This window comes from Pan troglodytes, chromosome 4 (genome assembly GCF_028858775.2).
Source record: "Pan troglodytes isolate AG18354 chromosome 4, NHGRI_mPanTro3-v2.0_pri, whole genome shotgun sequence".
Lineage (NCBI taxonomy): Eukaryota > Metazoa > Chordata > Mammalia > Primates > Hominidae > Pan > Pan troglodytes.
This window is the reverse complement of record NC_072402.2, coordinates 3,428,618-3,500,706: the sequence shown is the minus strand read 5'-3', so window position 1 is coordinate 3,500,706 and position 72,089 is coordinate 3,428,618. Positions and strand designations below refer to the sequence as shown.

Here is a 72,089-nt window from a genome sequence, read left to right as displayed (position 1 = left end):
TACAGAAAACAGGAGAAAAGCCCCAGAACATTGGTCTGAGAAGTGATTTCTTAAATATGACCCCAAAAGCACAGATAATAAAAGCAAAGATAGATCAATGGGATTGCATCTGATTAAAAAGCTTCTGCACAGTAAAGGAAACAAAAGTCTTAATATTAAAGGAACATTCTCCAAATATTCTTCAGGACATGTTAGAATAGTGGTCAATACATAGAATATGTGTTGGGTGCTTATGAAGTAGATTTGATGGAATTTATTCTGTAGAAACAGCAGCGAACTGTCAGTCACTGGGCATTTTGGGGAGGATGGGAGGCAATAAGGTTGGGGCAGAGGTGCAGTGAGCCTCAGCGAGAAATGTACAGACCACCCACCTTAGTAGCCGGGTGCCGTGTCATTTAAATCCCCTCATGAATGGGGGTAGCTTTTTTTCCTATTTTCAAGTCAGGAAACGAAAGTTTGGCGAGGTAAATTGTCGCCCAGCTCACTCAGGCTGCTGGGCAGGCATTAATTCCAGGTTTGTCAATATTCAAGAGGGAATAACCTTGTGGCTCAAAGGTTCTCTGAATCTCTCCTATTTCACCAATAAAACAATGCATCTCAGATGCAACAGCAAAGCTCTCAAATTTTTGTTTTGCATCTCTTCTCCCATTTTTGTTCCTTTTTGTCTTCATTGAAGGTGCAATTTTTATGTGTCAAGATCTGCGAAGGAGGGTGGCTGGGGTCTAAGTCCCCAAACACCTCCCCTGTGTACACCCAGGAGCCACGGCAAGCATGGAGTCATTCAGGTGGGTTCCAACAAGGTGGGGCAGGACAGAGGGTGCCAAGCAAATAGACCCATAGAAGGAACTTTTTTCAATAAATTTTCATCACAGACACCTGGAAAGATACTTTTGTAACACATACATAGTCAGTTATTTGTCTCATTCATAAGTAAGCATGACTTCTGTGTTTCTTCACCATCCCCCATGGTATTTTCACTTTTATGTGTCTCTAATCTCTCTGACAATCAAAAGACCATTTGGGTTTTGTGTATTATTTCTACCCTCTCATTTACAAAAATAATTGAGTTAGTAGAACCTTAAGGTGAAACACAAGAATAATAAAAATAAAAACTCAATGAGCAAGAACATTCAACAGAGCAAATAGCATTCTCATTCATTCTATGATTTAGTGTAATAAATATTTATTATTTTCTTATAGCTAAGTATAAGAAATTCTAGTATGTTGCTACCCGGGCTAAAAATAAACACAAAGCCCTCTTCCATCTGGAAGGAGGATATCAGCTACACACCAGGGCCTTAAGAAAAAGACAGTGCTCAGGAGAGTTGAAAGAAAAAGCTGTCACCCTAAACTTGGAGGATCAGGAAAGACTTTCTGAAAGGGGGTGCATTGAAAATAAAAGGTGAAATATCATTATAATTTTACAGTTAAAATTCAGAGCCAATTAATCTATATAATGATGACTTCTCATTCTGCCTTCTCATTCTAGCCAGACCGGCTGGCCCAAGGCATGTCAAGCCACATTGCTCTAACTTTTCCTTAGCTTGATATCGAGACAGGGCATGTAGGAGTGGGCAGTCTGAACGTACGCCCTTGCCCTAAGGAAAGGGCTCTGCTCTTCCCAGAACTTACATATCCTTCTGCAGTCTCCAGCATGGGCATCCTACCTTATGGACTGGGCGGCATTTCTGCTCTGCCCCTGACAAGGTTATTGACACCTGCAGGAAGAAATGGCTTACTTACCTGCTCTCTTTCAGAGTCCACCTCCACCTCTCTCAACCAGGGCCCTGCAGTCTTGGCTATTCTGAGCTCCTAATTTTTCCCATTTTTCTCTGTTCTTTCCATTTTGCTGACATGTATTCAGTAGCCAGTGGCCTGTGCTGTGCGTACCCTAAGTTTGCATCATAGCTACACAAATGCATGGCGTGGGATGCTCCTTAGATTTTAGTGACCTCTCATCATTTAAAAATCTGTGCATAGGCATCCAGATATCCATCCTACATGCACATGTGCTCAAAGACACGTGCACAAGAACGTTCACTATTGCTCGTTTTCGTGGCGGAAGACTGGAAAGGCAGGGTCAGCAGAGCCACTGTGGAATACGACACAGCCACTGACCAGCACCAGGCAGCACTGCCTCTGGCAGAGAACATGCTCCCGAGGCCCATTGCCAAGCGACAACCAAGTCCCAGAATGGAACCTGCCATCAGTCCCACTGATGTAAAATAAGCGAGCAGCCAGGCTGTGGATTTGCAACCATAGCTCTCGCTCCTCCCTGCAGGCAAGCCTCACCCGGGAGAAAATCCCCCCAGGCCGGGGCTCCTACCCCTGTGCATACAGCCTTCTCAGCCAATACACAGCCCATGCTCCCTGTCAAAGCTGCTCATCTGACAGACCCCACCCCATCAACCGCCTTCTCTTCTTGATCACCCCGGAGGGAGGGGTTGCTTTCCTGAGTGTCCTGTCTGGGCACAGCTCACCTTGAAAGCCCCCAGAGAAGTTCTTCTTCATGTCAGAGGCCCTGCAAGCCCAGGCGCGATGCTTTCAAAGTCGGCAAATTTTAAGGTGTGCAGCCTCCAGCTGTAGCACGGAAGGCCCCTGCCCCCAGCAGGCCCCTGGCTTGCCTCGATCCTCCCTTCCCTGGCTGACATTAGCACCGTGGTCATAGGGAACATCTCCCAGGGCTTCCTGCTTCAGACCCGAGCTCTCTTCGGGGCAGCCTGTTTCCTTCTTCCTCAGGAAGCTCTTATTTCCTGGCCCCTGTGCTGAGACAAGGCACTGACAGCTTGGGCATTCCTGGGTGACCGAAGCCAGGATCTCTGCTCTTCCTGCTGGCTTTGGGCTCCTGTGATGGCTCCACGTCAGATTCCCTGGGAGAAGCAGTTAGCCTGAATCCGTCTGTACAGAGCAACTCCAGCTTCTCAAAACTGCAGCAAAACAAAAGACAGTAGCCAGCCAGGGATGCAGAATCATCTCCTGATTAAGGGTGGGGGGATTTAGAAAAGGACATGAGGAGAGCAGGTACCAGATGGGGGTGGCCGGGTGGGTGGTGAAAAGTTCCATGACCCAGGAGGGGCACAGAGTCAGGAGGGATGCGTGGGATCCAGCCTCTTCCCACCTCACAGGGCACTGGCCTGCCCTGTCGTCCCCAGGGGAAGAGCCATCAGCTCATTTTGGGCCCCATTACCAGTGCATCCTTCACTTGTGCCCACCACAGCTGCAGCAACAGAATGGCACAATATCATCTCAGCAGGAACATTCCCGAAAGAACTGGAACTGGAGGACTGTGCTAATACACACTCTGTGGTGTTGTGCAAGACCACCTCAGTCAATAGATTGATTTCGACTCTGTCAAAGGCTTGGGAATAGAGACATGGCTTGCGTTCAATCTTCACGTTCTATAAATGCCCCCACACCAATGCCTTTTCCTTCAGGAAATATATACGGTGTTGTGTATTGGATAGGAGAATATTTTGCCCAATATTCCATTTACAGGATGACTAGCAGGCTGTAGGAATCAGTCTTACACTTTTAGGTATCCTCAGATGTTATGTAGTCACGCATCACTTAACAACAGGATTCCGTTCTGAGAAATGAATTGTTGGGTGATTTTGTCGTTGTACAAACATCATATAGTGTCATTATACAAACCTTGATAGTATCGCCTACTACACACCTACACTGTATGGTAGATCCTACTGCTCCTAGGCTACAAACATGCACAGCATGTCACTGTACTGAGAGCTGGAGGTAATTGTAATGCAGTGGTTAATATTTGTGTCTCTAAACACACCTGAACATAGAAAAGGTAGAGCGAAAATACAGTATTAAAATCTTGTGGGACTGGTGTCATATACGTGATCCATTATTGACGGAAATGACATTGTACAGTGCATGACTATGTAAGAAAAGCCTTCCCACTACTCACATACCCACAATATAAAAGTCGTTAATACTTTGGCATTTTGAGAAAGACCGTCTATTTTAAATAATTGTCCAATAGCACTTTGGGAGGCCGAGGTGAGAGGATCGCTTGAGGCCAGGACTTTGAGACCAGCCTGGCCAACATGGTGAAACCCCATCTCTACTAAAAATACAAAAATTAGCCAGGCATGGTGGCACATGCCTGTAATCCCAGCTACTTGGGAGGCTGAGGCACGAGAATCGCTTGAACCCGGGAGGCAGAGCTTGCAGTGAGCTGAGATAGCGCCACTGCACTTCAGCCTGGGTGACAGAGCGAGACTCTGTCTCAAAAAAAAAAGAAGGAAAAAAAAAAAAAAAGAATTATCCATTAGATAGCTTCTTCTTCCCAAGTTTCCAGCAGCACCATTAGATGCAGCTCCCAAATCTTAAAAGTGTTCCAGGTCCTCCTTTGTGAATATTAAAAGAAAAAACAAAACAAAAAAAAACTTCAAAGTTATGAAAATGTAAAACTAAATAGGAATTACTCTCTAATAAAGCAAATGCGGGAATGTTCTTTCTAGGCAAAAAGTGTGAGTTTCTGTTTTATTTATGTCAGAACAGCATCTGAGAAATACTTTTTGGATTCGTATGGTATTTTGTAGGCAAAAAAAAAAAAAAATACACACACACACACACATTTTTTCTCTACTGGGACGGGATGTGCTTATCCATGAAGCGATGTTCACATTGTGGGTGCCACTCGGGGTGATTCTGCTGGTCCAGGGTATTTTTTCCATGGAACAACGGGAACCGTGCAGGGAGCAGCTGGAATCCCAGGAAGCTCCAGCCCTTCTCATCTGCCGTGGGCTCTCAGCTCGCGTTGGGCCTCATCTTTACCCTCTGTAAGGTGAACATAGCCTTATTGCCCTTCCTAGAAGGCAAGTGCAAATCCAAGTTGTCTTAGAAAACCTGAGTATTCTTCCTGAGAGTCTTCGAAGCACAAATACAAATTTAAATATTAATAATAATAAAGACATTTGTATTTATTCTCAATTTTTTTCCTTTTTCAGAAGTAAACAACTAGTATATAATATCTAACACTGGAAACATTTCTAAATATATGCAGATAACATGGTACAATTAAAAGAAGAAAAAATAGAAGTGTACAGTAACTTGAATAGATCAAATGAAAATGTTTTATGATGCTTTATGGCCAGCCTTACTTGCAAAGCTTTACTTCCTTCCAAAATATAATAGTACAAAATGCTTCATCAAATCAATGCTGCATCAAATCAATCACTAGCAAAGAAAAATGGTGCTAAAGCACCCTTAGGAGCAGAGAGGTGGGCAATGATGCTGCTGGGTGAGAGTTCACACTCACAGTTCAAACCAGGGGTTGAAACTTGCCAGGAAAGCAGAGCTAGTGAAAGGAGCATGTGAGGTGTTCAGTATTATTATTATTATTATTATTTTTTTTTTTTGAGACGGAGTCTCACTCTGCCGCCCAGGCTGGAGTGCAGTGGCGCGATCTCGGCTCACTGAAAGCTCCACCTCCTGGGTTTACGCCAATCTCCTGCCTCAGGCTTCCGAGTAGTTGGGACTACAGGCGCCTGCCACCAAGCCCGGCTAATTTTTTGTATTTTTAGTAGAGATGGGGTTTCACCGTGTTAGCCAGGATGGTCGTGATCCACCTGCTTCAGCCTCCCAAAGTGCTGGGATTACAGGCGTGAACCACCACGCCCAGCCTTCAGTATTATTTAATATTTATATTTAAAATCAAATTAAGGGCCAGGCACAGTGGCTCACACCTATAATCCCAGCACTTTTGGAAGCAGAAGCGGGCAATCACCTGAGGTCAGGAGTGCGAGACCAGCCTGGCCAACATGGCGAAACCATGTCTTTAATAAAACTACAAAAATTAACTGGGCGTTGTGGTGTTGGCCTGTAATCCCAGCTACTGGGGAAGCTGAGGCATGAGAATCTCTTGAACTCAGGAGGCAGGAGGTTGCACTGAGCCAAGTTCATGCCCCTGCACTCCAGCCTGAGCAGCAGAAAAAAAAAAGCGATTAAGGACTGTTGAAAAGATGTTTGCATTCAGAGATTGGATTTGCTTTAATTATTTGGTTATTTGTTGTGCCTATATAGCATTTATTAGTCAAATGATAATACAACTTTTAATAGATTTCATTTCTTTTAAAGCATACTTCCTTGAATTATTAAACTGCAACACCGTCCTTGAAGCATCCACGTTCCTTGGTGTTCATCTCCAGCCTGGTCCTCGTCGGATTCACCTTCCTCTCAGGTTTGTGAAGCTGATTGAAGATTGCAAGGTCACAGCGCTCATCCTCATTGGAGCAGTGCTTCTGTTTATTACTTTTATTAATTTTAGTTGAACGCTCTCTTTGGACCTTGCTCACACATCAGCATTCTTTGCCTCAGCAGATAGAGAGCAGAACTAGCGGCCCGCACTGAAGGGCACCGCTGGAGCCTCACGGTCCCCTGGCCAGCAGCAGGGGCATTCCAGACTGATCCCTCAAGAGCCCGTTGCCTCCCGCTCCTGTTCCACCTCCATAAAGCGCTTCTACTTCTGGACATCAGGGGACCATTTCCTGTCTTGGAAAACATGGAAGGGAGACCTAAGGACAGAGACGGGGAGAAGCCGAAATGCCCACAGCTGCAGGCTCTGCCTCGCCTCCCCAAAGCTGGCAGGAGTTAACTCGTAGGGAAACTCCTTGTTGACTCCGCCTCTGTGTTTCCACTTCACATGCTCCCCTATCACCAGGGGGGTGCTCGTTGAGCCTCAACTTCCCTCCCCTGCAGGACATGCTGACTCCACTGTCCCAGGCCACGGGCAGCACAGCTTCCTGCATGCACCCACCTGAACCAGGCCCACTGCCAGAGCTTGGGAAGTGCCCAGCAGAGGTCTTCTTCACAGGACCGTGGTCCACAGGTAGTTGCTTTGGGAACCCCAAGGTTGACAGCCCCTGGTTAGACCACATACTTCATCCCAGTCCTGCCACACTAAGCACAGGCTCCACACTCCCAGAGGACGGCCCTGCCTGCCTCCTTGGCAGAGTCCCCAGGGTTCAGTTTTCACAGGAGGAGCGAAGGAGGCACAGCTGATGGAATGAACCAATATGTGAAAGGATGAAGGAATGGCCCATGGATGACCCCAGGCTCTCAGGAACTAGCACTCCATGCCACCACCTGCCCCTGGGCTGGCTTTGACTCATGGCCCTAATTCACTCACTTTTGACTCTGACCCTCCTCTCTGACTTTCAGGGCCTGTCCCTAAGCTGCTTACTGTAAAAGTCCACTGGCTTAAAATATGCCCAAAGAGGCCTGGCTGCCACCATCAACACCTCTCTCTACTGACCTTGGGCCACCAAAGCTGCTGGCTTCGGGGGAGCACAGAGCCCTGATTCCTTGACACTGCATCCTCACGTGAATTCCTAAAATCCCAGAATCGATGTCTGTTGGTTTTCTCCAGTCTGTAGTGTGGAGTCCCGCCTTTCCTGGGTGTTCTAAAACCATAGCCAGAATGTTCCAATTGGAAACGTAATGTGGCCTTCACCACCAGCCTCCACCAGTCAACACTCAACAGGACACTTGAGGCTGCAGTGGAAATCTTCCCTAGATGGCCATTGGACAGAATGTATCCGAGGTGTGTTTTCCAGGGGGAAAAAAAGGCAGAAATTAAAGTACAATTGTTTCTTAGCCTTCATGGGGAACTGGCTGCAGGATCCATCACGGATACCAAAATCTGCAAATGCTGAAGTCCCTGATACAAAATGACATAGTATTGGCATACAACCTGTTCACATCTTCCCGGATACCTGAAATCATCTCTAGATTACATATAAAACTTAGTGCAATGCAAATGCTAGGTAGATAGTTGTTATACTGTATTGGGATTGTTTTGTTCGTATTACTTTTTACTGTATATAACTGCTTTTTATTGTTTTCTTTCTGAATATTTTTGACTCCAAGGATGCCGAACCTGTGGATATGAGGGCCAACTCTAATAGTTTCAAAATCTTACTGAAAATACCTCACAGTACATCCACCCATCTTAGTTTCATTGTGTAAATTTCTGGCCCATCGTGCTGGTCTGATTGCTACGGGAATCTTGACAGTCCTGTGGATGTATTAATACTAATCACCACCAGCCCCAGCCCGGCCTTATTTGATCCCTAGAGTATGTCTTCTGGGTAAGCGGTGATCATCGGTAACCCTCCCCTTCATCATTTGTTTAACTCACCTAACTTAATCCTTGCCCAGTCTGCGTTTTCCTCTCTTGTTCATAAGATACTCTGTCCAATGCCTGCTCAAACCAAAAGAGATCAAATTTATGTTATCGTCCTAACAGAAAATTCTATCAATAAAGAGGAAACATGCTTTGTTAGGCACGGGATTTCCCTTAGTGGATGCATGCTGACTTCTATGAATTTCATCTTTCTTTTTTGATGTGCTGCAGATCCTTGACAGCCCCCAGGGGCTTAACACTCCCAGCAGCAATGGGATGAAACAGCTGACATGTGTTGTGTGTTTACCAAATGCCAGGTGCCATCCAGTCATCTTACAGTCACCTTGAGCTTCTTATCTCATTGAGTCCTCACCACAAGCTTTACCAGCTGGGTATTAGTATCACATTTCAATATGAGCACGTTGAGGCCAAGGGAGGCTACAATAACTGTGATTGGTCAATAGTCACCAACTGATAAGGGATGTGGGGAGGATGCCGTCTCAGGGAATCAAGGATCCCATTCTTGACTATTACACCACACTGCCTGCAGGGCTTGGTCCAAGTGTAAATTTGATACGCCCACTTCCATCACCTCATGCCATCCACCCGTGGGCTCTCTCTTCAGCATTCAGGAATCCAAAAATTCAAATAATAGTCCCAGAACACCAACCATATGCTAAAAATGATAACAGGTACAAGTAAGGGAGTGAGTGCTAGTGAGTAAAGCAATAAAACCAACAATTGTACAGAGCAGACACCTACAAAGTTTCCTTCCATCTTGAATGTGTCACTGTCCTGCTCAGTCTATGCCAAAAGCAATAATAATAATGTTCTGATCGTGCTTTCAGAACAAAAATCTGTTCATATGACTTGATTACTATAAGTAACTTTCAAATAAATTGTGCAAAATATTGAAATCTGCACTATGTCTGAGAAAATCTGGGATAAACATTTCCCAAACACAAAATAACTGCTTAATACAAGCAATTTATTTTTTCCCTGCCTAAGCCAGGTTTGTACTTTCTTTGTTCAGTTTCAACATGGGACCCTCATTGCTGGGTCCTGGGAAGGAAGCCAGGGAAGGCCCCTTAGGATGGCCCATGGAGCTCAGATTCTGCCCCATCACTCCTGCCAGAGCCCAGGTAGCCCTTTGGATCAGCTTGTTTATGCATCAGGGAAACCGACAAGCAAATTTTCCAACAGAAATACGTGTCTTCAATTCTTATTGATGCTAAAACTTTCCTTTTTAGCAAAACAGAAACTGTTTGGTGAGCATGATACTCTGTGTCAATACCAGGAAGGAAAATAAATGTTAAAACATGCTAAATAATTGCCCAACGGTGCTTGTACTAATGACCGCAAACTTCTACTATGCTAATTTTTCTCTACACTTTTAATTACCAATCAATAATACTTTGCAGTTGACATTTAGAAATGCTGAACCACATGTAGGAACACAGACTGAGATAAAATCCACAATGTGGGAATGAATTTGCCAAATCAATAAACTTTGCCATTTAACAAATAGTAGCATGTAAACAGTCACCAAGATTAGCAAGCGTAAGGAACTGAGCCTGGAGAACTTAATTATTGTTTAATAATGGGAGGCTACACTTCCCGACAGAAGCCCTCTGCAGGAAAACAATAGCTGGGAAAAGCCACTGTCACCAACTCTGCCACCCAGAGCAACCTCCACAACGAGTGACTTAGAGCTAGGCAGGAAACTTGCTTGGAAAAGGCAGGACTTTGATGGACTGAAAGGAAAGGCATTTCCATATATGGCCATTCTCCTTACTTAAAAGGAATTTCTTCATAAAAATCAAAGGGCCTGCCCAATAAATGTAATTGATGGACTCATAAAGGTATTAGATAAAGATATGTGATTTTAAAACCATCCTCTTGTGAGTGTATCAATAAGATACCAATCATTCATTCAGAATCTAAGAAATAGATGCAATAAAATATCCATCCACCTTGCAGACTCAAGAAAAGGAAGGCTTTGCGCACCCATGCGGACCTCAGGAAAATCAATCTTTGTGGAGGACTGTGGGGGGAAACAAACAATCTTTATTTTGATTATTATTAACAATAATAATAAATCTAGACCCAAAGCATCTCCAGCATGAGACTATTGAAAGGTCGTTATCAGCACTGGAGGTGGGAGGGGTTTGTCTTGGCTGAGTTGGGGTTTGTCTGGACCCGCAGCCTGAGGGTCAGTATGTATACCTGCAAAGTGGCAGTGGTCAAAAGGCTCACGGATCTTCTCTGGATCAGTGCTGCCCCCTGTGACCCAGCAACTCGCTAAGTAACTTTTGGCAAGGAAGGCTAAAAACCTTGTGAGAGATAATAGCACACATTTTTGTTGCTTCTGATGGGGACCATCCGCACCTAGGCCCAGATCATTCTCATAACCCCAAACTTTCGGAAATTGTCTTGTTTCTTTTTCCATCACAGCATCTCATCCACCTAATGGGGTGGGCTGAATTCTGCTGAACAGATGGAATTCCAATCGAGTGAGACAGAAACAAAGCTGAGATGCAGAAGAACACTCTCGTGGTCGGTGACAACCTTGAATTCTGGAGATGTGGGTCTCCTCCCGGCTCCTCTCCCTGAGCTGACTCGCGGGGCCAGAGGATCCCACTGTGGCTGCAGACTCTCTCCTTTTCCAGTGAGCACTTTCATTTGTAAAAGCAAGAGAAGACCATCCTCCACCTTGGGCTGACCTCCCCACTTTGTTCTTCCTCCACCCAGAACTTCTGCACGCAGACGGACTCCTGGAGGGGCTCAAAACCTGCCTGTGTTTCTCCCGCATCAGGGTGCTCCATCTGCAGGCAAGCCCTGTCCTGCACGTCCACTGACCAAGCCCTACGGATCCTTCAGAATTTGTTTAAACCAATTCTTGGTTCCAAAGGCTTCCTTCATTGTCCAGAGTTCAAGTGGCTCCATACTCAGGCTTCAGTGACCTCAGAGAGCACAGAGGAGACAGACTGTGTCTGAGTGGTCTTGGGAGCTGCCCAAGTATAATAGAGGCTCCTGGGGGACAGGGAAGCTGCCTGAGGATGGACTGCACTCTCCCTTCACTCCTCCTCCCTCAGAGGCAGCCCCTCCTTTTCAGGCTGATGTTCCCAGCCCCTGCTTCATGACCCTGTGGGTGCCAGGGTGTCCCACACCTCATGACCCTGCTCTTCCAAAGTCAATCTTTCCCCATCTCTGGCTGAGTAAGCGGAGCCACCATCCCATCCGGACAAATGTCTGCTGGCTCCTGATCCACAGACCAAGTCCCCACCTCGAGGCATCCGGGGGCCTGGACATCCTGCACCCACACCTGTCTACCAGCAGTGCCCTCCTTCCAGCCCAAACACCTCCCCTGCCCTCGGGCCCTGTGGACCCTGCCCCAGCAGGATGCTCTGCCCACCTCCTTTCCCTGCAGAGTCCCCAGGTCTCTGGGTTACTTGCTTTTACCCTCAAGTAGCAATGACTTTGTGAAAGCATCAAGGATGTTGCGAAGTCCTGTAGCATCTTTTAAATGGAAATATGTGCTTTCTCCAAAAAAGCTGATTTACAATAAACTGCAGATATTGCCTGTCTCTGAGAAAAGAAAAATAAAAGGTAAAACACCCGAGGAAGAGCTTGGTCTTAAATACTGTCCTACCTACCTAGCCGATTTGCTGTTGTGCGCCTCTGAGGGATGAGTGGCCCCTGGCTGCTGTTGTCCTCGTGGCTGGGTGTCGGGTAACTGTGAGCGGGAGCCCCAGGAACTGCTGCGGCCACACTGAGCACCTAGGGCTGGAGAGCTCAGTGCTGTGAAAAGGCTCCCTCTATCTGGAGGCACCTTGGACAGAGGATCCCAGCCTGCTCCTACCTCCCCTGGCAGCACTCCAGGTACAGAGGGACCCCAAGCAGGGTCAGCCTCTGAGGCCAGGGCCAATGTGGGGGTCTCTCTGCAAGACCCTAGTGGATCAGGGCCTGGGGAGGGGATCCATTCAGCACAGCGGGAGGGAACTGAGCTCCCAAGGCTGGGCCATGAAACAGGCTGGGCTGAGGTCAGGGTGAGGGGCCAAGAGTTCAGAGTCATGAAGTGAAAGGAACGGAGCCGAGGGGCCCGGCAGGCGCGGGCGGTGGCAGGGAGGGCCTGGAGAGCTCCTCTTCAGGTTCTCACTGCCTGGTGCACACGGCCCCCTGAGGCCTGGCCGATGTGCTGGGAGCTGGGACGTTGGTCCATTCAATCCGAGGGAAGAGCAGGCAGGTTCTCCTGATTCTCTTTTTAGAGATTTCTCCATCACCATGATCAGCACTTGAAGCCTGAGTCAGGGTGATCAATAACAATGAATTATTCTTCATGCATTGAAGTGTGCAAAGAATAACCACCCCACCCTGCCACCCCGTCTTCTCTGGGAGAAGCTGACAATAGTGGGCCCTGGGGAGAGCTATGTAGTCAGGGGAACTTAAGGAGCACAACGCAAGACCCTGGGCTGGTTTCTGGGGCAATGGAGCCTGTGGCTGAGCTCAGGCCGACGAACCTGGAGAAAACACCTGCTCAGGACTGCATCCCCATCCTCTGGAGACTGTGGGGATGAAGGTGATTGCTTAGGTCCTGCTTCCATTCGCCACCGCGAAAAGAAAAAAATGGGTCTGTGTGACAGCAGCACGCGGAGGAGGGCAGCTCCAAAAAACTCCCAGCTAACCAGATCCAGAACCTTGTTCACACCATGTCTCAATTCCATCCCTGCCGCTGAGCTTATCTGTTGTGGACTCTCCTTAACTAAGACAACTAAAATCAAATGTAGGGCTACAAGGGGTAAGAAGTGGCATAGATCCAAAAGGTTTTTCTTTAGTGAACAAACATAGCTTGCACATGATAGGGACTGATTGATTTGTTGATGTAAACCAAAGTTTTGGCATTAGAAAATTCCTGTTGGGACACGGGAAATTCCTAAAATAAACTCCATGAACACCAGAGAAGCTCGGCCAGCTCATGAAGAAGCAAGCAGAGTGGACTCCACTTCACAGAGGCTGGTGCATCCAGGTGAGCACTCACCAGAGCTGCTGCAGGTCTACAAAAACCACAGAAGCCTCTGCACGAGGCAGTTTAGAATCACAAGAAATACCTCAAGAAATGTCAAAGATCTTCCAAGTTATCCAGCTTCATAATTCCAGGCAATAGGAGTGCATCAAGTATTTCATCAACTGGAATTTTTTTTTTTTTTTTTTTTTTTTTTTTTTTGAGACAGAGTCTCCCTCTGTCACCCAGGCTGGAGTGCAGTGGCATGATCTCAGCTCACTGCAACCACTGCCTCCCGGGTTCAAGCAATTCTCCTGCCTCAGCCTCCTGAGTAGCTGGGATTACAGGTGCACACCACCATGCCCAGCTAATTTTTGTATTTTTAGTAGAGATAGGGTTTCACCATGTTGGTCAGGCTAGTCTTGAACTCCCGACCTCGTGATCCGCCCACCTCGGCCTTCCAAAGTGCTGGGATTACAGGCATGAGCCACCGCACCTAGCCTAGTTTGCAATTTTTTAATTAAATTTTAACGTGTGTTTATGCTTCACACTTTCAAACAACTGAAACATCTCTGAAAGCCACGGTATCTCAACATTATTCAATATTTCCAGTTGGAAAATCAGCACTGCAGTCCTTTGGCAGAAATCACCGGGGACAGGTTAAAATGATCATCTATTTTTCCCCTATTGCTTCTCAGGTTGTTTACAATTGGCTCAAACAAGGTGAAGTAATGGTCACAACGGGTGAAACACAATTTTACATGAAACAATGTTTCAATGGCCTGAAAAGTTACTCCCCACAAGGAAACAATAAAATGTTCTTAAATGTTGTATGAAACTCTGTAGGGTCTATGTTGCTCTTGCCAGCTTATGTAGTTTCTGTAAATACCTTCTCTTAGAATAAACAGAGCTTTCCAGTCAAAGAAAGTGCCCAGTAAATGCATCGTTGTAAAACTACTTTCCCATGATGCTGGAATTAGAAACATGTAACCAGATAATTCAGCAGCATCAAATGAGAGAAAGAACCCGGTCTGGGAGGCTGCAAGCCAGTGTGGGGAACAGAAGCTGCAGTGATTGCTTTAGGCTTGTCTCTTGTGGCGAGTTTTCAAACAGTGAAATTGTTGGTTCATCCTTTTTTTTTTTTTTTTTTTTTTGATGGAGTTTCACTCTTTTCCCAGGCTGGAGTGCAATGGTGCGATCTCGGCTCACTGCAACCTCTCCGCCTCCCGGGTTCAAGTGATTCCCCTGCCTCAGCCTCCCGAGTAGCTGGAATTACAGGTGTCTGCCACAATGCCTGACTAATTTTTTGTACTTTTAGTAGAGATGGAGTTTTACCATGTTGGCCAGGCTGGTCTGGAACTCCTGACCTCAGGCGATCTACCTGCCTTGTCCTCCCAAAGTGCTGGGATTACAGGCGTGAGCCACCGAGCCTGGCCTAATTTTTTTTCTCATGCTGATAAAGACTAAGTAGTAAATTATAAAAATATAAAAATTCTTTGAATCTGAGATAGAAAAATGAAAAGATTGAACATTCCTCAGCACTGGCTACTTACACCTGAAATATTCTCTGCTACTGTTTCAATTAGCACTCGTGACTCCACTGTGGACCGTCAATACTGCAAAGGGATATAATCTGCAAGCTAGTTTTGCTTAGTCCAACAATCAAATTAGCTTTTGGGGACAATTTGGAAACAAGCTGGCAATTTTGGTAAAAATATATCCAAATAATAAGCGAGGGAAATGTGAGGGAAATACCTGAAGGGATCTTTAGAATTCCTTAACTGATGGTACTGAGGCACTCAAGAAAGTCGGAATGCCAGAAGCCTACTCCAGGTTACCCTGATCACTCTAGAGTCACGCCTCCAGGGGAAACTGGTCTTACTACAGCAAACACCTTAGCACTCTGGTTGAGATGCAGCTGCCACTTAATTGCAGAAAAATAAATGCTCATGCTCTAGACTATCATTCAATTGTCCTACTGTAGTAGAAGGAAATTTTCCTGCTGGAGAGACAGGCTGTTCCTCGACTCCACAGCTGGGATGAGAGACAGGCTGTTCCTCGACTCCACAGCTGGGATGATGGGCAGAGACAGAGGCAAGGGCTGGCCATGGTGGCGGTGATCCTGCCAGCCTTGGAGGAAGCAGCCTTGCATACAGATCTGGAGATGAAGGGGTGTGGGAGGGTGGGGACAAGGATGTCACCACTGAGGGTGACAGGGTACAGAGCGACTGTTTCAGCCCTGTCTCCTTAGTGTGTACGCTTTCCCAGTGAACCCACCCTATGGCAGAGAGACATCCAAATGCCATTCCTATATCAAACTATGTTCTATGCTTGCTGGCTTCATTGATCAGAAATTCCTTGGTCAATTCTGCATGACGGTTTAAAGATCAATTCAAGAAAATGCTATAGTTGTATGGCACAAGGCATTTAAGATTAAAACTCCATGAGTTGAGAGGTAGGGAGGTCACATTTGATAAAATCCAAATTTCTAGCAAATGTGAGCATCCAAATAAAAACTTTTTCTTAACATGCTATGAGTATTTTAAATCAACCAAGTTATAATTACAGGGAAACACTAGGTCAGTTTTAAAATTAGAACAGGAACAAAAATATTTGCTACTGTATTATGATTAAGATTTTTATTTTTAATAATTTAGGCCAATGTAGTAAGAAATGTTTGGCTGGGTGCTGTGGCTTACACTTGTAATCCCAGCACTTTGGGAAGCCAAGGTGGGTGGATCACCTGAGGTCAGGAGTTCGAGACTAGCCTGGTCAAAACGGTGAAACACCGTCTCTACTAAAGATACAAAAATTAGCCAGGTGTAGTGGTGAACACCTGTAATCCCAGCTACATGGGAGGCTGAGAAAGGAGAATTGCTTGAACCCTGGAGGGAGAGATTGCAGTAAGCCAAGACCACGCCATTGTACTCCAGCCTGGGCAACAAGAGCGAAATTCTGTCTTGGAAAAAAAAAAAAAAGCTGCAGTAAAAATGATTCAAGACACTTAAAAAAATTGATTATTTAAATTAGGATTTTGCAATATACTAATTCTACAACTCAGAGTTTTTCCAGGAAATAATGTTCAAAATTGAATATGCATGGCAGCAGGCACCTGGACAGGGCCGCTCTGGGTCACAGGGGTGGGGCCTGGATCACTTCCCACCACCGATTGCCTGGGAATTCTTGGGTGAGTTACTCAATCATTCTGGGCCTCAGTTTCCTCATGTGTAAAATGGAGAATCCTGTCATTTACCTCAGAGGATTCATGTGCATAATTAAATTATGCCCTGGTGCTTCTGGCAGTCCCTGGGGTGGTTCCCTCGCTCCTGGATGCACCCCTGAGTCTCTGCCTGGTCTTCATGTGGTCACCTGCTCCTGACTGTCACTGTGCCCAGCTCCTCTTCCTATCAAGGTATCCTGCCCTAATCTATCTCCCTATGTCCTTAACTTGGTTCCATCTGCTGTCTAAATGTGTCCCGATCTGGGCACATTGTCTGGAGCTGGCCGTCCACACAACTCCACTGCTCTCGGAGCTGCTGTCAGTAAAATCGCACTGTGGATAAAAATCTACACGTTGAAAATGGTATCTGTGAAAGCTGTCAGAATAAAAATGGAGGCACTTGTGTCAAACCCTGACATGATGGATCTGGGGAAGGCCATGAAGGGGGCAGTTCTCACATAAGACTGCCTAATAATAACCATGGCAAAAGACTGCAAAAAACCATAGCCCTGCACAAAAGCCATTGCAACCTCACACAGTCAATTCTTCTGGGAGGATGTCTGCCCACCCACTGCCCATCCAGCCTCAGACTGACACCACTCTTGTTATCAATCCTTGTAGCCAAGGATAACTTTCAAAACAACTTGTGTGGCCCTTGTCAGTTTCGCTTTAAAAACTCGTGTCTCTTCTCAAAAGAAGATATTGATGCAGCCAACAGACATATGAAAAAATGCTCATCATCACTGGTCATTAGAGATATGCAAATCAAAACAAAAATGAGATACTATCTCATGCCATTTAGAATGGTGATAATTAAAAAGTCAGGAAACAACAGATGCTGGAGGGGTTGTGGAAAAATAGGAACACTTTTACACTGTTGGTGGGAGTGTAAATTAGTCCAACCATTGGGGAAGACAGTGTGGCAATTCCTCAAGGATCTAGAACTGGAAACACCACTTGACCCAGCAATCCCATTACTGGGCATATACCCAAAGGATTATAAATCATTCTATGATAGAGTCACATTCACACGTATGTTTATTGTGGCACTATTCACAACAGCAAAGACTTGGAACCAACCCAAATGCCCATCAATGATAGACTGGATTAAGAAAAAGTGGCACATATACACCACGGAATACTATGCAGCCATAAAAAAGGATGAGTTCATGTCCTTCACAGGGACATGGATGAAGCTGAATCCATTATCCTCAGCAAACTATCACAAGATCAGAAAACCAAACACTGCATGTTCTCACTCATAAGTGGGAGTTGAACAGTGAGAACACATGGACGCAGGGGGTGGAACATCACACACTGGGGCCTTTCAGGGGGTGGAGGGGTAAGGGAGGGATAACGTTAGGAAAAATACCTAATGTAGGTGATGGATTGATTGGGTGCAGCAAACCACCAGGGCACGTGTATACCTATGTAACAAATCTGCACGTTCAGCACATGTACCCTAGAACTTAAAGTATAATAAATAAGTAAATCAATCAATAAATAAAATAAAAACCTGTGTCTTCCTCTGCCTCCACGAGTTCACCCATCGCTTACCATGGCTCCTGTATGCCACAGTGCAATGCTCATTCCTCATCAAACTCATCAGCACTAGAAAATTCTTCGGTGTTTGTTATTTGGTTTGACATCACCAAAATGTTCGAATGGCTAATTTAAACAGATTTTTAGGTCATCAAATGCCATGAGCATTTTGGAAATGTAGATAGGGTGTATGTTTGCTATCAGAATGAGAATTCAATTAGCCAAGCTACTGAGAAATGCGTCTCTCCCCTCCATCAGGTGAGGAGAACCAAGCTACTGAGAAATGCATCTCTCTCCCCTCCTTCAGGTGAGGAGAACCAAGCTACTGAGAAATGCGTCTCTCCCCTCCATCAGGTGAGGAGAACCGTCTGCTGCTCACCCACAGCCCTGCATACCTCATCACCAACGTCCCACTCCAGCCCCGGGCTTCTCTTCACACCCAGCAGCCAACCCGTGTGTCACTCTCAGAGGCTGCCCGTGGGCCTCCAGAGCCAGCTGTGCTTGAGCTGACAGTGCCTGGGAATTGACAACATGCTCTGGGGAAGCAGCTGTTGAGCAGTGGGGGGTGTGAATGTCCTGAGTGCCTCAATCCCCATTACTCACCATGCAGATAAGTCTGGACACACTTGAGCTCCCGGGGGCACTGACCTGGTTCCCTGCATAAGGTCTGCTGGGGTGCTTTGCCCTGTCGGCCCCTCTGGTTTTCGGTCCTTCCCCTGCCCAAACAGGTTCCCCTGGAAATGCTTCCTCATCGGGCAGGTCTGGGACAAACCTGGCCTGGGGCAACATGCAGGTCGCCTCTGATGGTGTTACTGCTGCACAGGCCTCTGCGAGGAGCTGGTCAGGACAGGCTGAAGCTGCAAGACCGGCCACTGACTCTTCCAGAGAAGGCCCCAATGCCAGCAGCCCAGCGAACCCCAGGAAGACATCTAGCCCCCTATGGGGCCTGTGCTCCCCAACCCTGGCATTCCACTGACTGTGCACAAATCACATCCCAGTGATTGGTGGAGTCTACTCTCTGTTAGCCAAGAGTTGTATCCAGCTCCTGCCTTGATTCTCAGTGGCACCCTATGTGGCATATACTTAGTGGGCGCTGGGCTGAGGGCCTCCTGTTACTCCCACAGAGGGTTCCTCCAGCGTAGGGAGCAGAACATGAACTCCAGGACCACATCCGCTGTCATTAACAAGACCACTGGGCTTTCTGTTTTCTGTGGGCAAGAAGCTGCTGCCATGTCGCATAGCACAGCAAATTTTATATTTCATGATCAGATTGCCCCAGAGAAAAGTTTATATTTTCCTAAAACTTAGAAGATTTTTTTACAATATGGCAACCTTGAGCTCAACTAAAAGAAAATGACATCTCATTGACAAGCAATATATTAAGCCATTGAACATTATATAAGATTAGTTTAAGGGCTAAAAGTTATGAATTTGACTCCAAAACTAAACACGAAATCAGTTAAAATCACCAAATTAAATAAAAATGTAATCAACTCTTCTGAGAATGGTTTTGAATTTGACAAGAATATGACCCAAATCACATTTTATTCCACTACTGTCAAGGTAAAAAGTGGGTAATGATTTGGTGAAGCTCAGTTTTCACATCAAAGGTAGAGTGTGGTCTTTGAGGAAATCATGGAAAATTCAAAAAACGTGTCAGATGCGACCCTTCCAGTCAAACCACAGCGGGTTTTTGCGGGAGGTATTTGTTGGAGCTATAGGAGAGTGTCTTCGTCTGTTTGTGCTATTCTAACAAAATATCATAGACTAGGGGGTTTATAAATAACAAAAATGTATTTCCCACTGTTCTGGACCCTAGAAATCCAAGGTCAAGGCACCTGCAGCTTCCCTGTGGCTTCCTGGTCCACAGAGGGCGCCCTCTTTCTGTGCCTTCACATGGTGGAAGAGATGAGGGAGCTCCTTGGGGTTGCTTGGATAAGGCCGTGAACCCTGAATCCCATTCATAAGGGCTCCACCCCCCTGACCTAATCACCTCCCAAAAGCCCCACCTCCTCATACTGTCACCTTGGGAGTGAGGGTTTCTACATGTGGATTTTGGGGGTACACAGACATTCAGCCTGTAGCAGGGAAGAATATTCACTAAATGCAGGAAAAGCTCAGTGCAAGCTCCCAGCTGCTGGGGCCCTGGGCTGCCTTCAGCACAATGGATTCCACAGGACACGGGGAAATATCACTGTTGATTTCCTCTTCTTCATCAGGTCTTGTTCAATTTTATGTACAACTAAATCCAGGCTGGGCACGGTGGCTCATGCCTGTAATCCCAGCACTTTGGGAGGCCGAGCAGGGTGGATCACAAGGTCAGGAGTTCAAGACCAGCCTGGCCAATATTGTGAAACCCCATCTCTACTAAAAATACAAAAAATTAGCCGGGCAAAGTGGTGGAAGCCTGTAGTCCCAGCTACTCGGGAGGCTGAGGAAGGAGAATTGCTTGAACCCAGGAAGCGGAGGTTGCAGTGAGCTGAGATCACGCCACTGCACTCCAGCCTTGGCAACAGAGCAAGAGTCCGTCTCAAAAAACAAACAAACAAACAAACAAACAAAAAAAAAAAACTAAATCAAAAGAACATTTTAGAAAACTTAAAAGAAGATATCTTAGTACATTTCTCACAAAGCACTTTTCATCTGAAAATGTGAACTGTTGCCTTAAAACAAATCATTCAAGCTGATAAATCTGACATTAAAATTAAATTTGTGAGATGTGCAGTGGCTCACTCCTACAATCCCAGCACTTTGGGAGGCCAAGGTGGAAGGATCACTTGAGGCCAGATGTTCGAGACCAGCCTAGGCAACATAATGAGACCCTGTCTCTACCAAAAAATAAAAATAATCAGCCAGGCATGGTGGCTCAGGCCTGTAGTCCCAGCTACTCAAGAAGCTTGAGCCCAAGAATTTGAGGCTGCAATGAGCTACGATTGCACCAGTGCACTCCACCGGGGTGACAAGTGAGATCACATTTAAAAAACAAAAGTTGAATTTGCTGTTTCCTGAAATAAACTTGCATTGTTCTGGTTTTTGTTATTGTTGTTGTAGTGGTGTTCCATTAGCTGCCTTAACTAAAAGGATAACTCCTAATTATCATTATGTAAAAGAAAAAAAATTATGTGGCCCTAGGAGACACTCTGCATAATACTTCTAATGAAGCCAGTGAAGCCACAAACCATCTCTCCTCCACTCAGGCCACCACCCAGCAGGCAAGCCCCCAATCCGGCCCACCAAGCCACTCTGCAGTCAGCCCAGCCCTCCCAGCCTCTCAGAGGAGGAGAACCAGGGAGGAAAGGAGGGATGACCATGACGGCACAAGCTGGGCACAGGGAGACAATGGCAACCAAGACTTTCCAACAAGTCTCCATGGGCTGCATGTGTGTGAAGCCTCATAGTAGAATATGGTTTTTGTGGAGCTCTCTTTCCCAGTTGCCACAAACTTCCATTGGATTGTCTTACCTGTAGTCTTAATAGCTTTCAAAATAATAAATATTTATGTGTTTGTGTTATAATGAATTCCAAAATCTGTAACTCAAAATGTATTTTGGAAAATGAAAATGTTGTTAAGAAAATTCTGCAGCAACAAAAAACAACAACAAAACCAGCTTGGTGTGCCTTCAAATAAATGTGCTGGGGCAGAGGTTCTCCTCCCCCAGCATGTACAGAATACCATTTGATCATTAATAAAATAACCACACTGCCCCGGAGATGGAGTTGAAAAGGCCCGTTTCCTCCCCCGAGGTGTGGCTCCCAGGGAATCCTGCTCTTAGGATTAACCGTGATTACATCCTGGGGGAAATTACACATCGGTCTAAGTTTGTTTCTCGTTTCTTCAAAAGTATTTGTACAAAAACAAGGCACAAATTAAGCACCCGGAATGATTTCCCAGGGCCTTTGAAAAGCCATTCATCCTGCTGCCTGCATTCCCGGAGCCATGAGGCCTTGAGCTGTGGGTCTCGACGCTTTCCCTCCATCTGCCAAGGTCCGTTCTTCCACAGGCCCAAAATCTCAACATGTTTTAGAAAGTTAATTATTAAATGCTGTCAATTGTTGTTGAGTTGTATAATAGCAAAGGTAGAGGCACCAGTACATTATGCCATCTTTGCCCCATCTACCGCACATTTAACTACCTTTGATCTTATCTAATAGTAGATATATAACTGGAATAATCACCATTTAAATATATGAGGTTGTTTGACATAGGTACTACACACAGGGAAAATCAATAATGATTATACAATCACCAGATACAATGTAAACAGCATACCGCGAAGTCTTTACAGGCGAGATAACATCACAGAATTCCCAACAAGAGTCAATAGCCATTAGTTTTAAAAGTGGCCACTTGAACTTGTGTGTGTAGGTGTGTGCACTACAGCCAAGTTGCCCATGGGTGTAGGATCTTCAAATAAACGAGGTTCAAAGAACTAAAGAGGAGGTTTAAGGAACACACCTTAGTGGTGGTCAAGATGCCCTGAACTTTTGAAAACATAAGTATCTTCAGGCATGTTTGTTTTCAAATCAGTCCTAGTCCTTCGCATTTTGCCAGACTTAAGCTAAGGAGGCCACTTACAATGACAAGGGCCTAAAACACTTTTCACAACACAGAGAATTCAACCTTGCAGCTACAATGCCTAACAGGATCCCTTGAAGCTGTTTTGGTCCTCACAGCAAATGTGCCTACTGTCAGCCCGGTGGGGAGGAGGGGAGTCATCGAAACGAGTCTCTTTGGTATCATTTTCTTCAAGGCCATGGAATCTTGACATTCTCATAAATGATTTTTCACCACTGAGTCATTCGGGAAGGAAAATATTTTTCACTCAGTAAAAAAATCTGCAAGAATTTCTGAAACCCAGAGACCTATCTTGACATCTGAAAGTTGATCAGCGTCAGGGTTCTTGGCCAATATTGAAAAGTTAAGAAATGGATTCAGTGAAACGTAAGCAGTTATCAACTTTTGAGATTGTTCTCAGGCTGAACAGGAGCCTCAGTGATGAATCTTTTCTGAGTCCTCGAAGCCAAGCCTGGAAACGCATGTACGGATTCTGTTGACGTATGGGTCCCTCTCTGCTGTCCAGACGCAGTTCCAGGAGGGCCAGCTTCCCAGCCATCAATCAAGGGGGCAGTGGATGCATTTTCCGTCTGCTGAGAGCCATCTAGAGAGGTACTGTGAAAAACGTCAGCATTATCCCTCTATTTACATCCACCAGTGCCAAAAGCCTGGCATGACTAAATCCTAAACACATACGATGAGGCGAAGAGAAATATCCAGTGAAAACCAGAATGCTGCCATTCTTGTCCTCTTATAAAATTAAAAGCACTTTGAAGGAATACAGCTGTCACTTTATAACTCTTATCCTCTTCCCCTCCAACGTAGCTGTCAAATTTACTGTTTGAGCTTCTCTTTGTAATCACACGAATATGCACTCCGTCACCCTCTCCGCCCTCATCATTCCATCTAATGGTTTTAAAGGGAAAGGAAATTACTTGTCCTCGCAGCCAGCACTTGACACTTTTATGGGTCATTTGTAATGAAGCTATTCTTCGGCTTTAATGGAGACCTTGATTCCGAGCAGTGTGAATAATTGTCAAAAGGTGATTAATTAAATATTCACCACTCCCCTATAAAATTGATCAACATATTACATTACAGCACTCCAAAAGTTATTTTATTTCTTCATTCTACTTCAAATTCTATGCATTTAAACAAGCTTTAAACTGGAGCCATATAATTTACTGCATATTAATTATACATGCCCACTGAATAAAGTTCAAAAAAATGTTTTACACCTTTTTTTAACTCCATACGAACATGCTACCATTACTTATAACATTGAGAAGTCCCATCTTGAATGTGAAATGTCTCACAACTGTTTCCTGAATGTATATAGCACAGATTTCTCAGGTAATAGGTATTAAGTTCTACAAGCACGTAGCTTTATCTGAAATAAATTGCCAAGACTAAAAGTAATATATTAAATTCCACCGATATATAATTTTCTTTTTTTGGAAAAGAAAATTTGGAATTTTTGGAAAAACTCCAGAGATGGAGTTTTTCTCTGTCCTTCAGGTTGGAGTGCAGTGGCATGATCTTGGCTTAAGGCAACCTCCAGGGTTCAAGCGATTTTCGTGCCTCAGCTTCCTGAGTAACTGGGATTACAGGTGCCCACCACCATGTTTGGCTAATTTTTCTATTTTTATAGAGACAGGGTTTCACCATATTGGTCAGCTGGTCTCTAACTCCTGACCTCAAGTGATCCACCCGCCTCAGCCTCCCAAAGTGCTGGGATTATAGGTGTGAGCCACCGTGCCGGGCTGATACACAAATTTTTGACTCTTAAAAGACTAGTGACCATGGCTCATCCATCTCTTCAAACTCTCAAAGCCCAGCAATTGGGATGTGGAGGAAGGACAGGGAAGGAAAACTGCCCGATTGAAAACTTTGCTAAACTAAAAATAAAGCCTTAGCTTCCATCAAGACCATGAATCTCTGGCTTTGGCTAACTCTGGTCTTTGACAGGCTGAGTAAATAATTGCAAAATCTTCTCAGAAAATCAGTCCTTCCTGCTTCTGTTTCCCCACTGCATTAGGTATTCTCGTGGCTGAGTAGAGGGCAAACAGGGAAGATTATATAAAGCAAAACTCCTAATTTCAAACGTTAAATTCAATTAAGAGATGCCCGAGTCTCAGTAATCAAACAAAATTTTACGAACAAGGAATAACTATGACATAGGAAATTATGTTTAAAATGTATGAAAATAAATTGAAGGAAAATTACAAAAGATCAAAGCAGAACCTGATTCTCTATAGACAGCATTTCTGCACTTGTATCAGGAGTTATCAATGAAATGGAGTGATATGAGTGTGTTTCAGATAATGTAGAATAGTGCCAACGTGTCAAACGGTGATAGAAAAAGCAGCATTTCACAGAAATGTGCAGAGTGAGCCCCACGCGCACAGAGGGACAAAGCCGTTCTAAACCGCATGGAGCAGCTAAAGGTTTAGCCCACACCTTGGACTCCTGCTGCTGGCAGTCGCGCCCACAACTAAACCCAGCGCAGTCTGGGACCTCTGATCAAAGTCTGCGTGAATCCACCCACGGACATTCTAGAAGTCCTTGGAGGCGACTCTTTTAATGCAGATTACTGATTTCATTGAAGTAGTCAATCAACTGTTTTCCCCCCCCCCAGGCTGTTAAAATGTCATTGAGGGAACACAGCAGATAAAAAAAATGATGAGCAAAAAAATAATATTTCAACTTGAACAAACTTGCTATTTGTAGACTTGATCACATGAATCTGCTGCAGTCAACATGATTTCAGCAGCAGCTACAGGAATGAATCCCACAAAGGGACTGAGTTTAATCATCCAATCCCAGACTGTATTGATTTTGGGACTGCTTGCAATGACTATATAAATAAGCCATTTCTTTGCAACTGTATCTGCAGCCGGTCATGAACCCAAAACCTTCACAACCTGGTCCAAAGTGAATTATGCCCTGCAGAAATAAATTAATAAAACTAACACAGCCGGCCTTCTCCACCAACTTATTTTCACGTTTCAAGAGCTTAAAAATATAAAATCAATAATCATTTAGTCATAAGGGTAAATGAAGCGACATAACATCAAAGTATCCCCTTTAGCCATTCAAGTCATCCTAGGTAATTTATCTCATCAAAAGGCAGAGGTAATAATCCTTTCCACTCTGAGACAAGCTGCCACACAGCTGCTGTATTATCCTAGAGTAAACAAGTTGGGAGAAAATATTAAAAATCAATATCTGTTTCCTTCTATCAGACCAGCTGGCATCCATCATAAATCCACCCCTGTAAAGAGTTCTTGGAGTTGGGCACCCAGAGTGAAAAACACAATCGAATTAACAACAGAAAACCAAGATCTGCTCAATGGGGAAAGACAGCTGGATTTCTTCAAAAATGCACTATTTTACAATTGCAAAAATTTACTGAAATTATAATTATGGGGGAAAAATCTATCATAGCCATAGGGTATAAAAAAAGCAATTACCAGTGTTGTAAAATAAAAATACAAACAGCAGCTTTTGATAGTCGCTGCAAGTCATTCCAGGTATTTGATTTATTTAATTGGTCATTTGTTCATTCATTCACTTATTTATGTAGCCTGATGATTTCCTGCCATGAAATTCAGGCCCCAACCCCTCCAACTGGAGAATCTGTCACATTGTCACATATCATATTCCCTCCCCGCACCCCCGTCCCAGGATGCCTAGGAAATGGCTGGACTCTCCCTCATGTGATCACAACTGCCCACATAGGAATGGCTGTGATGCAAAATCACGGAGGGGTTTGTTCCTGGGGGAGGGAAGAGAGCGTGCCTGATCTTAGATGTGGCTTCCATGGTGACAGATTCAGACGCTGGACACCCCGGACACGTGAGCAGGAACCAGAAGCTACATCCACCCAGTGCTGAAGGAGAAGGCTGCTGGGACTTCACGTCTCCTGCTGCAGGAACAAACTGTTGGACAAACCCATCCACAAAACAGAGAGCCGGCTGGGCGCAGAGGCTCATGTCTGTAATCCCAGCAGTTTGGGAGGCCTAGGCAGGCAGATCATTTGAGGCCAGGAGTTCGAGACCAGCCTGGCCAACATGGTGAAACCCTGTCTCTACTAAAGATACAAAAATTGGCCAGGCGTGATGGCGCATGCCTGTAATCCCAGCTACTCACGAGCCGGGACAGTAGAATCACTTGAACCCAGGAAGCAGAGGTTGCAGTGAGCCGAGATCACACCATTGCATTCGAGCCTGTGTAACAGAGCAATACTCCAAAAAAAAAAAAAAAAAAAAAAAAGCCTTGGATTCTGACGATCTGCTTGCCTTAACACCTAGTCTAACTTTGATTATTTCTGGAAAATATGATGTGATTGTTGTTCTCACTGAAGCTTTTAGATTTACCTTTTGTAAAAGTTATCAGAATGTCTGTACACACAGGAACACACATTCACAAACACACCTAAACACGCACAGTGTATTAGGTACTGGAAACACACAAAATCCTATAGCTACAATTACTTCTCAGGAATGGTTGACTCAAGTCTTTGGAATTTAGTTACATGTCATCATCATTCTGATAAACCACTTCTGTCTCATACCCTCCTTACAGTTTTCTGTACTTTAAGCTCAATACAAGGTCTTCCTCCAAACTTCCCAAATGCAATAGCCTTATGCATAAGATCTTTTCACAAAGAGGCTTCTTCTATTCCTGAGTAATTAATGCCTTGAAGAAGCCCAAAAATAAATCTCTCATAGGGTAAATCCTACCTGTGTCAGTTTATCTCGTATTTTATTTTTAATAATAGTGTCATTCTATCCTATCTCTATCAGTGGAGCACCCCTGGCCCCAGGCATTCTCATCTTTAAATGTGCAGCCCCAAATCCAACATCTTGTTCAGGTACTGCCTGACAAGCACTCCTGCCCTCCTAGTCCAGGGATAGACACCAGGTATTCATGAATAAAGGCTAAGAACACATCAGATTACAATAGAATCTTCACCATGGCTGACTTACTGGGAATTTCTATTTAACCAAAAACCCTAAATCATTTCTACATATATATCTGTTTAGAGATTCATGATTCCTCTCCTGTCTGTCATTTTGAAGTTTTTATTTTGGGTTTTGTTTTAACCTAGGTAGCTGCCCTTCATTGTTCCATAGCAAATGTGATCTCATGAGTGCTCCCCCAACTAGCTCAATGAAAGTTCCATATGGATCTTGATTCTCAGGTAGCGGCACATCTGCTGCTATCCCCAGATCAATTGTCATGCCAGAGAGTGGAGGAAGACACACTCAGAATACACAGGGCCACGGGGCCTGAGTGGCACAGAGCTTTCTGCTTCCCTAGAAACAGAAACCCCAAGAGAGCAGGGCCTCCTGCACCTGCCGGCTGTGCACCTGCCACACTCCCACACACCTGCAGCTTCGTGGGCAAGTGCTCAGAGATAGTCTGAGCGATGTAAGACTCCATTGCTTTTCATGATGTCAGAAAATAGCAGAGAGGTTCTTTTATATTCCAGGGTCAACCCAAATTAGAAACCAATTACAAATCATTCCAAGAAGCTAAAACAATGTGCTTTTGATAGAAATAATCAGAGGGTGATGTTTCAGGTCACTTGGCGTCTTCCACAAAGCATCAGCACTCTTAATTCTCATTTGAAAATTTTCCTTCAAATTAGACACTTTTTAATACTAAATGCTGGTAGTAGAATAATATTTGCAAAATTGTCCTCGTCTTTGAAGATAACTTTTTATCGGAGAAATGACTAAGTGAGCTCTTGTTATCTGCTTAGTTCAGAACACAAAGTATAAACCTAAAAACCTTCAGATTATGATGTATTGGAGTATCAATCCTCAGAAATATCACTTTTGCAGGCACGTAATACTACGCTGAAGGGTAAAATAGATTACAAATGGGGCTCTCTCGGAGGAAGGTACCTAAGAGTCCGGTAAACACCATCCTAAATCCTGACCCACAGCTTGTCGCCAAGGCAGCTATGAAGGCGGGACACACATTGCAGTTCCATGGCCAAGTGTCATGATGTGGGCTGAGGCCATCCATCATGTGAGACTCCCACAACACTCTCCCAAGCAGATGTGCTGAATCTCTTTCTTTTAGGAAACATTTAATTATTGACACACTTCTCAATGGGTATTGAGAAAGTGAACTCTTTAAATTTCTATGGTTGCTAAGAAACTGAAATTTAATGTTTGAAAATTTTCATCTATATCAGATATATAATTTTTTTCCATTGCAGACAGAACTCAGAGATCTGCTAAAAGGAACAAAATAGGACTTTTATAAAGAGAAATAATGCAGTGTCATGTCTGATTTATTCAGGAATGTTTAGCACAGCAAATAAAGCATAGTTACTCTGGCTAATGAAGATTATTTACTTGCATTTACTAATTGAATATTCAACGAGAAAAATATTTATGTACTGGGTAACATTTTTCTATTTATGCTAAAGGTAATATTGAATGTCATGTAATAAACATCTAAGTTTTTATTTGTTGAGATGTTTACTGAATTAAAACTTTATTTTCCTATAAAATTTGATTAAAAAAACATTTTCAGCTTAATAATTCTGGAGAGTGGAGACATGCTAAATGTACCAAATTGCTTAGTTCCAGTGACTCATGCAAGCTATTTGACTGAGAAGCAGGTATAGAAGGCTCCTGCCTTTCCTATGGGAAACACGTCCACAAAGGGCGGCACCCGTGTCTGTTGTTCATGCTCCTGTCTAAGATGAAGTTAATTCGTGGCCACCGTGAGCCAGATTCTCCTTCCTGGGAATGTTGATTTGGACAGGGAAATACCAGTCTATTCTCAGTGTTTGGGTGGAACTGTAACATGTGAGTTGGCTGCTTAGAAGAAGTCATGGATTAAAAAGTAGAGAAAGCCAGCCATCTTGCAAAAGAAGAGAAACAAAACTAAGAGGCAGAGGAAAGAGATGGAAAACCACACTGAAAGCTTTTCAGCTTTTCAGCTCCTAGTTCCAGGCCTTTCCTGAGCTTTGACTACAATTCTGCCCTTGAGTTCTACAAGACTCTGTCGTTGCAAGAATTCCTTTCCTGCTTAGGCTAGACTAAGTAGTTTCCTAAACCAGATTTGAAAACTCAGATGAAATGGTCAAATTACAAGATTAATATTTATTTCTAAAACAGAGGCCAGAAGAAATAACACATATAAATAAATCTACACACTTTTAAAAATTGACTCAGTAATCGAATACCAGTGTCTTCATCATCATCATCACCATCACCACAAGATTCAGATGGTATTAGTAGAGATCATAAGCCATGTCTTATAACCCCGCTTTTCCACTTAACTGCCAATCATAGAGAAATTCATGCACATATATTCTGGCACACAAACTGATTTGGGCATTATTTATGATAGCATTATATCTTCTACCTCTAGGCCATCTGGTATATATTTTACAAAATACTATGCAGCTATTATTATATACAAATACATGCAGGTTTTGTTATTTGTTTGGTTTAGGTCATTGATGCATACTATACCCAATTTTCTATGTTGTGCTTCTGTCATTCAATACCTAATAGAAATCTACCCAAGAACCAAATAGATCTTCTAGAGGTAAAGAAGTCAATATCTGAAATGAGAACTCACTAGATGGATTTAGCAGATTAAATACCGCAGAAAAGTGTCACTTGGAGGGCAGAGAAAAGGGGAGATGATAGCAAAGCAAAGATGAAAAAGGAAAGAAATGACTGCACTAAAATAAAATATATAAAATTATCACGTTAATTATTTTGTGTAAATTATATGTATATGAGCAACTAGAAATGTTTGAGTCAGAAGATTTGAAAGTTGAAGAAGTTTGGAAGGGTAAATAAGTTTAAAATTAAATAAATATTCCTTTCGCCCAAAGATCCCAGACTTAGAACTCTATCTCATAGAAATAAATTAAGTAAAAACATATGTACAATGATATTTGTTGCAGGACTATTGCAAATGGCAAGAAACTGGAAATAATGTAGTGCCCTTAATTAGAAAAATGGACGAGTAAATTATGATATTCTATTTTCATAAAATAGAATACAATGCAACCATCAAAAATAAATAGAGCTATACATTGCAGAAGACAAATCAGAGAACTTAAAGATATAAAAACGCATCATATCCCCTCAAAAAAAAGCACAGAGATGAAGGAAAAACACTAGAGCCTCAGGGACCAATGGGAAAACATTAAACCATCTAATAGAAGTACATCTGGAGTCCCTGAAACAGAAAAGAGGTCAGAAATACACTTGAATAAATAATGGTTAATATTTTTCCAAACTGGTGAAAACTATGAACACACAGGTAGAATAAACTCACTAAAGCCCAGTCAAATAAGTACAAAGAAAACCCTGCAAGCAGCCAGGGATTAGAGGGTGAGAAAACATGAACAGGGGAGACTAAGATAATAATAATTACAGATTGCCTAAGAGAAACAATGAAAGCCAAAAGACAACGAAAACAATCTATAAAGTGCAGCAAAGAAAAAAAAAGTCAACCTGTAGTTCTATGTCCAGGGATATATTTGTCAAACATAAGGCAAACATTTTTTTTGAATAAAGAAATCCAATTATCACCGTAGAGATGAACAACAACGTTAGTAGAAAAAGAAAAAAAAAACCCACAAATTTATGCTGAAATTAAGCAAAACCAGCTCAGAATTTGGATCTATAAAAAGAAATAAAGAGCCTCCAAAATGGTAAATGTGCAAATAAGTATTAAGGTTATTTTTTCCATTTTTGAAATTTTTAGAAATAACTGATCATTTAAAGCAAAAAGTAATACTATATTATGAGGTTTATATGTATAAATAAGATATATGACAATGGGAAATGGAATCACACCCTTATAAAGGTCTTGCATTATATACATAGAGATATAACATTTAAAGGTTTATTTCACTCAGTTAAAGTTTCATGTTGTAAACACTAGACAGCACTAAAATTATATATAATTATAAAGAGGTACAACTAGTAAGATGATAATTCTGATAAATTGGAATAATTTTATAATCTCAATATAGAAAAAGGCAAAAAAATAAAGACAAAGTAGTAAAAAACAGATGGGACAAATAGCAACGGGCTGATTTAAATCAAATCATAATAATAGTTACACTAAATATAAATGATGTAAAAACATTAATTGAACAGAAGAGATTATTAGATGATAAAAAAGCAATACTCCAATATATCTTATCTGTAAGAAATAAGCTTTAAATATAAAGACAGAACCAGGTTAAAATAAAATGACAGAAAGGAGTATAAAATGCAAAAACTAATCATAAGAAAGCTGAAGTGACTATCTCAGTATCAGATGAAGTAGGCTTTAGGACAAGAAATATTGCAATATATAGAAAGACATACAGAATATATTTTATTATAACAAAAAAGTCAATTTAACAAGAAGATATACCCATCCTAAGTTTGTATGTACTTAATAATATCTGTGTTAAAATCATGAGGTACACAATTTCTAGAGTGAAAAAAGAAATAGATACTTTCATGAGTAGAGTTGATAATATTAGCACTCCTCTCTTAGCAACTAATATAACAAGTGGATAAAAAATAAGCAAGTACATAGAAGACCTAGACAACACCATCGACCAACTCAAATAAGTTGACTTTTATAGAATCTCCACCATACAATGGCAGAATTCATACCTTCTCAAGTGAACCTGGAGCCTTCTCCAATATAAACCAAATAATAGGGCATTACATAAGTTTCAATAAGTTTAAGAGGACTGAAATTATACAGAATACATTCTCTGACATGATGGCATTAAATTAGAAATAAATAATAAGAAGATATTTTTGAAATTCCTAAGTATTTGGAAATTAAGCAAAATATGTTTTGTTTTGTATTTTTGAGACAGGGTCTTGCTCTGTCCCCAGGCAAGTGGCACAATCTTGGCTTACTGAAACCTCACCCTCCTGGGTTCAAGGGATCCTCCTACCTCAGCTTCCTGAGTAGCTGGGACTACATATACATGCCATCACACCTGGCTAATTTTTGTATGTTTTGTAGAGACAAGATTTTGCCATGTTGCCCAGGCTGGTCTCGAACTCCTGGGCTCAAGCAATCTGCCCACCTTGGTGTCCCAAAGTGCTGGGATTATAGGAAAGAATCACTGTGCCCAGCATAAAATATGTTTAAATAACCCAATGAATTGAAGATGACAGCAATATTTTAAACTGAATAAAATGAAAACTAAAAATGCAAGATGTAAAACTTTGTAGGCTTCAGCTAAAGCAGTTCTTACAACAAAATGTATAGCATTAAATGCTTTTTTTGAAAAATGGAAAAAGTCTAAATTCAGTAGTCTAAACCTCTACCTTAAGATACTGATAAAATGAATATCAAAACAAACTCAAAATAAGAGGAGAAAATAATAAAGATCAGATCTGACATTAATAAAATAAAAATGAAAAAAATAAAATCAGAAGGTCATTCTTTGAAAGGATCAATAAAATTTATATACTTTCAGTTGACTGAACAAGAAAAAGAGAAGAACAGATATAAATTGCCAGTATCAAGAGTCAACTAATACATACCACACAGATCCTAGAGTCATAAAAAGGTTATAAGGAAGGATTATAAAGAAATAGACTTACACAAATATATTCAACTACTTAGATAAGTGGAGAAATTTTTTAAAGATACCACACATAAGAAAAAAATAGAAAATCTGAATAGCTCTGTATCTATCTAAAAAAAAAAAAAATTTAAAACCTTCCTACAAAGAAAACTCCAGGCTCATATGACTTCAGTAGTAAATTCTATCCATCATTTAAGGAATAAATAATAATACACATTCCCTTTTTAGAAAATAGAGAAGTTTCCTAATTTATTTTATGAGGCCAAACTACCTTGATACCAAATTACCAAAACCAGACAAAAATATCTCAAGAAACATACAGAACAATATCTATCATTGAATATACAAATTCTTTTATAAAATATTAGCAAATTAAACCTAGCAATAAAAATAAAATATATTGTGACCAAGTGGAGCTCATCCCAAAAATTCAGGATTCATTAACATTAAAAAATTCATTAACATGATTCACCATGTTAACAAAATAAAGAAGGAAAACTACACGATTACCTGAATTTATGGAAGAAATAAAAGAAAAGCATTCGACAAAAATCAAGCTCTCAACAAAATCAGGGGAGAAACGGATATCCTCAATCCATAAAGAACATATACACTCAGTCCACAATTAACAACATTTAATGATGAAAAACAATACTTCCCTCCTTATAATCAGGAGCAAGGCAATGTCTGCTCCCACCACTTCTACTAAGCATTGTCCTGGGGCTTCTACCCAGTGCAATAAGGCAAGAAAAAGAAGCAAAAGTCATACACATTGCAAAGAAAGAAATAAAATTGCCTTTATTTGTAAATAACATAATATCTGGATGTAGGAAATTCTAAAAAATCTACGAAAGCTGCTAGAATTAACTGACTAATTTAGCAAGGTCATATAACAAAAGGTCAATATATAATAGTTAATTATATTTCTCTATCCTAGCAATTGGAAAATGAATTTTTTAAAATATCCATTATCAATAGCATCAAAACCTTAACTATGTAGGAATAAATATGTGCCATATTATATGCTAAACTACAGAATATTTCTGGGAGAAATTAAATAAATCTAAATAAATGGCAAGAAATATAATATTCATTGATGGGAAGACTCAATATTGTGATATCAATTTTCCCCCAATTAATCAATAGAGTCATTGAAATCAAAATTCCAACAGACATTTTAGTAGAAAATGACCAGATTATTCTAAAACTTCTATGAAAATGCAGAGAATCTGGAAGAGCCAACACAGCTAGGGCAAAGCTAAAGAACTTGCACCAGCTGACTTCCACGTCTGCCTCAGTAACAAAGTCAATGTGGTACCCACTTTGAAAGACACATGCAGATCCATGGAATAAAGTTAATAGCCTACAAATCCATGTGCTCTTAAAGGTTCAGTTGATTTTCCAGTCAAGTTAATGGGGAAAAGATAATCTTTTTAACAAATAGTACTAGGACAACTGGATATCAGCTAAAGTACAAAAACAACAAAAGCAAAACAAACAAAACAGCACCTGTCGAACACATGCGAAAAAAACTTGAAATGGGTCATAGGCCTAAATCTAAAATTATAAACTACAAAACTCCTGGAAGAAATAAGGAGAAAATCTTTGTGACATAGAGGCTAGCACAAATTTCCTGCATATCATGCAAAAAGCTAAACCCCATATTTTTTGAAAAAACTGATAATTTAAACTTAAAATAGAAAGCTTCTGTTCTTAGACATTTTTTTTAAAATGAAAAGGTAAGCCATATATTGGGGAAAATATTCGTAATACATGTTTCAGACCAAGGTTCTGTACCCAAAATATATAAAGAACTCTTACAACTTAATAATAAGAATATATTGAAAAACCAGATTTTTTCAAAATGTTGGCAAGTATTTCAACATGTCATTTATAAACAAAAGATATATAAATGATCAGTAAGCACATGAGAAAAATGTTTGCCATGTTATCAGAGAAAAGCAAATTAAAATCTCAAGAAGATATAAGCACAAAACCACTAGATTAGCAAAAGTTAAAAAGCTGAAAAATAGCAAGTAGCAAGTGTTGGTATGAATGTTACACCTCACTGGTGGAAATGTCAAGTGAGACAGCCCTTTGGCAAGCAGTTTGGAAGGTTCTTACAAAGTCGAACATTCACTTAGCATATGGCATGGTGCTTGTGTGCCTAGGTATTTGCCTAAGATAAATGAAAACATAATCCAACAAAAGCTTGCACATGAATGTTCATAGCAGTTTTACTCAACAGCCCCACTAAATCACCACATTGAAAATTATGCCTTAATAATGATGCTTGAAAAAAAAATTGTATTTTTGAACATCATTAGAGAGAGGTTGGAAAGTAACTGAGAAAACATGATCAACTAAAAACAATGGCGTTTATGAGGAAAAAATAAAATGGCAAATATAATATCTAGAAATAAATTATTTGGCAGAAAAGAAAAGTGAAGCAGATCAGCACTTGTAATAAATATGAGTTCTGTTCATGTAGCAAAAGAGAGAATCTTACAAATTGGGTTAAAAAAATCCAATTCTGCACCAACAGAAGAGACGCACCAAGGCACAACTTTCATATGGAAGTTGAAAAGAATTGGATGGGAAATGGATGCCAATCAAATGCTAATAAAAAGCTAGCAACTGGAGGTATTGGTAGAAAATAAATTAGAAGTCAGGGTGAAAATAACAAGAGGGATTAAATTGTTATTTATATAATAAAGGGAATAATGCATTAAGAAGACATGTCAGTCATAAACTTTTTTGCACATAACAGCTTAAAACACACAGTGTACAAAAAGTAGAAAATTCTCAGTCATTGTAAGAGACAGTAACTTAAAATTCAGAAACTAACAGATTAAATAGAAAGAAAGTAGAAAAGTTGAATACCCATATGTAATAAGCTAGGTCTAATTTGCCTTTCAATATTGAACTTGGACAATTAGAGGATTTGTTTTAAGTGTTCAACAGGGGCAGTGACCGGCTTCCAAGCCCACTCACCTGGCTGTTGACCGGCCTCACTCTCCCCACATGAGCTTGTGCGCAAGGCGGCCTCACGATCTCCAGGTCACTGGTCTCAGGGAAACCTTGGCAGCTGGTTTTCCCCAGATCAGTGATTGGAGGATAATGAGAAAGAAAGGAGACTCAAAATGGAAAGTCAGAATCTTTTAATACTTAATGTTGGAAGTGACATTCCATCACTTCTGACATGTTCTGTTCATTAGCAATTAGTGAAGTCTGCTCTCACAGCTGACATGTATATATGTATATATATGCCTTACATGTCTACAGGTGCACATACCTGCGGATGCAGGACTTACACATCTATAGGTGCACACGTATGTTTACATAGGATTTACATGTTTATAGATACACATGCGTGTATATACAGGCATACTTCAGAGATGAGGGCTGGGTTCCAGACCACTGTAATAAATCGAGTCACACAAATTTTTTGTTTTCCCAATGCATATAAAAAGCTGTATTCAGAGGTGCTGGAACCATCCGGGTGCCTCTTGCTCTGCTGCTTTAGCTCCGGAGTGTTTGGCGATGGGGCAGCAGAAGGTGTGGAGGCTCATGTCGAGGTTTAATGCATTCAAAAGGATTAATACCATACTGCACCATTTGAGAATGTCCAAGCACACAGATGCAGCAGAAGACGTGCTATTGGGGGGGAAAAAAAACGTGTGCAGATGTATCCATGGCTAGAGAAGTGGGAAGAAGATCCTGAAACTCTCCTGATCATTATAAAGGGAGCCGGAGGAAAGGCTTTCTGTGATGGGAGTGATATTAGAGTCATTTCGGAGGCTGAAAAGGCAAAACGGAAGATAGCGCCAGTTTTCTTCAGAGAAGAATATATGCTGAACAATGCTTTTGGTTCTTGCCAGAAACCTTATGTTGCACTTATTCATGGAATTACAATGGGTGGGAGAGTTGGTCGTCAGTCCATGGGCAGCTTCAAGTGGCTACAGAAAAGTGTCTTTTTGCCATGCCAGAAACCGCAGTAGGACTGTTCCCTGATGGGGGTGGAGGTTATTTCTTGCCATGACTTCAAGGAAAACTTGGTTACATCCTTTCATTAACAGGATTCAGACTAAAATGAAAAGATGTGTACAGAGCAGGAATTGCTACACACTTTGTAGATTCTGAAAAGTTGGGCATGTTAGAGGAAGATTTGTTAGCCTTGAAATCTCCTTCAAAAGAAAATATTGCAGCTGTCTTAGAAAATTACCATATGGAGTCTAAGATTGATGAAGACAAGTCTTTTATACTTGAGGAACACATGGGCAAAATAAACAGTTGCTTTTCAGCCAATACTGTGGGACAAATTATTGAAAACTTACAGCAAGATTGTTCATCTTTTGCCCTAGAGCAATTGAAGGTAATTAATAACATGTCTCCAACATCTCTAAAGATCACACTAAGGTAACTCCTGGAGGGGTCTTGAAAGACCTTGCAAGAAGTACTAACTATGGAGTATCAGCTAAGTCAAGCTTGTATGGAGGGTCATGACTTTTATGAAGGTGTCAGAGCTGTTTTAATTAATAAAGACCAGAATCCAAAATGGAAACCAGCTGATCTAAAAGAAGTTACTAATGAAGATTTGAATAATCACGTTAAGTCTTTGGGAAGCAATGATTTGAAATTTTGAGGTGACAGGCTTTCAGGGTATATTCTGTAGCATGGGTTGGCAATCTGCAGCACGCAGGCCAAATCCAGCCTGCTGCCTACTTTTATATGCACTACAAGCTAAGAATGGTTTCTGCATTTTTAAATGGTTGGGAAAAGAAATCAAAGACTAATATTTCATGAAGTAAAAATTATATGAAGTATCAGAGTTCACAAATAAAGCTTTATTGGAACTAGTTATAAAAAAGTTATATTAATCCTGGCCAGGTGCGGTGGCTCATGCCTGTAATCCCAGCACTTTGGGAGGCCGAGGCGGGTGGATCACTAGGTCAGGAGATCGAGACCCTACTGGCTAACACAGTGAAACCTCGTCTCAACTAAAAATACCAAAAAAATTAGCCAGGTGTGGTGGCAGGCGTCTGTAATCCCAGCTACTGAGGAGGCTGAGGCAGGAGAATGGCGTGAACCCAGGAAGTGGAGCTTCAAGTAAGCCGAGATTGTGCCACTGCACTCCAGCCTGGGAAAAAGAGCAAGACTCCATCTCAAAAAAAAAAAAGTTATATTTATCCTTTACTGTAGTCTATTAAGTGTGCAATAGCATTATGTCTAAAAAGCGGTGTGCATAACTTAATTTAAAATATTTTATTGGTAAAAAAAGCTAAGGATGATCTGAGCCCTCAGGGATTGCTCATCTTTTTGCTGGTGGATTGTCTTGCCTCAATGTCAGTTGCTGCTGATTGATCAGAGTGGTGGTTGCTGAAAGTTGAGGTCACTGTAGCAATTTCTTAAAATAATACAAGAATTGAGTTTACCCCTTTGATTATATCTTCCTTTCATGAAAGATTTCTATGTAGTATGTAATGCCATTTGATAGCATTTTACCCACAGTAGAACTTCCCTCAAAATTGGAGTGTTTCCTCTCTGCTGCTTTATCAACTAAGTTTAGGTAATTTCTAAATCCTTTGTTATTTCAACAATGAACACACAGCATCTTCACCATGAAGATATTGCATCTCAAGAAACCACTTTCGTTGCTCATCCATAAGAAGGAATTCCTCATGTGTTCTCTCATGAGATTGCATCAATCCAGTTCCATCTTCAGACTCCACTTCTAATTCTAGTTATCTTGCTGTTTCCACCACATCTGCAGTTACTTCCTCCACTGAAGTCTTGATGCCTTCAAAGTCATCCATGAAGGTGGTAATAAACTTCTTGCTAAGCTCCTGTTAATGCTGATATTTTGACCTCCTCCTACAAATCATGAATGTTCTTAGTGGCATCTAATATGGTGAATTGTTTCCAGAAGATTTTCAATTTATTTTGCCCAGATTCTTCAAGTGGAATAACTGTCTATGGTAGCTAGAGCCCTACAGAATGTGTTCTCAAATATTAAGATTTGAAAGTCAAAATGACTCCTTGATCCTTGGGCTGCAGAATGGATCTGCTAATAGACATGAAAACATTCATCTCATTGTACATCTGCATCAGAGCTCTTGCATAAAAACCAGGCGAGTTGTCAATGAGCAGTAGTATTTTGGAAGAGATATTTTTTTCTGAGAAGTAGGTCTCAACAATGGGCTTAAAATATTCAGGAAACCATGCTGTAAACAGATGTGCTCTCATCCAGGCTTTGTTGTTTCATCTATAGAACGTAGGCAGAGTAGATTTAGCATCATTCTTAATGGCTCTACGACTTTCAGAATGTTAAATGAGCATTGGTTTCAACTGAAAGTCACCAGCTGCACCAGCTCCTAACAAGAGAGTCAGCCTGCCCTTTGAAGCTTGGAAGCCAGGCACTGACTTCTCCTCTCAAGGTATGAAAGCCCTAGATGGCATCTTCTTCCAATAGAAGGCTGTTTCATCTACACTGAAAATCTGTTGTTTAGTGTAGTGACCTTCATGAACAATCTTAGGTAGATCTTCCAGATAACTTGCTGCAGCTTCTCCATCAGCACTTTCTGCTTCACCTTGATACTTTCGTGTTATGAAGATGTCTTTTTTCCTTAAACCTCATGAACCCACCTCTGCTAGCTCCTAACTATTTTTTTTTTTTGCAGTTTCCTCCCCTCTCTCAAGCTTGATAGAATTGAAGAGAGTTAAGGCCTTTCTCTGCATTGGGCTTTGGCTTAAGGGAATGTTGTGTCTGGTTTGATCTTCTATCTAGAGCATTTAAACTTCCTCCCTATCAACAATATGCCTGTTTCACTCAAAATTCTTGTTTTCACTAAAGTAGCACTTTTAATTGCCCTCAAAACTGTTTTCTTTGCATTCACAATTTGGTTGACTCTGGTACAAGAGACCTAACTTTTGGCCTAACTCAGCTTTTGATATTCCTTCCTTGCTCAGCTTAATCATTCTTAGATTTTGCTTTAAAGTGAGAGACGTGCAACTTTTCCTTTCACTTGAACACTTAAAGGCCATTGTAGGGCTATTAACTGGCCTAATTTCAATATTGCTGTGATTCAGAGAATAGGGAGGCCTGAGAAGAGGAAGAGAGTTGGGGAACAACTAGGTAATGGAGCAGCCAGAACACAAACAATGGTTATTGCTTAAGTTCTCTGTCCTATATGGGTGTGATTCCTGGTGCCCCAAAACAATTACAAGAGTAACGTCAAAGATCACTGATCACAGATCACCAAAACAGATATAATAACATAAAAGTTTAAAATATTGTGAGAATTTCCAAAATGTGACAGAGACAGGAAGTGAGGATGTGCATGTGCACCTGTAAACATTCAAGGCCTAAATGCATGTGTACCTGTAGACATACAAGGCCTGTGTGCATGTGCACTTGTAGACATACAAGGCCTAAATGCATGTGCACCTGTAGACATAGAAGGCCTGTGTGCATATGTGTGTGCACGTGTAGACATACAAGGCCTGTGTGCATGTGCACCTGTAGACATACAAGGCCTGTGCGCACATATGTGTGCACCTGTTGACATACAAGGCCTATGTGCATATGTGTGTGCACCTGTAGACATACAAGGCCTGTGTGCATACGTTTGTGCACCTGTAGACATACAAGGCCTGTGTGCACATATGTGTGCACCTGTAGACATACAAGGCCTGTGTGCATGCATGTGCACCTGTAGACATTCAAGGCCTGTGTGGATATGTGCGTGCACCTGCAGACATACATGGCCTGTATGCACATGCATGGGCACCTATACCTATAGGTGCACCTGGTATTCACTTTATCACACTTCACAGAGAATGTGTTTTTTTGTTGTTGTTTTTAATAAATTGAGGATTTGTGGCAACCCTGCGTCAAACAAGTCTATTGAAGCAATGTATATCTACATACATTATATGTCTACAGGTGCACGCACATATGCACACAAATCTTGTATGTCTACAGGTGCCCATGCATTCATACAGACCTCGCATGTCTACAGGTGCTCATGCATGCACACAAGCCATGCATACCTACAGATGTGCATGCATGTGTACCTAGGTCTAATTTATTTATAGGTGCAGAAACATGTATACATGTCTGTAAGTGTATAAACATGCATATAAATCCTTAGAGAGAGCTCTGGGGATTTCCCTGGGGGGGGTGGGAATGAGATTGGGTTAGTGGTCGATAGTGAGTTGAATGGTGGCCCCCAAAAAAGTACGTCCATATCCTAAACCCCAGAACTGGTGAATGTGAACTTATTTCAAAAAAGGGTCTTTGCAGATGTAATTAAGTTAAAGAGCTTGAAATGAAGTCATCCTGCATTATCTGTGTGAGTCCTAAACCCAATTGCAGTCATCCTTACAAGAGACAAAAGAGAACACAGGAGCAGAGGGAAAGCCATGTGAAGACAGAGGCAGAGACTGGAGTGATGTGGCCACAAGCCAAGGACCCCCAGGATTGCCTGCCAGCCTGGTACACAGAAGAGAAGGGGAGAAGACGGATTCTCCCCTGAGCCTCCAGAGGGAGCCAGCCTGGCCAGCACCCTGACTTAGGACTTCAGGCCTCCAGAACTGTGAGAGAAAATATGTCAGTCATCTTAAGTCACCAAATTTGTGATCATATGTTACAGCAGTCATGGCAATCTTATTTTTATCAATAATGTTGAAATTATTTATGGGAACAGTAGAATCTTGTATAATTTATGTAGATAAAATATCAGGCTCCAGATTTGTCTGGATGTGGTTCACCCATGAAAGACACAAAGCCAGAACAACGGTGGCTGAAGGACTCTCCCTGGGGGTGTGGCTTGGTCCTGGGAAACAGGCGTGGGCATCTCAGGACCCTGACACCATCCTGGGAACCTGTCTGTGCCCCTTGCTGCTTCTGCCCTGTGGACACAGGGTCTTGCCCCCTATCTGCGTTGTGTGGCCATGTTGCATTCCAGCCAGGATCAAGGATGCAGGGAAGAATTGTGAGCCATCCACTAACAAGGACACTGCCAGGGAGTTGACTTGATCTCTTTGCTCATACCCTATCGGCCAGCACTTGGCCATATGGCCACACCTTGCTGTTAGGAATCTGGGAACTGTAGTCAAGGCAACCATGTACTCAGGTGAAAGCCAGGCGTTCCATTAGCATACAGCAGTATTTCTGGGATGAGGGTGATGAGGATGATGTTGGTATTCAGGGCAGGGTAGTCTGTTGTGCAGTAGGGTACTAAGTTATCCAGTTCCCCAGTCATACGACAATTCAAAATCATCTCCTGTTGAGGACCATTGCCCTGTATGAAGCAGAGGACTGCTGCCGAGGTACAATTAATTGGAAGTGCTTGCTGGATCGGCCTAAAGCAATACATCACTGATGCCATTCACACCACCTCTATTCAGGAGGATTGTCCTCTGTGACCACGGACTAGGTCAAGGAAGCAGTTGTCGTTTTGCTTTACATGTCTTTATTAATGCATACATGTGCACACATGGTTATGTGGGTCACAGTAGCTTTGCCACACATGTAGATATTCTAACAAATTCTAGCGGCTGTCCTTCCACTTAATTGCAGACACCACTACTTCATTCATTTTAGCCATATTATAACATATTTAACCAAGGATCTATTTTCTACCTTCTCCTTTTCTTTCTTTTTTTTTTCTTTGAGACTAAATCTCACTCTGTCACCCAAGTTGCAGAGCAATGGAACGATTTTGGCTCACTGTAACCTCCGCCTCCCAGGTTCAAGGGATTCTCCAGCCTCAGCCTCCTGAGTAGCTGGGACTACAGGCGTGCACCACCACACCCGGCTAATTTTTGTATTTTTAGTAGAGATGGGGTTTCACCATGTTTGCCAGGCTGGTCTTGAACTCCTAACCTCAGGTGATTCACCTGCCTCGGCCTCCCAAAGTGCTGGGATTACAAGCCTGAGCCACCGCGCCTGGCCTAACTTCTCTTTTTCTAAGCTTATAAACTGACACATACTTATGGTGAAAATTGAAATAATAAAATCACATGGAAATAAATAAGAATGCATACTTATCCTATCTTCTCTTTTTCTAAAATTATAAACTGATACATACTTATAGTGGAAATTAAAATAATAAAATCTTATGGAAAAAATAAGCATATCCTAGTTCCCATTATTCTGTTGCTCAGAAATTAAACACTTAACCATATAGTGTAAATCTTAACAAATATTTTAATGTTCATGTAATCTGGATGAACAACTGTTTGTAAGAGCTACTAACTGTTCCATTCATCAATGTGTTGTTACTTATTGGAAATCTTTCTGCTAGTGGGTGTGTAAGTAGCTTCTGATTTTAAGCTATTGAAAATATGCAAGAATAAATACCCTCAAGCACATATTTCAGTGTATTTCCATAGTTTAAATTTCTGGAAACATAAATTGTTATATCGGAGATTATGAAATTTGAAATTTTTGAATTGTGATACATGGTTTAAAATGGCCTGCAGAAATACTTAACCAATTTACCTGGGCAGCAGAAATGCATAATTTCCTTTTCCTCCCCATGTTCATGAACACATGCACGTTCATTCTTCAGATAGTTTGAGCTCTGTTTCTATTTTTGCTAATGTCGTTTAATTTTCAAGTAGTCTATTTTGGCCTGCCTTGTTAATTTATGATATTATTGCAGCCTCCAAAATTTTTATTTATGAAATAATGAAATAATTTTACAAGTTAAGCTTCTCTTTTATGGATCTCTATGTATTTTATAAATATTCATTCTTTTGGAAAATGTTTATATATGTGCATTTTTTAGTCACATAAAATGTATTAGTTAACAGCTGGCATAAGCGGCTCTCTTAGAGAGGAATCTGTCTTCGTCAGCATAAAATCTTCTTAAGAAATTCAAGATTGATGGTTTGGCTGTTGGCAGAAACTAGCACAAAATTGTGGTTTTGCTGGTCTTCCTAAGAGGTGAGAGGAGTCAGGGAGGGTGGAGCAGAAAGGTGATGCAGGGACTAGGACGGTGAGGAAGGCAGCCAGGGAAAAGCAGTGACCAGTATTTAATCTGCATTTGCCTTTGTCTTACAGTAAACCTGCCTCACGCCCTTCCTGGCTCTTCCTCAAAGCCACTGAAGCCCAGGAGGCTCCAGACGAGGAAGGAGCAGAGGGAGCTGGTGGGTGGGAGAGCGTGGCCATCCTCTGCACCTGTGCCCCCAAAGCTGCCTGCACCCCAGCAATGCGCCTGTGCCCACTGCAGGGCTGCGATGCAGGGCCTGGAGCCCCTTTGGTCAACCACTGTCTGGGGTAAAGGAGGACTCAGGGCTTCTGGAGCTGGTCTCTGGAATGGCTGGGATTCCATCCCCTGGTCCCCTGGTGGAGAGGCTGAAGTGGAAACAGGTTGAACCAGTTATGCTTAGAGGCCTCTCACCTGCATTTGAGGTGTGTGGGACCCGAGGGCACATTCCAGCAGTGTTGGAGGCAGAGGGCTGGGGGCGGGGGAGCAGGGAGAGGCCAAGTGAGTGGGCAGCTGGGGCCATTGCACAAGCGGAGAAGGACCTAAAGTACAAGAGTGAGCTTGCCGAGGTCCTGGCGCATCTGGACGGGTGCAGCCCTGGCTTGAATTGTGCTCTTTTACAATTCGTATGTTGACGTCCTATGGTTAAAATGTACCTAAAATGGGACTGTATTTGGAGATAAGCCTTTAAAGAGGTAATTAGGGTAGATGAGGTCCTTAGGGCGGGCTCTAATCCCACGGGACTGCCGTCTTTGTAAGAAGAAATTAGCACACAGGCGAGCACAGAGGCCATAGGAGGAGCGGGTTCTCCCCACAGCCTCCCAGGGAACTGACCCTGCCCACACCTGGATCTCAGGCCTCCAGCATCCAGAACTGGGGAAGATAAGCAAGCCTCTGTCCTTTAACAGCCTCCTTTGTGGTCCTTGGTTATGCCAGCCCTAGCTAATGGATTCAGATGCTTTCAGGTCCAACACACTCTTAAAAACAGTGAAGTGGTGAGCTCTGCCCTCCACAGCCGAGGCCATGGCCCTGCCATCAAGGGCCTGTGAGGAGGGAGAGAGGGAAACAGATGAGATTTGAGTTTGAGTAGCCACAGGGCAACACGGGGCCCTGGAAACCATAGGTGGGAGGAATGACCACCTGAAATCAAAGGAAGGCAAAGAGAAAACAGACGAGGGGACTGTCTGTCCAAAAGACCCACAAGGCTGACCTGCCAAGGTCCCCACCTGCGAGGCTGCTTCCCTCAGCACCAGTTCCCCTGGGGCCTTCCCTTGCTGTGTCTGTTGAGTTGAGCAAGTCACCACTGCTCCTTGGCCCTGTGAACATCTTGTCCATCTGAGATTGTATCTGAGTCACCAGCCTGAGGGCAGCCACTCTCTCAGCCTCTTCCTATACCGTGCTGGGAGCCGACAACAAATACCCTTTCTAGGGTGCGGCACTCATGCTGAATTCCTCCCAACATCTATATTTTCTACACGCATAGTGGATTGGATGGTCTCCTTTACCCCCAAAAAAGACACCATCACCAGAACCTGTGAATCCAACCTTATCTGGAAATAGGTTCTTTGCAGTTGTGAATAAGGTAAAGATCAGCCCAGGTTAGAGTGGGCCTAAATCCAATAACAGGTGTCATTCTAAGAAGAGGAGAAACACAGACCAGAGGAGAAAGCTGTGTGAAGGCAGGGGCAGAGCTCGGAGTGATGGGGCTCATCCCACTACCAGAGCACCCTCCTGAAAGTCCACACTGAGGAAGATGATGAGCCACTGAGACACAGGCCATGTTACTCCACCCAACAACAAAGGTGATCAAGCTATAGGTGAGAAACTGCTTATTTAAAACCACATGGGAAATGGATACAGGCCAAACAAAGGTTCTTCGACCTGGGTCATACTTTTAGAAATAAACAGTGTAAAACACACTCTAAGCCCTGGAAAGGTTATCATTCCTCAGCAGATTCTCAGGAGACAAAGAGAGGAGACCATGAAGAACCACTGGTGATGAGAGCTGGCTGTGAATGCAGGCTCCTGCTTCAAATGTGTGTAAATGCAGCCAGGGAGGGTTGGCTGAATCTCACCATTCAGCATCAAGCGCCCCGTCCCTTCAGCGGTGGGCAATGGACTTGTAGCTCCTCTTCTGAAATTGTGCCCTCCCTGCTGCAGCATTCTCTGTATTACACAGATAGGTGAAGATTAGCATCTTTAGCTAAGCATGGTCTCTCCAAATCTTCCAGTGGGTGCGGGTGGAAACTGTTTCATCAACTCTTTCTGCTCCACACTGCTAAGTGTCCTTATACAAAGTGAACATGCAGTAAACATCTGAATATATAAACAGAACATTCTGGTGCCCCTGCTCATTCTGGCTTCAATTTCCTTTTGCGAACGCAAGGACAGATTCCCCGAAAAATAAAATTAGATCTCCGTGTCTTCTTACCCAATTTTCACAAAATGTGGCGGAGTCCCTGGCTCTCCATGACTTCCTCAGCCTGCGTCCCGCGTGCTTGGAGTGGTCGAGGGCATGTGCTTTCAGGCAGGCTGGCATCCCACCACTTCCCTGCTCTCAAGAATTCTGCCAACAATTTCATCTATTTCAAAACCCCAATCTATATTCTGAGCACCCCTCCAGAGAGAAATCATTTGGGAAGTGTGGTGGACCATTCTTTCTTCACTGGGTTATGGCATACAGTTTAGTGGGCAGGGGACTATTTCAAACACCACGGAAGTTGGTGTCACCCTCAGGAGAGGCCATAAGAGGTTCCTGCTGATGCTGGTGTGATTTCTCAATTTGTGATTTCCATCCTCATTCCCACTTGAGAATAAACCCCAGGAAAACAAAAGCCTGGGGCTTCATCTGTAGTTTATTGTCTCGCAGTCCTGGAGCCCGAAAGTCTGAGATCAGGACTCGGCAGGGTTGGTTCCTCCTGAGGCCTCTCTCCTTGATTTGCGGGCGGCCCTCGTCTCCCTGTGTCCTCAGGTGTCATCCCTCCAGGTGTGTCTGTGTCCTCCAAGGTCCTTACAGAGTGGTCCTTCTGTGCATGTCGGTGGCCTCATCTCCTTCTAAGGACAACAGTCATGCTGGACTGGGCCCACCCTACGGACCTCAGTTTAACTTAATCACCCATTTAAAGGCCCCATTTCCAAATACAGTCCCATTCTAAAGTACTGGGGGTTAAGGCTGCCACATATGAATTTGGGTAGATCACAGTTCAGACCATGACCGTGCTCAGAAAGTGCTTTTGATGCATTTAACAAACGAGGTAACTACCAGACAAAAAAAATTAATAAATAGGCCTGGCGCAGTTGCTCACGCCTGTAATCCCAGCACTTTGGGAGGCTGAGGCAGGTGGATCACGAGGTCAGGAGTTCGAGACCAGCCTGGCCAACAAGTGAAACCCTGTCTCTACTAAAACTACAAAAAATTAGCCTGGCATGGCGGCGAGTGCCTGTAATCCCAACTACTCGGGAGGCTGAGAAAGGAGAATCACTTGAACCCCGGAGGCAGAGATTGCAGTGAGCCGAGATCATGCTACTGCACTCTGGCCTGGGCGGCAGAGTGAAACTCTGTCTCAAAAATAAATAAATAAATTAATTAATTAATTAATAAAATAAAATAAAATAAGGCAAATTTCAAATGAGGTCAGTTTCTCTCAATACCTCCAGTCCCGGGGAGACAGCTGCCTACCTTGGTCCAGTGATCTGGTCAGGTGGTGAAGACCAAACAGGATATTGAACACCCCAAAAATAAGAGTTGCCGAGTTGCCCAGGGTTGGTCACGACACAGTGGCCAGTGTCCCAGGAGGCCAGCTCTGCTCCCGTGGTTCACAGCCGCCCGGGCCGAGGTGCAGGGTACTTCCCACACAGCTTCACGAGGAGGCAGCACCTCAACGTTAGCCCAGACAGTTTCGTTGTCTTCCTCTCAGAAGTTAATAAACTGAAGCTTCACTGCAAAGATATGTTTCTTAACAATCTCCAATTTCCTCTGAAATCACCGCATCAAAGCCCTGGTGCTGACTTTCTTGTGTTCTAAACTCCCATTGAATCCCCCACTCCAGGCAGCCAGTTTGTAACTGAGCCTTCTCCAAGTATAGCCCTGCAAACCCCAAAGCTCTTTCTTTCCTGGAGAGGATTGTGACTTCTTTTCCCCTCTGCTTTCCCAGCTGGCTGTTTTGTGTGTTTTCCGTCTTCCGCCTTCTCTGCGCTGAGACTGTTCTTATGAACGCCACAGCCAGAGTCCTCCTCAGTTCCGAATGGCCTCAAACTTCCTTTCTTTGGGGAAAAAATGTTTTCTAAGAATGTTTCTGAGCGCTCATTTTCACTTCCGTTGTTTTCTAAAGACCCCAAGCCCAATGCCACATTTAACCAGAAGTCACACTTTGGCAACGGGTGCTAAAAAGTCAAGTTTCTGAAGCCTCATCCTTGCTCTTTGAAGAGGTTAGGTTGAGTCCACGGAAAATGCTAAGTAGACACTTTTAAAAGAGGAGGCCCTCAATTTAAATAACTCGATGGATTCAGATACGAGACAACAATTATAGGAGATGGAAGACAAATATATTAAATATATAAGAGAGGAAATACAAAATATAATCAAGGAGTAGGAGACTATAAAAAATGAACAGCTGGACTCGAAACAGAGCCAAGTAGTGTCCATGACTGCAATTTAGGACTCCATCCGTGGCTATAGGGAACAAGGATACATTGTGTCTTTCAAAATAGCTAGAAGAGAAAAGTTGAAATGTTCTTAACACAAAGAAATGATCAATGTTCGAGTTGATAGATATCCTAAATGCCCTCACTGGATAATTACACATTATATTCATGTATCAAATATTGGGTGTATCCCCAAAATATGCACAATTACATGCATCAATTAAAACACTAAAAAAACTCAATGAGTGGCTTACACAGTACATATGACACAAATAAAAAATCACCTGCAAGATAAACCTAAAAGAAATGACTGCTAATCGAGCACCGAGGAGGGAGAGGCAGGAAGTATGACAGAGAGGTGGAGGCATGTAAGGTAAAGTGAACTGTTCCAAAGCACATCTCCTCGAACTTCCAAAAACATAGGGCACAAAATGAGAGGAGAGGCAATATTGAGGAGATAGTGGTTAAAATGATCCCTAAATGAATACAGACATAATTTCTCAGGATCAGGAAGGTTAATGGATTCAAGAAAAACATTTTAAAAACTTACACCTGAAACATCGGCAAAAACATAGCAGCCTAAGAGAGGATCTCCAAAGCAGCCAGAGAGAGAAGTTAACTTATCTACAAATGAACAACAGTTAGATTGATCACTGATTTCTCACAAGTGATCATGAAGACGAAAAACAATAGAATCGCTTTTGAAAGGGCTGTGGAAAAAAAAATAACAACAGTCAACCTAGATGATATGCCCAGTGAAATTATCTTTCTGGAAAAAGACCAAAGCATTGATAGACTAGAAAAGCATTCCTCAATAACTCCTAAAAAATGTTCTCCAGAGAGGAAGGAAATGATCCCACAAAGAGTATTAAAGATGAAAGAATGACGATAAAATTAAAAAGAGTAACATGTAAGTAACTCTTGTCCAACATTGACTGTGTAAAGCACCATGAATAACATATTTTGTGCAGTTGAAAAACCTAAAATGTAATCTGTTATACATTTAATATTATATAGGTTTATATATTTATAAAATATATAAATCAGAAAAGTTTTATCACTGTTTCCGGCTTCTAAAATCCTTCTAAAAAGGATTAATTAATTCATACTGCTTGAAATTAAATATGCATCTGTCAACCATTATAAAAATTAAAATCAACTATGGAAATTCCAAGCAATTAGTGAAAAAAAGAAATGGTAATCAAATTGTTTCTAAATATGATAAGAAAAGAGAAAACATATAGAAACAATGGATATAAATAGCTTTTCAAAAGTATAGCAAAAAATCAAACTACAAAGATAATCAACACATGTGTACAGCCTAAATGTTCCAGTTAAAAGTGAAAGTTTTTCAAATATAATTATTTTTTAAAATCCAGTAAAAGCAGTTTGCAGTAAATACAACTAAAGTATAATGACATAAAAAGATTAAAAATAAAATATGAGAAAAGATTTTAAGTGCTAACTAAGGGTAGGTTAGAAAAATCATGTTAAGATAAGAAAAATAAATAAATTACATCAGTAATTGAAAACATTTCCAAAAAGGAAACATCAAAAACAGATGGTTTTTAAACTAGTTCTATCAAATATTCAAGGAACACAAAATGTTGGTTGTCCAGGAATTCTTCTAGAAAACAAGTTAAGAGAACCGTTTTAATTTATTTGAGGAAAGGAATACATGGGTTAGTCTCCCTAAAGAACATATATGCAAAACTTCTAAATGAAAGTTAACAAATCAAATCTAGAAATGTACTCTCAAAAAGGTAAATTATTATGACCAAATTGACTTGATTCTGTAATATAAGGGTAGTTATTTATTTATTTATTTATTTATTTTTGAGATGGAGTCTCGCTCTGTTGTCCAGGCTGGAGTACAGTGGCACGATCTCAGCTCACTGCAACCTTCGCCTCCCAGGTTCAAGCAATTCTCCAGCCTCAGCCTCCTGAGTAGCTGGGACTACAGGCGCATGCCACCGCACCCAGTTCCTTTTTGTATTTTTAGTAGAGATGGAGTTTCACCATGTTGGCCAGGCTGGTCTCAAACTCCTGACCTTAGGTGATCCACCCGCCTCGGTCCCCCAAAGTGCTGAGATTACAGGCGTGAGCCACCATGCCTGGCAGGTAGTTTAATATTAAATAATATATTCACATAATGCACGCATTTACGGATAAAAGAAGAAAAGCCTCTAATTATTTCAACAGATGTGGAAACAGGATGGGTGGAATCCAGATCATGTCTAGAGTGTGGCTACTGGTACCACACCAGTGTTGGTTTCTTCCTTGTGACAGTTGTTCCGTAAAGTTTTACTTTGACATTGATGGAACCTGGGTAAGGGGGATACGGAACTCTGTACAATCTTTGCAATTTTTCTGCAAGTCTTAAATTATTCCAAAATTAAAAAGTCATTTAAAAAATTCAGAAGGAAAATTATTTTCAGTCTTGAATTCTAAACCTTTTGAAGTGTCAGTAAAATTCTAGGGTAAATAGAAATACATCGTCAGACTTTAAAAACTCAAAATACCTATCCGGTAACCTCTATTTCAGGAAGTTGGGGAAAATGTGCTCCAGTAAAATGAGAGAGGGAAGCAGGGAGGGGAGAGAGAAAAGAGCCCCTGGGTGGGAATGTGTGGGTTTGGAGAGATGTGCAAGGAGACCCAGGGGTGAACAGACAGTGTGGGGTGATAGAGATGCCGCAGGTGCGGTGACTCCCAGTCCTGACCAGAGCAGGAGAGGAGATGGAATTGTTGGAATGCCTGATGCGTCCAGTGGCTGAGAAGAGAGGCAATACATAGGGGATAGGTCCGGGTTTGAATTAGTCAAGCAAAAGAAAAACAAAACCACTATTAACTCAGGATGTACTGCACATCTGTGAATGACGTTTATATCACTGGAATATAACTCTACCAAGCTTACCAAGGACATGTATAAGTATATTGGGAGAGTGGGTGGATAAGAAGGGCCAGGGGTGAGAGGATCCACGCTGCATCTTCCTAAAGTGAAGAACTCCATGGAGCACCTGGATCATGGAGCCCAACAGACGGGGGAGAGGACACATGGTGCCTGGCAGCAGAAACCCAGGGAGAGGAAGCCAGGGGGCTTCTGTGGAGCTCTCTGAGTCCTTAAAATATGAGGGGATAGAACTCTGATAAAAATAAAAACAACATTAGAAAAAGAAACATACGGACTAGATAAGAAACACAGATTTGGGGGATTTTAATATGGAAAAGGGGGATCATTTCAGATACGTGATCAGTAGAGGAGATGAGTTAGAGGCTTGAGAAAATTTGCTATTGATTTAATAAATGTTACCTTACATGATTAAAAAGTAAATTCCAAATAAATTTAAAATGTTAATGTGAAAGTCCAACAGATATAAGAAAAAAATGCATATTTTTATTTCATGACTTAGAAAAAATGATTTTAATCAACCAAAAGATTACAACCCATAAATTATTAATATATTATACTGTTAAAAATCAAGAATTTATGTAAGCTAAAAAACATTTCACAGGTTTACACCAGCTGGAGTGAAAGTAAAAAGAAAAAAAATTAAACTAACTTGAAAGACCAAAACCATGAAGAAAATAATCTTAATTTCTATGGCTGTAAAAGGCTTAATATCATAAAAATATAAAGATATCTTTTAACAACAGAAGATTAACAATCGAGTAGACAGAAAAGGACCTGAAGAGACAATTTACAGAAACAGAAAGATAATTGATAAATAAATATGTGAAACAATGTCCAGCCTCAAATACAATAAAAATAAAGGAGAGTTAGAACAAGTAAAATATTACTTATCACATATCAGATCAGAAAGATAAAAATGATAACATCCAGTCTGCCAAGAGTTTATAAATAGGCATTGTAACATAAATACAAACTCTTCAGTGAGTATTTTAAACATTATAATTTCAGTAAAAATGCAAGTATATGTTTTATTAATTGAGGTATAATTTATGTACATTAAAAAGCCCAGATATAAAGTGCAAAATTTGGTAGTTTTTACACATATGATACCAATGTAATCACAACCCCAACTAGCATATAAAATACTTCCATCATCCCATAAAATGCTCTCCAGTCCCTTCTCAGTCTTCCCATCTCTCAGTCCCAGGAGACTTCTATCACCATTGATTGGCATTAATCAGTATTGCTCTGGAGATGGTATAGACTGCCACATAAATCAAATCACAGGATGTGCTTTTTTGTATCTGTTTTCTCCCATTCAGCATGATGATATTGAGATTCACCTGTGCTGGGTGTGTGGTTCCTTCCATTCTATGCTTGTATATATTACATCCTGTAATTAGACCGCTAAACCACTCAGAATAGCCAAATGTTGATGAATATTTTGGTTGTTGCCAGTTTGAGGCAATTGTAATAAGGCTATCACAAGCATTTGAGCCAAATCTTTCAGGAGACCCAGGTTTTTATTTATCTTGGGTAAATAACTAGAAGTAGAACTTCCCGAACAAGTGGTAAGTGTATATTTAAGGTTATGTTAAACTGCCAAACAGTTCTCCAAAGTTCTAGTACAATTTTACACTTCTACCAATGCTGCTTGAGAATCTCAGTTGCTCCAATGCTGATATTGTTTGCCTTTTTAACTTTAAACATTCTCACCAATGTGTTGGAGTATCTCATTATGGTTTAGATTTATGTTTCTCTCAAGACTGATGTGAATCATTCCAAAAACACTTATTGACCTTTTATATAACTTCTTTTGAGAAGTGTCAAATCAAGACATTTGCAAATTTTGTATTAAGCTCATTTTTTTGTGATATAAGATATGCTATATATACAAGTATCTTGTCAATAGACTATAATATTATTATACAATAATATGATATTAAATTAATATATACAAATTACAGTATACACTATATTATTATAATAGTTAATATGTTTATGTATATATACATGTATGTTGTATCTTGCTTTCTCATTTTATAATCCTTGTCACCTAAAGAGAATTTTATTTCTTTTTTAAAAAATCGTTAGTCTTGTTTTTGTGCTAATAAATATTTGCATAGCTCAAAGTTGTAGAGTTTCAGTCCTATGTTTTTGTTTGTTTGTTTGTTTGTTTGTTTGTTTTTTGAGACAGAGTCTCCCTCTATCACCCAGGCTGGAGGGCAGTGGCACTATCTCAGCTCACTGCAAGCTCCACCTCCCAGGTTCACGCCTTTCTCCTGACTCAGCCTCCTGAGTAGCTGGGACTACAGGCGCCCGCCACCACGCCTGGCTAATTTTTTGTATTTTTAGTAGAGACAGGGTTTCACCGTGTTAGCCAGGATGATCTCGATCTCCTGACCTTGTGATCCACCCGCCCAAAGTGCTGGGATTACAGACATGAGCCACCGCGCCCGGCTTTACTCCAATGTTTTTTCTAGGTGCTTTTCCTTTTACATTTAGGTCTATGATCCATTTTGAAATAATTTTCTATATGAAGAGAGGTAGGAGACATGATTAATTCATCTTTTTCATATGGACATTGAGTTGTTCTAGCACCAGGACATTGATATCAATAATTAACTGATCCTATATCCATAGATCTTTTGCTGGTTATTTGTTTATTTATTTATTTATTTGTTTTTGAGACAGGGTCTCACTCTGTCACCCAGGGCAGAGTGCAATGGCACAATCACAGCTCCTGTATCTGGTCTCTGCATTCTGTTCCATTGATCTATGTGTCCAACTTTTCACTAATATGGAAGCGTCTTAACTACTGTAACTTTACTGTAAGGCCAGGAATCCAGTAGCATAAGTTCCCTGGGTGGGCATGTGTATTTCCAAATTATTTTACCATTTTAGTCCTTTCTAATTCCACATAAACTTTATGATTAATTTATCAGTTTCTACAAAAAGGTACAGTTGGGATTTTGATTGGCATTACATTAAATCTATGTATCAACTTGGAAGAATGGAGATATTAGCAATGCAGAGGCTTCAACCCATGACTGTGTTGTATCTCATCTTATTTATAAACTTTCTTATGTGTAACTCTTTAATAATGCTGGACATTATGTTGTAATTTTCCAGGTAGAGATTTTGTGCATCATATTTGATTATTTCATTCCTATTTGTTTAATATTATTGATGATATTGTAAATGGTATTTGTAAATGACATTTTTCTGTAATTTGTTGTCTCTTTGTAGAAATATAGGTGTTTTTTTTTTTTAAAAGCAAGGGCTTTATAACCTGTGACTTTGTTAACTTCTCACGTTAATTTTAAGAGATGTTTTGTAGATGCCCTGGGATTTTTCATAGAAAACTAGGTTGTCTAGAAAAACTTTCTGCACTTTGTCTTACTGATTCATTTGTTTGTTTACATGCAAATGTATGCCTGTGCTTCTTGACTTATTATACTGGCTAAGACCTCTAGTACATTGTTGAATAGAAGTAGACGTTTTTACCCTGCTCCCAATCTTTAAAAGCACTCAATATTTCATAATAAACAATGATGTCAGCTCTAGATGTTTTGCTGATGTCTTTTGTCAGAATGAGAAATTTGACTCTACCTAGTTTTCTGTGTGTTCTTAATGAAGGAGTTGTAAATTTTGTCAACAGCTCTTTTTGCATCTATTGAAATGGTTATATGGTTTTTCTTCTTTATTCTATTCAGATGGTGACTTACATGGATTGATTTTCCAAAATGGTGTTAATCTTAAATTCTTGGGATGAACCCAATTTGTGCATAGTGTGTTAGCCTGTGGTATGCTACTGACCATGATTCACTCATGTATTTGATGATTTTTCTTTCTATGTTCATGAGAGATATTAATGTCTGGTAAATGATAATTTAACCCTAAGTGGTATTCATCTCAAATTCAAGGTTGGCTTAACATTTGAAGATCAATTAATGTAGCACACCATATTATAATAATAGAAGTAAATCAAAAAAAATGTTTATCTTAATAGGTGTGGAAAAATAATTTCCAGAAAAAGTGCAGCCCTCCACTCATGATACAAATTCTTAGAAAACTAGATAGAGGGAAACTTTCTCAACCTGATGAAGGACGTCGAAAAACAAAACAAACAAACAAAAAAATTGGTCAGCCGGGCTTGGTGGCTCATGTCTGTAATCCCAGCACTTTGGGAGGCCAAGGCGAGCGGATCACCTGAAGTCCGGAGTTGGAGACCAGCCTGACCCACATAGAGAAACCCTGTCTCTACCAAAAATACAAAAAACAATTAGCCGGGTGTGGTGACCCATGCCTGTAATCCCAGCTACTCAGGAGGTTGAGGCAGGAGAATCGCTTGAATTTGGAAGGTGGAGGTTGCGGTAAGCCGAGATCACTCCATTGCACTCCTTCCTGGGCAACAAGAGTGAAAGTCCATCTAAAAAGAAAACAAAAAAACAAACAAACAAAAACAAAACAAAACAAAAATACTCTTACAGGTAGCATTCTATTTAGTGAAGAAAGATTGAGCTTCCTAACTAGGATAAGACAAGGCAGGGAACACTGGAGGTCAGAGCCACTGCAATCAATATAGGACATGAAATTTTCAAACAAATTGGAAAATAAGAAATAAAACTCTTTATTTACAGAAGACACAATAATTGATGTAGATTTTTAAAAATCTTCTAAAAAGCTAATATAACTAATTACTGAGGTTAGCAAGGTTGTAGAACACAGAGTTACTGTACAAAAAAAAATCAGTGGTACTTCTATATATTCACAATAAGTAATTAAAAATATGCTACAAAAATACACTTCCAAAAGCATAAATAATACATAAATAGATAAAATGCTTAGGCATAATTTTATTAAATGTGTTCAATATCTGCACACTAAAAACCATAAAACATTGCTGAGAAAAATCTTTTAAAACCTAAGTGAAAAGAAACATATACCATATATATGAACTGAATGAGTCCATATCTTTAAGAGAGCAATTCACAAATTGATCTGTATTGTCAATTTAATTCCAATCAAATTATAGCAGGTGTTTTGTAGAACCTGAGAAGCTAATTCAAAATTAGCATGTAATGTAAATAAATTAGAACTTCCAAAACAATTTTATAAAAGAAAAGTAAAGGTGGAAAACATACACTACATGATTTAACACTTACTCTAAAGAGATAATAAACAAAACAGTAGGGTATTGGTCTAAGGATAGACATAAATACTAATGGAAGAGTTAAAAAGCTAGAAATTGACCCATGCTCGAATAGTCAAATGATTTTTATCAAAGGCACCAAGATAATTCCATGGAAAAATAGTCTTTAATAATTGATACTGTATGGGGAAAAATAAATATTGACCCTTATGTTCATGACGCACCATAAACAAAATATTCCAAAATAAATTGTAAAAGACTTAAACCAAAGAATTAAACCATAAAAAGTTCTAAAAATTAAATAAGAGAAATCTTTATGACCTTGGATTAAGCAAACACTTCTTAAAGGGAAGACATGGTCACATATATACACAAGGCAAAGCAAAAAAAAAGGAGATGTTGTAAATTGGAGATTTATCAAAATTGAAAGTTTTGCTAATTGAAAAACTTGATTAATAAAGTTAAAAGATGAAAAAGGCAAACTGCAGATTGGGAGAAAGTATTTGCAAAACATTTATCTAAAAAAGGGCTGTGACCATAATATGTAAAAGCTCTTTATAAGGAAATAATTAGAAGAAAAGTAAGACAATTTAAAAATTGCCAAAAGAGTTGAAAAGATGCTTCAAAGAAGAAGAGACCTGGGTGGCAAGCAAGTACCTGGAAAGATGATCAACATCGTTTCTCATTTAGAAAATTTGAATTAAACCACAATGGGATGCCACTTCATCCTGAAATGTACCTAACAGGATTTTAATTCACGGAGGTGCCCAGGCAGAGAGGCTGACGCTATTGAAAGAAGAATGTATTACCCACGTTCCTAAGAAAAGAGAGCGTAGTTCATCAGGCAGGGTCATGTGAGGAGCATCAGGTGTGGCCAGGAGCAGACGCAGGATCCAGGGGACACCAAGGCCAGAGCCTTCACCGGGGTTTCCAGGGAAAAGATGAGTCTGGGCAGACATGACAGTTTAGCATGGGCTGATTGGATACGATTCCGGGGCTCTGGGGTGCAGGTGTGATCTCCAGCTGCCTGGTACCTGTCCCTGGGATGATTTAGGGCAGTGGAAACTTTGGCTTAATGAGTACAACTTTGCCCTGCTAAAATACTCCAATTAGATATTATTTTTCACATATTATATTAGAAAGACCCCAATTTCCTTTAGGCAGTCTAAATTGGTTAGGCTGCAAAAGGAACGTGCAATCTCTTACACCGATGTTAGGAGTGCAAAACAGAGCAGAAACCTGGCAATTCTTGGTAAAATTGTACACTCACTCACTATAGGAGCCCACAATCCCATTCCTGAGAATCCATTCTGAAACTGTCTTCACTAACACAGAAAAACAGGTGTAGAAGGCCGTGTGTAGTCACACTGTTTATAAGAGCAAAAGATTATAAACAGCACAAATTACCTGCAGCTGGATCTGGTTGAATAACTACTGTGAATTTCTAAAGTAAATGCTATTTACATGTTTTTTTAAACAAGGAAAATCTCTACTCACTACTGTGATCTCCATTATTATTAAGAAAGGTACCAAGTTGCAGAAGAGTGTATATGATAGGTTATCTTTTACCTAAGATAAAAAGAAAAAGGGTTTGTTTACTTATGCTTATGCATGCATACATGTATGTGTTTACAGATGCAAAAATAAATGCAAGAAAGACTGCCTGGAAGCTATAGAAAGGGAAGAAGAGAGGGCGGGGGCAGTGAGCTGGAGAGAAGGAAAGGCACCAGAAACTACCAACCACACTTCTTACGACTTGTCTTTTTATTTATTTATTTACTTATTTATCGATTTATTTATTTTCTGCTCTTGTTGTCCAGGCTAGAGTGCAATCGCGAGATCTCAGCTCACCACAACCTCCACTTCCTGGGTTCAAGTGATTCTTCTGCCTCAGACTCCCGAGTAGCTGGGATTACAGGTGCGCACCAGGCCTGGCTAATGTTGTATTTTTAGTAGAGATGGCATTTCTCCATGTTGGTCAGGCTGGTCTCGAACTCCCGACTTAAGGTGATCCGCCTGCCTCAGCCTCCCAAAGTGTTGGGATTACAGGCATAAGCCACCGCACCCGGCCGACTTTTAAACCAGGTAAGCTATTTTGCAAAACTGCAAGCAAGTCAAAAAGTGGAAACACACTAAAATTGAACACAGAAATAAATAAACCTTTCCATAGATAACAGATAAAACAATAGTTTCAAGGAAGTTTGAACATGATGCTTTCAGTATAGATCCCAAGTGTGATATTTTATAGATGCAAAAAGATGTGCAAAGAATTTTTTAAAACTGTTCTCAGTACATTTATTGTTAGTAGTCATGTCAGTATTATGATTTTGAAACTTTTACATCTATTTTAAGATAAATTCAGTAAATAAACATGCCAATGTTGAAAAACACAAGGCTTCTAATCTATGAGAAGATATATTAATAAAAACACTTCAGTTTTAAATATGAATTGGAAATACATGTGTGTGGGCAGAATTGAATTAAGATAGACTGTTATCTTAGCTGTGTAATAGTCTACCTTAATCCAAATATCTGTGTATGAAAGTAACATTTCTCTCAGTCATATAAATCTGTGGAAAACTCAGAGATTGCAAAAGATAACATATATAAAAACATTTTCTTCTCATTTCATTGAGATATACCTCCAATTCAACATTTTTGTATGCAATTTTTTTAAATCAGCAAATACATGCTTATTGTAAAATGGTCAAAAATATAGGAGTGATAAAATGTGAATATTTCTCCTTTCATGCCATAGATTTCATTCCTCATGATAAAAGCAAGGGAAATTCTGTTTGTATCCTTACAAATCTTTCTGTAGATAAGAACTCTGTTTTTAGAAACAAAGAAAAACCATGCCACAGTCCCATATTGTACCTAGAACTGATGTTCATCCTTGTGAAATGTTCCGTGCCTTCTCTGCTATGCCTTCCTTAAAGTAGAAGAGCCATGAGGACACTGCGTATGAGATGGCCATGACCCACTTGTCCAGCTGACACTTCTGAAACCCCTGTTTGCACGGAAGCTCCCCGGAGTGCAGGTGCTGATGTGGTTCCCAGCTCTGCACCTTCAGAAGCACAGCCTGTTCCCTGCCCTCATCACTTGCCCTACCTTTGCACCCTCAGAGGAGTAACCCTGTCAGCATAGTCCACATCTTCTGCTCTCGTGCCATATTGATCCCTTGAAGACCTCTAAAAACAACATTGTAAAGTCCGTTGCATTAAGTTCTTGTCCATTTCTTCATGAAACACATCAAATACCTGTTACGTTAGTGACGGGTGCTAGACTGCAGGAGGAACAGGAGCCTGTGCTTTTGACAGAGGCATCGCCAGAATGTCCCTGCATGCTCAAGCGAAGGCTGGTGCAGAGCTGAGGGCCTTGGGTGTGGTGGGGGGCGGGCAGGAAGGACCCCACTTGCCCAAGCACTCACCCTGGGACCCCGGGCAGGGAAGCAGGATGTGATTGTCCATGGAAGATGGGAGAAGCGTGGCTGGCAGGGAGAGGGGTGGCTTCCATGGTCCCTGGTGAGTGCAAGTGGCCATGACGGATGTGCTCCCGAGAGAAGCAGCAGAAAGCGTGCCTTTCCGTGCTGCCCCCAAACTCGCAGCTATGACCATGAGCTTGTACTGGACTTCCGTCCTGGCCTGGCTGGAAAAGAAAATGACGACATTCCCCATGGGGCTGCGCAGCTCCCTCTGTTTCTGGCTGGCTTGGTGGCCCTTCCAGAGCCCTGGTCCCAAACACTCCTCCTGCTTCTTTCACTTCGAAACAAGCTTGGAACTCATTGACCACAGGGAGCTGCTGCCGACCCGAGTGTGACCCTCACAACAGTATCCCGTTCCAACAAAGATCAGACCTGACGTGAAATGAGGCTCTAAAGGAGAATCGCAGACCCAGAAAGAAGGATGTTAGAATTAGAGAAGATCTAAGTCAGAGATACTCTGGTGCTGGTTATAGGCAAGTTTTAAAATTCCTTATTATGATTTGGATCAATTAAGACCATTTTACGGATACACTTATGATAGAACTTGTTTTTAAAACACATGCTTTCTTACATTGTCAGATTCTCACTCAAAGGAAAATGAATGAGTCAGATTGTTGCTCAGCCCCCAAAAAACAAAATAAAAACAGGTCCTGCAATCAAATGGAAGTGACGATATTATACCACCTAATAGTGGCCTTGATAGCTGTGGGCAACCTCTCTGAGGCCTGTCCCCAGGGACCCGCACATCTGGACATTCTAGAAAAGTCAAGCGCACATGCACCCCACACATATACACATGTGTGCAGTCACACACAGCCTGCCCTGCAAACCAGCATGTACTCGTGTACACACACACAAGTGCATGTAGACTCACAGGCAGGCCTAAAGACTGTACACAGCAAAGAGGATACTATCAAAGAGAACTTTCGGTGAGGTCTCTGTGTCAACAGAGTAACAATTTGGACACAAATTAAACAAAACTCAAATATATGTTCCAACTAAAGTAAAAACAATATACTCTAATAGAAACACTGAAGGCCTCACTGCACGCCAGGAGGACAGGGGTCTCCCGGAGCTCCCCTTTAGCCTGGGACCCATGCATGTACAGGAGCAAGCCCCAGCCGGTGCTAACAGGAGGCTGAGGTTGTCCCTTGCCTCCGGCCTGGTGTTGCCCTCTCTGGAGAGGAGGCCAGGAGAGGGGACACTGGCTAAGGATCTGGAGCAGATCAGTCCTGTGTCTGCTGAGCAGATGCTGGGACCATTCAGCAAAAGACTAGGAGAGGTTGTTGGCAACTTCAGAGAGCACTCTTCTGCAAGTACAGTCCAGTGTTAGCAGTGGGATGTGCGCACTGCAGTGGCCGGAGCAAAAACAGTTCTCTAAAGTTTCACTGCTCTTGACGATGCGTTCCATAAAGAGATTTAGAATGTTCCTAAACACCGCAAAGAATGTCCAGCAAAGGATGCAGGGCAGGGTGGTTGTGGGGAGCAAAGTCACCCACAGGTATGCAGTGGAGCCACGGGTGGCAATGGGGTGGCAAATGCAGCACCTGTGTCAGGGCCTCCTAGGGTGGCCGCCTGGCTTGCTGTGCTCCCCCAGAGGCTGAGGGGCCTCAACTTCCCATTGACCATAACACTCCTGAAAGAGGAAGCAAGACAAAGCCAGAACACTGGCCTGGATGCCTCTCGATGTACTTGGGAGAATTTGAAAAACAAAAGTGGAGGGACTGCTCTGGGTGAACGGAGGCATAACCACCCGCCGCCGTCCACGTGTGCTGGCCGGATTGCCACCCAGGGCTACAGGTGCAACTGCTCTCCAGGGGCCACTGGGGAACTCTGAGAAGCGACAGGGTACATCCTGGGGCTGAGGGTCCTCATGGTGACAATGCCACTTCAGCCTTGAGTCACTCCCCTTAGCCCTCACCTTCCAAAATGGGAAGCCAATAATTAATTAATTAATTAATTTCAGGCATAGATAAGGTCAACAAAGAAGTGTAAGATTATTACTTTATAATATGAGAGTGAATGCTAAAAATTAAAGTCAGAATAACTGCAAACGCTGCCTCTAAAAAGCAGGACTTGAAGCTGCAGATGGCAGAGCAGGAAATTACACATTGTACTAAGCATCTTAGAACTACTTATCCATTTTAACATTTTTCTAAATGTATATATTACTTACAAAAATATATATTTGTGTACATGTAATTTCTTATGTAGGCATATAAAGAGCTTTCTAAACACTGTGGTAGCTGCTGTGTCTCCCTCTTTTTTTTCTTCCTTTTCCTTTCTTCCTTTCTCGCCTTCCTTTTCCTCCTTTCTTTTCTTCCTTTCCTCCCTCCCTTCCTTCCTTCCCTTCTTTCCAGCTCAGAGCTGGGAGGATGGGCCCAGCCTCCTGCTGCCTCCCCTCCATCTGCCTATAACAGGGTCTAGTCTCCTTCTACAAACAACAAAGCCCTCCCCCGTGGTTGCTCAGTGCTGTTCCCCTGTGCGGATAAACCACACTCTGCTTAGTCGTCCTTCAGCAGACAGACACTCTTCACTCTCCAGCTATTGTGAAGAAAGCCACTAGCAGCGAAACTCAGAAACAGTATCTTCAGCAGAGGAGGCCAGATGCAAGACTTCCAAAGCATACAGGGTTTCATTCTGGGAAGACAGAAATTTCTAAAATTAGATTGCTGTGAAGGTTGCACTACTCTTTAAATATACCAAACATCATTGAACTGTACACTTAAAATAGATAAGTTTTCCAGTATGTTAATTATATCTCAACGAATCTTCTTTTAAAAAGTAAATCAAACTATTTTACTCCCTGCCTAAAGCCTGCGCAGGACATCTGGGCTGATTCTGGTTTTTGCCTGTTACAAATAAAGCTGCTGTGACTGTTGATATATAGGCTTCTGTGTGAAACATAAGAGTCTCTGGGAGCAGCACCCATGAAGGCAATTGCTGGATTGTATGGTAGATGCATCTCCAGTTTTATAAGAAACTTCCAGACTGTTTTCCAGAATGGATGTAAGATTTTATATTCCCACCAACAATGTATGAGTCATCTGTTTCTCTGCCTTTTTGTGGTAGTAGGTATTGCTACTATTTTTAGATTTTTGCTACTCTGATAGATATATAGATCTCACTGTGGTTTTAATTTGCATTTCCTTGAAGATTAAAGAGGTTAAAATCATTGTATGTGCTTTTTTTTTTTACCATCTGTATTTTTTCTTTGAAAAACAGAAAATGCGTTTGTGTTTTTCCCCCTAAATTCTAATTGGTTTGTGTTTCTGTTTTTGTTTTTGTCTCTGTTTTACTATTGTGTTTCTATGTATATTGTAAATATGAGTCCTTAATCAGATATGTGGTTTGCAAATATTTTCTCTCCGTCTCTAATACATCTTTTTGTTATCTTAAGGGTCTTTCACAAGCAAAAGTTTTACATTTTGATGAAGTCCAGCTAATCAAGATTTTGCTTTTATGGATTGTGCTTTAGATATCTGATCTGAAAACTCTGCCAAGCCCTAGGTCTTGAAGACCCTATCCTATTATTCTCAAATTTTATAATTTTCCATTTTCCATTTAAGTCTGTGATTCATTTTTGGTTAATTTTTACATAAAGTGAACTTTTTTTTTCCTTAATGGGTGTCTAATTGCTCCAGCTCCATTTGTTGAAAAGGCGAACTTTTCAACAAAGTTGAAACATTGAATTGTTTTGTGCCTTTGTCAAAAATAAATGGAGCATATTTGTGTGTGTCTATTTCTGGGTTTTCTGTTCTGTTCCATTGATCAAGGCCTATCCATCCACCAACATCACTCTATTTTAATTACTATAGCCATATAAATATCTTGAAATTGGGTATGCTGATTTCTCTCTTTTTCAAATTGTTTTAGCTATTCTAAGGCCCATGTCTTTCCATATATATTTTAGAATAAACTTGTCTATGTCTACAAAGCCTTGCTGGGATCTAATTTGCTTTTAAAATAAGATATCTATAACTCTTTTTGTTTGTTTTTTTACTGAAAATATCATTAAAGTTTAGTTTGCTTTTATTAAACTTTCTTTTTCCCCAGACTTCAACATGCATTCATTCATTCCCTCAACTAGCTGTATTGAGCACCCGCTGTGTGCTGGGAGCTGTGGAGGTCCTTTGGAATAGAACGATAAAAATACGTGTCTGCTTTTCTTAAGGAACACATGGTTTTGGGTTGATTGTTAATGTAAGAATTTATTTTACTAACTAAATATTATTTTAAATGTACATATCTATTTACCGAACCCTAAAATTTAACTTGCAAAACTGTTCTTGCTTTGTTCTTGGGAGCCTGTGCCGCTGAAGAGTGCCATCAAATGATCTGGGTGGAGCCTGGGTGGTTCACCCGGGTCAGGTCTAGTGATGGCTCTTGGTGGGGCAGGGGGCCTGTGAGCAAGTGTTCCTGTCATTCTTGTTTATCTCCTTCATCACCCCGCCATGCCTTTTAGAAATAAAGATGAATAACCAAGAGTGAGTCATTCATTCTTTCTCATATACGTTCATTTAATCAATGTTTGTCTAGTGCCCCCAACATGCCAGGCATGGAGTCAGGGGTTGGGCTGAGGCCAGAGAACCATCCCAACAGGAACCTGCAGCCCTGGCAGCTGCTGCCGCAGAGCTTTGGGAGCCTCCTGGGCCTCTGCTGACCTCCAAGGGGAGAAATAAATGCGAAGTTTACAAGAGGAAGCCACCTGGAGAGCCCCGGCCTGGCGGGGAGCCTGGCTGCAGGCAGAGAGGCAAGGGCTGCAAACACATCACCTTCTAACTACTGACTAGGGCTGGAGTCCACAGGCTGAAGCAGCTCCACAGGGTGGTCAGGCATGTCAGCAGAGGGAGGGCTGGATTTGTGTCACTTTCCAGGAAACAGTACCCTCCTCCCTGCCTAGTTCCAAGCACAGCGAGGAATAGAATCAAATATGCAGACCTCGTGTCTCAGTTCGTTTGCATTGCTATAAAGGAATACCTGAGACTGGTAATTTAACAAGAAAAAATGTTTATTTTGGTTCTTGGTTTTCAGGCTGTACAGGAAGTGTGGTGCCGGCGTCTGCCTCTGGCAAGGCCTCCAGAAGTTTCCAATCACAGCAGAAGGCAATGGGGGATCAGGCATGTCACAGGGCAACAGTGGGAACAAGAGAGAGAAGAGGGAGTCCCAGTTCTCCTGTGAACTCATGACCACTCATTACTGTGCCAAGCAGTTCATGAGGACTTTGCATCCATGGCCTCGACACCTCCCATGAGGTCCACCTCTAATACTGGAGGCCACTCTGCATCCATGACCTCAAAACCTGCCATGAGGCCCGTCTCTAATACTGGAGGCCACGCTGCATCCATGACCTCGACACCTCCCATGAGGCCCGTCTCTAATACTGGAGGCCACGCTGCATCCATGAGCTCGACACCTCCCATGAGGCCCGTCTCTAATACTGGAGGCCACTCTGCATCCATGACCTCGACACCTGCCATGAGGCCCGTCTCTAATACTGGAGGCCACATGTCAGCATGAGATTTGGAGGGAACACACATCCAAACACATCACCTTCTAACTACTGACCAAGGCCAGCCCCGATGGCCTCCCACTGTGCTGGGGCTCTCAGCAGATTTGTATTTGCAAAGATCCAGCTTCTTCTGGCCACAGTGAAGAGAACTAGGCAGAACTGGTTGTTTCTGGAAGGAGCATATGGGCCAGAAAGGCCCTGTGTTCTACGCTGAGAATGAGAGGAGATGTGGAAGGGGAAAGGGCCTGCTGGGAACCTGGAGTCCAGCCGAGCACTGAAGGCCAGCCTTCCCCTCTGCCTCTGACTGCCCTTTTCCTTTCCAGGCTATATTCTTTATACCACAAACACTCTGGAATGAGAAAATGTCAAATGGCATGTAGAAGCATGTCTTTTCCCGTAGACGCATGCGGGTGATGGCGTGCGGCCACACTGTGCCCAGCACACCCAGGCTTGTCCTTTGCCTCCAGAGTGCACCCCTTCCCCTCATGCACCACCATGAGCAAAGTGGGAACCAGGCCCTGGGCTTGGAGAGGAAGTGGAGGGAGGGCCAGGGCTGGGACAGCCTCCGCAGGATGCTCAGGACAGGGGCACAAAGACATGCGTGCAAGTGGAATTCCCTTTAAGGCTAAATGGCAATTCCAAGACATGCTTGGATTTTTTAGAGGTGGGGGAATTGAGACGAGAAAAGAGACATTAAAAATAAAATATTCTAAGAAAGCTGTTTTATTTAAATGAATCCCAAATTAGCACATTATACTTCAGTGCATATGCCACTTTCATAAAAAGCTACTATTTAGTTTTGTCAAAATATAAAATATTTCACATGATGAAAAAATAGAGTAACATAATCCCATGTAACCGGTATTCCAAGGTAAGAATTGTTAACATTTTGCTACAGTTACTTCAGATCTAGTTTTCAGAAATAAAATATGACTAATAGCTTAAGTCCTCCTCCCATGCCCACTCTCCCTCTTTAAAGATTCCTCGGGCCTGAGATGCGTGGGAGACTTTTGTTCCCATGGTGACGCTGCAGCTCCTCCACCCCCACGCCTGTAGACACCACAAAATGTGGCTGTTTGTTTTTAAATTCCATTGTCAGCATCATCCTTCTGTATCCCCGCCCCCAAGGTTACACTTTTAGGAGGCACTCAAGTTGGTACAAGTAGAATGACTTCATCCCCTTTCGCCCCAGGGGACATTCTGTTCCCTGAAATATGCCACGAATTCTTTATCCAGGCCTGGAGTGGTGGCCGTGGAGGAGGCTTGCAGTCTTGCACTCCTGCAAACCATGCTCCAGGGCTGCCTCGTCCCCGCTTCCCCAGCACCTGTGTGCTAGGTGCCAGGGAGCACGCACCTTCTGCGCTTTCAGATGCGGCCAAATGTCTCCCGAATTTCTCTATAGAAATTTAAGCTGCACCGCAGGGAGAGTTTGAACAGTGCACACCCTAGGCCTTGCTGGGTGCCATCGATTGGTGTGAAGAGGCATCTGCTGTTGTCTAGAGATAGACAACCAGTGAATGTGCGCATTCTCAGGCGTCTCCTCTGCGTGGAGGGCTGCCCCATCCCTGTCCCTTTATTTCCCTGGGTGCCTCGTCTTCACCCATTGGCAGTCAGAATTCCTCCTGGTGCTGTAGAACAGTCTCTGTTATTTACATGTGCGGCAAATATCTCCTCCCCCGTTGGGGTTAGCAGTTTATGTTTTGTCCAAGAGAAGTTTTTACTTTTAACACACTCAAATGTATCCATTTTTAAAATTTCTGCATTCCCAGCCATATTAAAAAATAAAAATAAAAAGCAAAGAAAGCAAAACCCAACCCTCCCCTCCCGCTGCCTATATACTCCAGGGGTGTAGGATCCTGCAGAAGGATTTGGGAAGGAGGAGTTCGGTGTGTGCCTGGCCATGTGCTGCCGAGCCCCTGGTCAGGGCTAGCTGTTTCGGGCACACACGCCTAATTTACAGTTGGCAAAGGGTATTCAACACGGCCTCAAGACAAACGCTCTTTAGAGCCTCGCTGGTTGGATTAAAATAATTGTAAAAACACTCGAGGAATTATTTTCTTTTCTCCAGTGTTTCTTGCGAGCGAGGAGTCCTATCTGCTTTCGTCGGGATGGAGCTGACCCCTGCACTCTTCGCAGCCTCCTGGGTGACCGCACACCCCGCGACCCGCACCCCGCACCCCCGCCGAGGCCAGCACCGAGGTGCGCTCTGGTGTTTAAATAGAAGATTGCAGAGCCACGGAGGAGCTGCTGGAGGGACGGAGGGTTGAGGGAGCTAAGTTCTGCTGAAGACTGTCTTGTAAAACACATTTAATAGACAAAACAAAAACAAAACAAAGCCCTGACAACTCCACTTGACCAGAACAGCTTCAGCGAGACGCGCCGACCTCTCCGGGAAGCGCGAGTGCGCGCGTGTCTGCGTCTCTGTGCGGATCTGGGCCTGCCGTGCGCGTGTGTGCAAAGGTGAAACGGCGGCGGAGTTTCAAACATTTCATCTTCGAACCATCTCCTGTTGAGGAACTAAGGCTGCCAGGTCGTTGCTGATTTTGAAGAGGGTCTCTTTCAACTGCGATCCCTTTAAGGAACTCGGCTCTGTCCATTTCCAAGGAATGTCCCTTTTCCTCACTCTCCAGACGCTGCAGGCTCCCCGCGCTGCGCTCCCTCCCAGGCTGGAGCCGCAGCTGGCGGGAAGCGCCGTTTCCAGGGTCTGCCGGGTGAGAGCCGCACACGAGCGGCCCAGCGTGGCGGACCTCGGCCTTGAGCCGCTCGGACGCCTGGCCACGAGGGGCTCCCGACCCGGGCGGGGAGAGGTGCGACCTGGGGGGAGGGGGCGGGGCGCGTAGGAAGGAGGAGGAGAGAGAACAGGGCGAAGCCAGCGCGAGATTAGGAAGGAGAGGAGGATAGAGACGGAGTCGGCGAGATGCTGGAGAATTCAGGATTGTGGGCACCCTGAGCGGGAGAGAAACTTCAGGAAGCACGTCGGAGGCGGGGCATCTGTGGGAGGAAGGCAAATTTTGCAGAGCGCTAAAGGAAGCCGGGAGGGACAAGTTAGCCATGGGGAGACCTCCCAGAAATCCGGAACTAAAAACAGGGCAGTTAAGTAAGCAAGAGCTGGTTAGCTGAATACGAGGTCCCTAGAATGTAAATTATAAATAAATAAGAAAGAAAGAAACGAAAGAAAAAGAAAAGAGCGCGCGCAGGGTCCCGGGTCCAGGCGCTCAGAGCAGCCCGGGCGGGGGCCCTCCCGGCCCACAGTAGCCGCCGCCCCGAGTCCCTGAAGTGGCGCCCGCGTGGCTACTCGGGGATCTCCCAGGCCTCGGGGGCCCATTTGAAAACCTCGAGAGGCCTTGCACATCCTGCCAGGACTGGAGCTGCGGGGACCTTTCAGTCTCCCACGGATGCTCCTCTGCACGTGTTTTCCAGGAAAACATTTAGGCCTCGGAAGCGTCTTTGAGAGCCTAGAAATGCCGGTTGAGCGTGAAATCCAGTCCAACCTACTCACAGAGTACTAGACCTAGAAACGACGTTTGAAAGAGATGTGGGTTCCATGTTGACTTAAATTTTGTTCCATTTATAACAACGCATTTGTTTTCAAAGAAAATAAAAATTTCTTAGCCAAACTTCTCATGTCCCTGGCCCCCTGTTCCTGCCTCGCTCTCTCCCTCGACAAACGCGGGGAGCCCTGGAACGGGAGGGCCGGTGACCGTGAATACGGTAGCGATGTGATTTGATGCATTGAAACCACTTACATTTCCAATGTTACTTCATTAAAGGAAACACACATAGAAGTGTCTATTTCATCTTAATTGCCAAAAAAGTTTGCCACACCCCCGAACGGTAACTGTTTCCCCGCCAGACACCGAAAGCTCATAAGGAACCACAATGAGAAAGGATCAGGAATCGCTTAGGTTTTATTGAAATGCCTCGATGCCGTTTTTTCTTCTTCCCCGAATTAAGCCGCCGTGGGAGGAGGTGGGTCGCGCCCACCGTTGCTGGGACTCGGGCCGGCAGACACGGGCCACAGCGCCCCCTCGCCACCCGCGCGCACGACTCCTGGCCTGCGTCGCCTCCTTCCGTCCCGGCGACACGGAGGACGGCGCCGCGCCCGGCGAGCGCCCCGGCCTTCTCAGTCGGCCGCGTTCCCGGGGAGACCCCGAGCCCGAGCCTCCGGGGCCGGCTGTTCCTCGCGCTCGGCCTCGCAGGAAATCCCCGCTCGCTGAAACTTGCGTGTCCACGTAGACTCGTTCTAAATTCTTTGGCTGTTGCAGGGACAATAAAGAAAAATAGAAACAGTGTTAATTTTTTCCCCACCTCCTAGGGCACACGTAGGAAAGGGGGCAGAGCCCACCATGAACCTGAAACTGCCCACCGCCTGGGTTACCGTGACCAGGGGTCGCGTTTGCAAAGCAGTTACTGGGTTTTCCCTGCGTGCCTGCTCATTCCCTCCCTCCAGCTCGGACGGCAACTGAAAAGCCTCAGAAGCCAAGTGCCGGGCCCTCCCCAGCGACCCCACAGGCCTGAGCACCCCGCCTCGCCCTTGAGCAAAACATCCCAGGCCCTCCTCTTCGGGAGCCGCGGCCTTGCAGCCCTCGTGGCCCCGAGACCGAGTCCGGGCTGAGCCCGCCACCCTGTCAGGCAGCCTCGCCGGGACCGCCGCGCCAAGACTCCACGCTGGCAGCATGTTTTCTCATGATTGATTTTTTTTTAAGAAGAAGAAGACCAAGCCAACTTTAACTTAAGAAGAAGGAATGTGATTTTTTTCTTTAATATCAGAGAGCTTTAAAGCAAAACGGAGTTTATATATTTCAATAACAATGACGAGTGTTAAGTTTTTAATGTCCCTGCGTAGGCATTTTAATTTGCTACAGTCACTACCAATAAAAACGGCATGTAGTAAGAGTCGACTGTTTAATAGTGCAAGGTAGACGGTTTTTATTAGTAACAGGCAGCAGCGGTATGGAAAATTTAGATTTCAGTGGAGGAGTATAATTGCTAAGGGGAAAATACACACAGGACGTGAAGAGGCCATCTTCAAACTCCCAACACTGAGCTAAAGAGAGGGGAAGGGCAGGCGGCGTTTCTGGAGATGCACCCTGGGTGAGGGGACCCTCCCCGCCACTGCACGTGTCTGGTTATATATTTAATTGATGTCAGAATCGACTGTATCCGGAGCAGACACTCCAGCTCCAAACTGAGGATGTTTGTATAATAACTGGCTGTTTTCTCTTCTGCCCCTGGCAGAGGTCCGGCGGGGGGAGGGGGGTGGGTCAAGGGAGGGGGAGGGAGGATGAGCCCCAAATGCTAATGAAACCACAGCGGGAACCGCTCTTTAGAAATGGAAATACTCCAGGCCAGTGCTCCCTGGTGATAAAAATTACACCCGATTTTTTTTTTTCATTTAAACTGATCTGATCGTAAAGGAACCCTAAAGGTTGCCATCTGATCTGCCAGTGTTTGTGTTTGCCATCCAGCGTGTGGGCCTCTCATTTACCCCTCTTCTTGGAGGAATTCCCTCCCAGGAAGCGCAAAAATGTCGCAGACTGTCGACGGCTTGCCCAACCCGGCTGCTTTCTCTCTCTCTCTGTTTTTCAGCTCTATAGTAATTGATTAAAAATATCTGTCCTGGACTGAATTAGGATGTCCCATGTGGAGTCGCAACAAGGTTGAAACCCCCCGCTGGGTCGTTGCAGGGGGCCCAGCCTGTGGGAACGGGGTGTCTGTGGGTGGAGGGAGAGGTGGTCGTGGGTGTGTGTGCGTGTGTTGAGATGGCCTGAAGAGGATGTGTGCAGGATGGGGGTGTGGTTTGTAGGAAGAGTAGTGGGGGAGCAGTGTGGGCGAAGGGGTGGGTGGGATAACTGGTAGGGGGCGAGTGGCTCGGCTCGGGAGCTCCTGGCGGGAGGGGTAACGTGCCTGGACCGCGCCTACCGGGAGCCTGCCGGCTCAGGAGGAGCCATCCTCAAGCACAGCACTGCAGTTTGCAACTGGTTCCCTTGCACCTGGGGAAAGACAGCCTGACGCCGTGAGTGTTTCTCTTGCGCCCTGGACCAGACTGGCAACCCGGGCTCCGCTCCCTCCGCGCCGCTGCAGCCGCACCACAGGGAGGCCGCAACATGCCCTGCGTCCTGAGATCACTAAGGCCGCTCCGCAGGCTGCAGGGCCAGCAGGGGTGCAGGAGTCGGCTGCAGGCCTGAGCTGAGGCCCGCCCCAGGCCACTGCGCTCTCTCTTCTCCACCGCACCCACCCGAGACGGCTTCCGAGGATAGAGGCACCTGCTGGGTTGGTGCTCCCAATAGGCCAGCACAGACCTGACACTCTTCCATC

At 42.8% G+C, this 72,089-nt stretch overlaps 1 protein-coding gene and 1 pseudogene across 1 annotated transcript in view; one reads left to right on the top strand and one right to left on the bottom strand.

Moving 5' to 3' along the window:
* The first annotated feature begins 36,603 nt into the window (after nucleotides 1–36,603).
* On the top strand, nucleotides 36,604–37,713 carry LOC471447 (3-hydroxyisobutyryl-CoA hydrolase, mitochondrial-like; annotated as a pseudogene).
* A 29,991-nt stretch (nucleotides 37,714–67,704) lies between these two features.
* The window catches only part of IRX2-DT (IRX2 divergent transcript), a 5,489-nt gene continuing 1,104 nt past the window's right edge, over nucleotides 67,705–72,089 (bottom strand). Inside the window, exon 3 of the mRNA XM_009448769.5 lies at nucleotides 67,705–70,027. Coding sequence (XP_009447044.2) covers nucleotides 69,680–70,027 — 348 coding nt within the window. The 3' untranslated portion in view covers nucleotides 67,705–69,679. The remainder of the gene's footprint in view (nucleotides 70,028–72,089) is intronic.